Consider the following 62,837-nt stretch of genomic DNA (forward strand, 5'->3'; position numbering starts at 1 on the left):
TGTCTTCTGGCAAAGTCTAATCTGGCTTTTCTATTCTTGAGGCTTATGAATGGTTTGCACCTTGTGGTGAACCCTCTGTATTTGCTCTCGTGAAGTCTTCTCTTTATGGTAGACTTGGATAATGATACGCCTACTTTCTGGAGAGTCTTCTTCACTTCACTAGATGCTGTGAACGGGTTCTTCTTTACCATGGAAAGGATCCTGCGATCATCAACCACTGTTGTCTTCCGTGGACGTCCGGGCCTTTTTGTAATGCTGAGCTCACCGGTGCATTCCTTTTTCCTCAGAATGTACCAAACTTTTGATTTGGCCTCTCCTAATGTTTCTGCTATCTCTTTGATGGATGAAACAGCTCTTGACTCATTTGTCCAATTACTTTAATTATCTTGAAATAAGGGGACTATGTATGAAAATGTTAGCAATTCCTAAACCCTTCCTTCCATGTAAATACCCTCAAATTAAAGCTGAAAGTCTGCACTAAAATTTAATCTCAATGTTTTCATGTCAAATGACACAATGAAAATTGTGTCACTGTATGATCTGCCCCTTCAATAAAGCTTGCTTTTGACTTTGAATACTGAAGAAGGGGCTACAAAATGATTTGCATTGAGTTAACGTATTTGCAAAACTAGATTTACATGTAAGTAAACTGAATATCTGGCTGTTCCATTTTCCTACTCCCTTTCTTCCTGATGGTCCTGTCACAACCGCAGCTGCACGCTAAATCATACCCATGTGACTGTAGGGGCCTCTCTCACAGTGTCAGCTGCTAAACCTGTAGTATTTATAGCTTGTGGTGAGCCATCAACACTTAACATCTTCCTCAAAATGTATTTTTCTTTTTCGTTAAGGAAGACACTGTTGGGGAGGCCTGGCCCTCCCCAACCTTAAAGTGTATAACAGAACCTTTCAGCTACAGGCCCTCAAAGTGTGGATGGACCCCTCATCTACAGTTCCATGGAGAGAAATAGACCAAAACTTCACTGGAACTCTAAGACTGCAAGACCTTGCCTTTACAGGTGTGTGTCCAAAATGTGTATGCTAGCCTATGGCCCTATTATCACCAACACATTGACCAACTTTAAACAGGTTGAGGAGCAACTACGCTACACCAATAAGTGGCATTTGAACAACCCAATTTGGCACAACATACATAATGTCTGGTAACAAACCCTTTGTTTGTAACCAGTGGAGTGACAGAGGTATTTATACTCTAGACCAGCTATTCAATGATGAAGGTATGTTAAGTTTTGAAGACCTGAGAGCTAGCTTTGAGGTCCCTAGTAGTGTCCGGATTGGGATGCACCCAATCATTAAATGGCTTGTTGATTCTCCTGTGAGAGGATTAGTGTCCAGGATTTATGCTAAACTGATGCAAGTATCTGTAGGAGAACTCCCAATAGTAAAGAAATGGGAGCGAGAGTTGAGCTTGGAGGGTAACGTAATTAATTTGGAGACAGTTTGGGACATTTCCCACTGTTCCAAGAACCCAAATCTCCAGCAAATCCATTTCAACATATGCCATAGGACATATTGGACTAGTAATTCCCGCTCCCTATTGCATGTTCTGTCAACCTGAACAAACTGGACATGGTCTGGGAGTGTGAACAGGTGCATGAGTTCTGGAATAAAACAACATCAATAATATCTGATGTGATAGGATGTAGAATTCCTACTGACCCGATTGTTTTATTACTTAATGATGACTCTAAATTACACCTACTTGGGAGACAGAAGAAAATTTGGCTAGCTGGATCAACCATTTGTTTTTCTTTCCTCGAGACCGCAGAGGGTGGGGGGTGGGAGAGGGTTGTTGTTCTTGTTCAATTGTGTTTGTTATGTATGTTTATAAATATAAAAACAATAAAAAAATGTATCTTAAAAAAAAAAAAGAACACGATGTGCAATTTACTGCTGCCAATGCAGTATTTCTGGTAGGGTTATAAAGGCCACCATTCATGTAAAAGCACCTGGCATTTGTTTATCCATTAATTCATCAATGCCCTCAGTTATTATTTTTGTTAAGCAGTATCTTAAGCAGTGGTTCCCCAAGGAAATAAATCTCCTGCTGTCCTTGATGCCTTTGTCGTACAAACCTAGAAGTGATTGATATTACTAGCTGGTTCAGGTTGTATCAAATGACAACAAGCTCAATGAAGTGAAAATTATTTAGGATTTTCAACACCTTCAAAGAATGTGGCTGTCTTTCTTTTCACCAATCGTTATCAGCTACACATTTAACTTGTGAACTGTATAAGAAAATGGTTACCTCTCAAAAATGTAAGTAATCTTTTTTGGGCTTCTTTCCATCGTTTCCTACCATACTTATAAATACCTCTGTGTTTCTAGGCTTGTTTATTGACCTACTTACATACTATCTGGTTAATCTTATCTTTAGAGTTAGTTTGCACAAGTCCTACCACAGTTTCTACTGTTGAAAAATATCCTGTATGTCCTGTTCTTCCGGTCAGCTACGGGAGGTATCAAGAGTATTTTATGATTATTTGGTTTAATTGGAATCAATAATTTAAGTGCTTTATTTATAAAAACCATTACATTAAGTTACTAAATCCATTCCCCAAAGGGGTGAAGTTATTGTGTTTGTAGGAACAGGAACATGTGTCTGGTTAAAGTGGCAATATGTAACTTTCAGTTTGTGTTGATTCTAGTGGCCGCTTTGGACAAAAGTGGTAGTGTTTTTGCCACTCTTGCTGTCGTGAAGGTTTTTTCTTTGCGGTGCTTTATTGCCCGCTGTAGATTACTGAGTTAGCGTTACGGGGGTGTCATATATAAATATTTTGATCAGACAGAAAATCATTCATTTACAATAAGAAAATACGTTACAGATGCATTGTTGCATTTCAAGTGTTCCATACAGTAACTTAGCCTACTTTGGATGTATCGTGAGCTAAACCGGGTATCACTGTCACTGTGTCACGAGCTAAAGCATTAACAGATTGTTGTAGCAACCAACATTGTAATAACTTATATAGCACATTTCCTGAAACCCAAGGACGCTCTACACAAGTACAGGGGGACAAGTGAAAAGAAAATAGTAGGCCAACACAAACACGGACTAAAAGGAATGAAAGGTCCACGCTAAAGGGAAGGGGGATGCAATTTAATGTAGGCTACTGATGCACAACCACATTGTGCATTGTAAAGTTATTTTATAAATGAAATAGGCATATTACTTACCTGAGGGCCAATTTGGGGCCGTTTTTGAATTATTTACAATCATGTAATTGCCTCCATCTGTTGAAAGCCCAACTGAGATTGACTCGGATTTCGCCCATTGTCTTTCACTTTCGCTTTTAGCTTTTAGTTGTTCTTTGTTTACTTTCCTTCTTTTCTGTGATGGCCCTGCCCCAGGATAAGACATAACTACAGCAGATAACTTCTAAAATAAAATAAAAATACAATAAGCCTGTATAAAGAAATCCTGCTACCTTTTACATGGCTGGATACTCACTAACGCAGGCTTTTCTGGTGTTCAGCCAAAATCTGTGACCCGTCAGAATGTGTTCTCTGTAGCATTGTCTACCTGCCGTAAATCATTTTGTGACTTTGCGGGAAGAGGCATTAATAAAAAGTATATGAAACTAGCATTCTTTTCACTGTTAGTCTCGTTTGCTGTTACAGGTCATTTATGATCATCATATGGAACATTACATAGTTTCAGAAACATGTAAAAGGGTTAGGCTTAGGGTTAGCGTTAGGAAGTAGCACCCAGCTAAACTTTTAGCGGCACGCTAGCAGCTGTAGTTAATTAAAATGATGGGTCCAAGTCTACCCATGTACCCCTCCCAGTTATTGAGTAATGTAAATCTTTAATTCTGTCAATTTTCCAAGATTAGGGTTTAAATGTTGTCTTTGTTTAACTGCATGTTTTTGTGTAGCTTCCCTATTTATTCTTGGCACTTGTATTTAAGTACTTTAAGTTTGTGGAAAATATGGACTAAATCCACTTGACCAAGCTAATTATATCTAAATTAAATTCAGTTTTAAAGCCTTTTTCTGAACTGTCAGGAATAATTGTGGTGGAAAAACTACGTCCTTTATATGACAGCAGTTTGATATATTTTCTTATTCTCAAAGTAAAGTGTTGTAAAGGCACGGATATTGTTACACAATCCTTGTCCTATGTCTATTTTTTTTATATTTAAAGGAACACGCCGACTTATTGGGACTTTAGCTTATTCACTGTAACCCCCAGAGTTAGACAAGTCCATACATACCCTTCTCATCTCCGTGCGTGCTGTAACGCTGTCTGACGGCTCCAGCATTAGCTTAGCCTAGCACAGATCCTGCAGGTGAATGGTTCCAGTAATCCTACAGCTGCAAATTGTGACAAAAGTGACAAAATAACACCAACATGTTCCTATTTACCTGTTGTGATTTGTAGAGTCACAGCGTGTACACAAAACAACGTAACATGAGACAGCCATCTTTTAACCGTAAACAAGCCGGGAACTATATTCTCAGACAGGCTTGCTGCGAGCATGTTGAACATGTTGGCGTTATTTCGTCACTTATTTGGAGCAGTAGGATTGCTGGAACCATTCACCTGCATGATCTGTGCTGGCCTGATGCCGCTGGAGCCGTCAGACAGCCTTACAGCACGCACGGAGATGAGAAGGGTATGTATCTAACTCTGGGGGTTACGATGAATAAGCTAAATTCCCAATAAGTCGGCGTGTTCCTTTAAAGATATTGAGTTTAAACATACTTGAATGAGCAAGTAAATCTCATCGGAGATCACGTGACCAGTAATCGCAATGGTCGCAGAGAGCTAGAGCTCCGTACCAACCTCCACATTTCATTGAAAAACCAGGTCTATTCCTTTTTCTTCGACGCCAAATCGTTTTATCTGTTGTCATAGTGACTCGGTGAAATGCCTGCAAGTGCGAGAAAACAGGTCTCGCAACTGATGCTAAGCATCAGGTCTTGGAAAGGCAACAAAGGCTACGTTCACACCGCAAGTCTTAATGCCTGATTCTGATTTTTTGCTCAGATCCAATTTTTTGTTTGGCTGTTCACATTACCTTTTAAAATGTGGCCTATATCAGATTCCAGTGTGAACTGTTTGCGGTTTTGAACTGACCCGCATGCGCAAAAGAACAATGACAATGACATCAGACACAGCACGCTGTTGCACTAAAGTTAGGGAAGTTATGGAGGAAGTCAGCATTTTTATTTATTATTCAGCTTTTATTTTTTTATTTTGTATTAAAATGTTTGTGTAATGGCAGCCATGCGCAGGTGGTGAGGAGGAGAAGACTGAAGAGAAAGAGAGACTAATTTGCGGGGTTATGGCTGCAACTTCACTAAAGAGGTCTGTCTGACCGTACGGCCAATTTGCACGTGAGGACCGCTACAGGCCTCCACCACTCTGACTTCGCCCTCGCACACGCTCCACCTCCCCGGCGGTGCGGCGAGTCGGGCCGGTGGTGCGCCCGACCCCGAGGGACCGGGATCCCAACTCAGCCGGCGCACGGCGGCTTTCACTTTCATTGCACCACGGGGCGACCCGACTTGCGAGCGCGTTAAACTCCTTGGTCCGTGTTTACAGGCGGGTCGGGGGTTGCAGACATCACCTTTTTACGTGAGCCAATCCCCGCCCTGGTGATGCGACGAGCGGTTGGGTAACAATGAAGACAGTACGCCCCGGTTAAAAGACGCACTGGAAGCAGGGGGCCCCGCCCCTCCCCGTGGGGAGAGTGGGCGCAGCGAGGGTTTTTGAGGTAAAAGTCATATCCAATCCGCCTTGGCTGTTCACACTGCGGTCGCATTGAAAAAAATCAGATCTGGGTCAGATTCAGGACCACATGTGGAAGTGGCCTGAATCTGATCTGAAAAAATCAGATCTGGGCTAGATTTGAGTGTTCACTCTACTTCTGAAGAAGCCTGACCTGCTATTCGGATTTGGGCCACTTTGGCCTACAGTCTGAACGTAGCTACTATCAACAGCATTCGCACAGACCGAGGTATCTCAACAAATCCAAGATATCAGCGCCACTTTTCAATCCTTCTATTCAAAATTGTATGAGTCCTCCTGCAACCCAGATCCGACACAGTGCCAGGAGTTCCTAAAAGAACTAAACCTGCCTCTTCTTCACCCAGAGGAGGAAGAAGAACTGGGTCAACCTATAACGTTAGAGGAACTTAAAGTGATGATTCGGAGTAATTTCACCCTAGGGTCCTTTGCACCATGACCTCGAGCCAAACACCCCCCGAGAAGCTTTTTTCACCTGGGTCTAACATTGGGAGAGTTAGCGTAGAGTAGCGTTATCAGCTGAATAGCTTATTAGCGCAGGGGCTAATGGACCCACGTTTGTATCTCGTATCCCACTAATAATGCCCGAAATGATACCAAACTTCTACACTAGTACATATAGGTTATGTACTCATAAAACGATGGATTGGAAAGTTTGTAAGTACACCAGAAGTTTATGAACACTTGCTTGTTGGCTTCTGCTCTTTGCTGTTGTTGCTGCTGCCGGCAGTAAGACGAGTGCTTAGGGCCGTCTACAAATTACAACACCGAAAAGAGATGCAACAAAAATATTTTTTAATTTAACTTTTTTTTTTAAAGTAAGTGCTGTAGTATAACTAGCAGGAGACAAGTAATAACTGAGATAAGTTTGGAGACATTACCTTATTTAATCATTAAATTAATAAATATTTTTGTTGTATCTCTTTTCGGTGTAGTAATTTGTAGACGGCCCTAAGCACTCGTCTAACTGCAGATAGCAGCAACAGCAGCAACAGAGAGCAGAAGAGAGCAGGCAAGTGTTCATAAACTTCTGGTGTACTTACAAACTTCCAGGCATGTGACATCAGTGTTACAATACCAATCCAAAGCAAAATTACATATTTGGGCATCATCATACACACATCGCTACAGCGAATTGTCTAGGACAACTATGAAACTATATTAAGTAATGTTCAAAGGGATCTGGCCAATTGGTCTGCACTGCCGGCATCACTACGGTCCAGGATTGCTGTTGTTAAAATGAACATAGTTCCCCATGTGAATTTCTTAAGTACAATGTTCCCCTTACCCCCACCAATACATTTCTGGAAGAAACTTGATACTTTAATTCAGCAGTATATTTGGAACAATAAACAACCTAGGTTAAAATACCCTGCAACATACCACAAACACGGGAGGCCTGGCCCTCCCCAACCTTAAATGTATCACAGAGCCTTTCAGCTACAGGCCCTCAAAGTATGGATGGACCCCTCATCTACAGTTCCATGGAGAGAAATAGAGCAAAACCTCACTGGAAGTCTAAAGACCTCAAGACTTTGCCTTTGCAGGTGTGTGTCCAAAAAAGTGTATGCTAACCTATGGCCCTATTATCAGCAACACATTGGCCAACTTTAAATAGTTGGAGGAGCAACTACACTACACCAATAATTGGCATTTGAATACCTCAATATACACACTTAATGTCTGGTAACAAACCCTTTGCTTGTAAGCAGTGGAGTGACAGAGGTATTTATACATTAGACCAGCTATTCAATGAGAAAGGTATGTTGTGTTTTGAAGACCTGAGAGCTAGTTGTGAGGTCCCCAGGACATCCTTCTACTTTTATCTTCGCTTAAGATCAGCCCTAAAATGTTATGGAGTGCCATGGGAAACAATCTTGAGGCGCATCCATCATTAAATGGTTTGTTGATCTTCCTGTGAGAGGATTAGTGTCCAAGATTTATGTTAAACTGATGCAAGTATCCATAGGAGAACTCCCAATAGTAAAGAAATGGGAGCGAGAGCTGAGCCCTGAAGGGAACACAATTAATTGGGAGACAGTTTGGGACAACATTTTCCACTGTTCCAAGAACCCAAATCCCCGGTATATCCACTTCAACATATGTTCAAGGACATATTGGACTCCTCAGAAGAGATCTCTAAAGTCATTCCCACTCCCTATTACTATTATATATTATTAGTACTTTCTGTCAACCTGTGAACAGGTGCATGAGTTCTGGAATAAAACAACATCAATAATATCTGATGTGATAGGATGTAGAATTCCTACTGACCCGATTGTTTTATTACTTAATGACGACTCTAAATTACACCTGCTTGGGAGACAGAGGAAAATTCGGCTAGCCGGCTCAACTGCAACCAAGAAAATGATAGCTCAACGCTGGCTCACTCGCTTTGTATAAAACAGTGGTTGGCGTATTTTCTAGACATAGTTATGCTTGAGCTCTCTACAGCAATGATTAACAAAGCCAAATCATCAGCTATCAGCTTATGGGAAAGCGCAGCAGCACAAATGTCAGACTTAATGACCTCAACCCCACAAGAATTAGAGGAGAGTTATTAGGCAAGGTGTGGTTTCTGTTTGTTTTGTTTTCCTTGAGACCACAGAGGGTGGGGGGTGGGAGAGGGTTTTTGTTCTTGTTCAATTTGTGTTTCTCTGTTCTGTGCACCATCTATTATTACCTGTCACACATTGTGGAATTTGTTTTGTATGTCTGAAGGTGCTAATAAAATACCATATATCTTTGAGATCGCATATTACTTGTTAAAACACTGTGATACCTGTCAGGCTCTGTAGCAGCTGTGCAAGTTCAGACATGTTTTTTTGTGCAAGTCAGACTGAACGAATGCAGTGATTATCTGTGTGTGGGTGCATCTCATTTTCATTTCAGGGTGTGGGAAATTTTGTGCAGACTGTTCTCATCTAATCTTCAGTAGGTTCCTCTTTAAGAGACTTACCTGTTATTTGCACTGGGTGTTGGTCTTGTGATTACCTTGACAAGGTCAATTCAATTCAAATTTATTTATAGTGTCAAATCAAAACAGAAGTTGTGGCCGGGTTGGCTCAGTGGGTAGAGCAGGTGCCCATATACTGAGAGGTTTATGCCTCGACGCAGAGGTCCAGGGTTCGAATCTGACTGGTGATTATATATTCCCCTTTCTCAACTAGCTGTCCTGTCAAATTAATGGTAAAAAATAATCTTAAAAAAAAATATATAAGTTATCTCAGGTCAACTTACAGATCGAGTAGGTCTAGATCACACTCTATAATTTACAGCCCCAACAATTCCCCCAAGAGCATGCATTTGGTGTGACAGTGGCTTTCTTTTTGTAAAGATAATTCTTTGAGAATGTTAGGCTCAGGACAGCTGAAGACAGGAAAGGGGGAGAGAGAGGTGGAATGACATGTAGCAAAGGGCCATAGGTTGGAATCTAACCCGCAATCGCTGCAACAAGGACTGAGCTTCTGTATATGGGGCCAGGTGAGCTACCCAGGCGTCCCCAGTGGCTTTCTTTTTACAGGCAAAAACCTCAAACAGAACCTGGCTCTAGATGGGTGGCTATCTGTCTTGATTACTGAGAGAGAGAGAGAGAGAGAGAGAGAGAGAGAGAGAGAGAGAGAGAGAGAGAGAGATTGGACATCAGCTCCACTGTCACACTGATTTACAAACCATCTAAAATGTATTTTGAGTGACTGATTACTTGCAATGTAACCTCACGTTTAAATTATTAATGTAATTGTCAAAATATTGCCCCTTTATTGAACAGAATTTCTCAGATCCATGTGTCCATCTGGTAGGTATCACATTTAAGTTCAAAAGCTCCCAAACGTCATATGATGTTTATCTTATCTATTTTATTTGCTTGACACAGTATAATAGGTGGTAGTCTTGCTTTTCCAGATATTCCTCCACCACGGCGTTGCGGAGGAGGGTCTGGCTAGTCTGCACAGCATTCTGGGATGGGAGAAAAACGTGCTCTGGTTTATTGGCATTTCTTTAAGTGGAATTTCCGTTGGCAACGGAGCAATCCCGGAAGTGGACCGTCAAGGATATAGACTAAATAGGTGGTAATGCATCTTTGGTTTTCATGCAAATTGGTCTGAAAAGTCTGGGCTGAGTCACCACATAATGTAGTTTTGACAAGCGCAGACCTTTTCAAGCAATATTTTCCTGAAAGTAACATTATTACAAATGAAATTAAAGCTGCAAGCAGCGTTGGACAGGCCCTCACACTTCTGTGCGCGTCGGGGTTACTGGCGGACGCCACTCCTTGCAACCGTGCATTTGCGCAGCACTCAGACACTGCAAATCATCACCAATGAAAAGGGAACTCCCTGCTGAGTTCAATGATACCTCACACAAGACTTTACGTCATACAGTTAATTAGCTGTGAAAGGGGGCGTAGCTAAAGCATAGGGGGCGGACAAAACCATGAGCAATGAAAACGGAACTCTCTGTTGAGTTCAATGATACCTCACACAATAGTGTACAAGAAACTGGTCATTAGTTATTAAAGGGGGGCGTGGCATAAGCATATGGGGCGTGGCAAATCGTCACTAATGAAAAGGGAACTCTATGCTGAGTTCAATGATACCTCACACAAGACTCTACACTAAATGGGTCATTAGTTATGAAAATGGGCGTGGCTAACACATAGGGGGCAGGTCAAACCATCACCAATCAAAAAGTTACTCTCTGCTGAGTTCAATGATACCTCACACAAGACTCTACCTTAAACGGTTCAAAAGCCATAAAAGGGGGCGTGGCCTGAGTACATGGGTGTGGTTAAAGTATAGGGACCACACATTCTAAGTTTCATGTAAATTTTGTCATATAAGGCTGATTTCCTGTTGCCAGCAAGGGGCACTATGACTTTGAGTAAATATCGGCCTTTAGATGTCGTCAGGGTTGGACTCTTATGAATCCTGAAAAGTTTCAAGCCAATGGGACAATGTACACTCAAGTTACACCCACTTCCTGTTTCAATGGCGAAATGCACAAAATGCCCTATGACGAAAAGTTTTTCTTTTATTAACTTTTCATCTTTAACATCTTAAGATGGCATAGACCAAATGTGAAGTTGATCGGATGAAATCTCTAGGAGGAGTTAGTTAAAGTACATGTGGAAAGGAATAATAATTCCTTCAGTTTCAATAGGGCCCTCGCCGCTCAGGCCCTAATAACCAATTTTGATGCTTGTAGTTCAGTTACAACAGAAGACAACACTGAAGAATTCTTTCAAAAATAGTACTTTATATCTATTTATTTACACAAATGTAATAGAGGTAGAACCATCTGCATTATTTACAAATTTACAATAAAAATAAATAATTACATACAAATACAGTGATATAATCCTAGTAATCAAACTACTTTCTCTGGGTTCAATTAAATATTACATGGGTTTGGCGGATTTTGCCTATGCTCAGGGTGAAGGTGGGATCATCAGACTCCATATGTAGTAATAAAAATGATAAAAATGTGTTGCTGTAACAAGTGCAAAGAGCTAACAGGAGAGTCTGTGTTGATGGACAGTCTGCTCACACCGTCCTGAGAGGAGATCTGATGAGGACACACTTACACACAAATGATACTAATTAAGGGTGTGCATAGAAGTCATTTATGGTTGAGTTTCATCCTTCTTAATCACTAGAGCAAGCCATTTTTCTTGCAAACAAATTATTTAAATACAAGTAAATCCTGGACTAAACATTAATTTGGTAGCCTTAAACATGGCTCTAGTGGGATGCTCCTGTTGTTCTTGTGTTTGCTGGATTTGTAAGCAGGTAGTTGTTTGCTGACAGAACATCTTGATAAACTGTCTAATTTGCTTGGGTAAACAGTCTGATTATTTAAGTTATGAAATCTCTCTGTACCCTACTAGTTTGGCAGTATCAAGACATGTCATCTGTGCTGCACTTCTGCAACTTTGAACAACCTGTACCTGTATGACTTTTCGGAGAGAGATCCATAGAGCCATCAGACATAACTGGTCTAGATTTAACTTTATAAGAGCTGCATCTTAAAACATACAATATGTAATTTTCTGCCGCTAAGGGTCTCTCAATCAAAACCATTGATGTAAACACAGCTTTTAATGACTTGGTGAAGTTGCGTGGGATCATGGGAGTTGTTGTCTTCATTGTTAACCACCATTGCCGATGAAATGTATCTGTTCATAGACGTTTTTAATCTATTGTTTTATTCACATTATGTTTATTCATGGCATAGCTGCAGTTTTTCCCACATAATTACTTAGATTCTATTTGTGGTGGTAGCTTACTGTCAGCAAGCAAGCGAACATTAGACAGCCGCTAAAATCACAATATCACAATATATAATGTTACGTGGCTACTTTATTCATGGATAAGCCTAGCACTGTTAACCACGGTAAAAACAATCATACTAAAAATAACTATATGAGCGAGTTCAATGTTGTTGTAACCTTATAACGTTAAGGTACGGTTTAGCCACCAAGCATTAGCAACTTGTTAAAGTAGCACACTGTAGTAAGCTGGATCGATATTGAAATATATTAATAAATTAGGTCTTTACTGTATTACTGTGTTGCAAAACGGCATGTAGTTAATATAAAAATGATGCTTTGTAGCAAAAAAATGCTGTATTACTGTTACTGAGTACAATCCTTTGACATTGTATGATATACAATTACTCTTGAACATATCATCTGGTGTTTCCCGTGTTTTGACAGAAGTTAGAGCAATTAGAGGGGTCAAAGGTTATTTAACACCATTGACAGGCGACCAAAAGACATGGTCAGTGTCATTGATTAAAATGAGATTCCTCTAGGTTTGAACATTGTTAGAAACATTTTGGATAATTTATGTAAGCAACTTAAAATATACATTTATAACAGTCATTTTTAGACATTTTAATGCAGAAATATTAGTATACTGTTAAGTTTCCCATTGGTGCTTAAATTTCGATAACTGGAGGTGGCATGTAAGAAAGAAAACTTATGATGCGATTGGGCAAGCCCAGTTTGAAAACAACTTCAGATGCTCTTGTGCCGAGCACCCCTCTCACAGCCACTCTGCTGATCTGCTGTAGACTGAGGGGGTTATCTACGAAAGAGAAAATAACAGAGATGACATTGTATCTACTCTTAGATTATTTATATACTGGCAGAGACAGGATGCACACTGTGAATAAACAAACTTACTCTCATAGAACTCAAGGCAGAGATAAGGGGGAGATCCTGGACTCGTGTAATGGATGGGTTTTTTGTTCAGGTTATCTCTGGCGTACACGTTCCCCCCAAACTCCACGAGTAGATCAATCAGGTCAATGCTCTTTGATTTGGCTGCATGATGAAGGGCCGTCTCATGTATCTTGGCAGCATTAACATTTGCCCCTTTGGGAAAGAAAGACATGTAATACTGTATGAGAGAGAGAAGTACTTCTCCTGTTTGTGCCATTTGGATTTATATACTCATTATAAATGCCATACTGTAATAATCACATTCTAAAGTAATATATTTAGCAGTTCGCTCTACACACACTATAGGCAACGCGCACAGTTACCCATCTACACATACAGTATAATACTTTAAAATAGATATAATTACCATTATTTAAATTATGTCAATCCCAATCGTTATTAAATAAGGGGATTTAAAAAATAAATCCTTACAAAAACAAACCTCTTCTTACAGTAATAACAATAATTTCACATGGTGAATAAAATTATATAAAATTATCTATAAAAGCACAGATAGTCACAACCAAAATATCACATTAAAATGGTGTATAATCTAAATCCAGGTTCTGACCCCAAAATATTGTGAAACTTAATTTTACCTAGCTCTGGTGTGCTCGGGACAAACTCACCTGCAATGAGGAGAACTTTTGCGCAGTCAAAATGTTGCTGTGCACAGGCTACGTGAAGCGGTGTCCCATAATGGCAGTCATGGGCCTCCATGAAAGCGCCTTGATTAATCATAAGCTGAACACAATCGGAATTCCCTATTGTGAGAGACAGAAAAAACGTATATCCGCTTAAAATCAAATGAAATGCTCCAGCATAGTGACTTTCCAAGCACGGCTGGGATAATGAATCCCAAGGAAGGCAGTCACATAAAAGTACATTTTAGACAATCATTTCGTGCAGGCTTCAAAAGGTTGCTGTAAATTGTATGTAGTTTCATCCTTTACACAGTGAGGAAGCGGTTGTTCAGCATGAATAGATTTTGGCTTGAGTTTCACTTAAAAGCTTTCTCCTTACTTGTCACTTTAGTTTTTAAATCAATAATGCCATCATCAGAGTGTGTTCCAGTGCCTTAGCATAGGCAGTACACTTTTGTCCCATAGTCTTACAGGTAATTCTGTGATTGGGTGTCTGTTTTATTGCTACATATTGAAAGGATTTTAATTAGAATCAAAAGTCCATAGGTCTGGTACTGCATTCTATTTCCCCTGTTCTGCTCTCCCTTTCCGGTCTCATCTTCCATGTCCATGCCTCTGGGAGAAATTTCCTAAGGAGACTTTTTCAAATGTTTTTCACTTGGTTACTACATACTGTAAATGAAACAAGCCATGAGCAAAATGTGCTCCCAGCATTATTTTGAAAGAACACTGAGAAACATAGTGTAGTTAAGGCCTGCCTAGATGATTCATTTTTACCAGAAAGATAATTAGTTCCCCCACTTTTGCATGCATTGACATGGTACCAACGTTCGTATTGGAATCAGGTCTGGCATTGCAAGACTGATGAAACAAAGACAAACCTAATGGACAGAGTCCTGACTCAACATACATACTGTACATTCTTGTGCGATGTAACAAGTGTATTAACAAGACACACCTCCCATGCAAGCCTCGTGAAGTGGGGAGAAGGTAAACAGCCGAGGATTAACTGTTGCTCCGTACTCCAGCAGCAGCTTGACACATTCAAGGCTACCAGCTGCACAGGCATCACACAGCGGAGTGCTGCCATCTATATTACGAGCATCAACCTGGAGGGGACGCAAACATAATAAAGTCAAAAACAAAGTCAATAATGCACTGATGAAAAAGCCATCAACATCACTAACACAATCTAACCTGTGCACCAGCGTCCAGCAGCAGTCTGACGCATTGGGTCTGTCCCTGTATACACGCCTCATGCAGGGGGGTTATGGAGTCGACTGCCACGATGTTAACTGCTGCACCTCCCTCAATCAGCTGCTGTAGCTGAAGGGCCCTGCCCTGTGCAGCGGCCTCATGCACTGCTGATCGGCCCGTCCAGAATCCAAGACCATGAGCTGCAAATAGAGAAGCCAAACAATACTGAACCTTTCTATTCATAAGGTTTACATTGTCTGGTTGTCTGAGTGACGTAGACTCATGATCAACAAAACTGAAGTTTAGTTTGTCATTCCAACCATTCAAAGGCAGCTTTTTTCATTTAGCCGCAAGCACAAAGTAGAGAAAAATATCCACAGTGAGTGAGCTTTCCTTACAGTTCCTAAAAACCAAAAATTATATATTTTGGTTTTCATCCTGTAATAAAAGTAATACACACTCAAGTTTGAAAGCTTTACCGGTTTATGATCATCTACATTAACTGGACAGAAAGGGGCACAAAATCATGTACACCATGATCTAAACCATCACAATAGCACTAGTGAATTGGATTGTATTACATGGGTGTGTGTTAGGACCATTAACCTACACATTCATACAGTCAATGTTGTATTAACGTTACAGTGCAGTATAGTAGTATAAGATAGTATAGTATCTTACTGTTGCTGTTAACCACATTAAAGTATGCTAGTTAACGTTGACCTAGCTAGCTATACGCCTGAAAGCTAGCCACAATGAAATTAAAGCTAATGAAAGCTAACGTTAGTCATTGCAGCTACTAGCTCCATTTCATTCGCTTAGCTAGCTAAACTTAGTTGTCTTGGGTTAGCTAGCTACTCCTGGTCACCAATTGTAAGCTACTTACCGATTTCTCCATACAAGGACGGCCTGTTTCGAGTGATCTCCATTTCACGTTACTGTTTTCTTCTCCGTAAACCACGTAGATTCAGCCAAACATGTAATTAATTTGAAGCAAAAGAATAACGACTGAAAGGGCTGCATTGTAAAACTCGCTGGGCAGTCCCGGTGCTGAAAGAGCGCAGCACAACAGGTTCAGTCCAAATAAACGGTTGCTCAGAATTCTGGGATATGTAGGCGACTGACCTTGATCGCGTTCCAGTTACAAGTTGGGTATAGGGGGACTCTAGAGGTCTTCAAGAGGGGGTCCTCAGAGTTACTGCAGGGGGCCACCAAATTATTGTTAATATTTTAAAAGTTTTTTCAAATAAGATAAGGAAGGGGTCCTTGGCTTAAAAATCGTTAAGACCCGTGCTCTATCCAGTAGCCATTGTTAGTTATCAGTTGATAACAATGCATTATGTGGTAGCCTATTTTGCACATGCAAACACCAGATCTCCACAGATAGAAGATGAACAGTGTACGACTTATTTAATGAGATCAGAAGTGTTACAAACAGTATTGTTGATGCTGGAGTATGGAGCAGCCATGTTGGATTGTGATGTCTGGGTCAGTGAGGAGAGAAAAACGATTTTGGGGGGTGTTCCCCCATGGGTGTATTGTATTTTGGGTGTTCTCATGGATGTGGATGTTCCAGTTGACATTTACTGGAAACTCAAAAATTCCAACTTCCGACATTCAAGTTAAACAATTGATTGAAAATAGACAATAATAAATACTAAAAACCAAATAATTTAGACATAGGCCTATGTATGTATTTATTTATTTAGCTACTTACCCATGCATTCAACGTGGGTTCCCAGTGCATGGACATACAAACAGTAGGCTAGCCTACTGTGCAAAAGTCTTAGGCAGGTCTGAAAAAATGCTGTGTTTATTTTTATCAATTTACAAAATGCAAAGTGAGTGAACAAAAGAAAAATCTAAAATCACATCAATATTTGGTGTTACTACCATTTGCCTTCAAACCAGCATCAATTCTTATAGGTATTATAGGTAATTCTTATAAACATTTCAAAGCAGACTGGTGTTTCAAGATGTGCTGTTCAAGCTCTTTTGAAAAAGCAAGAAACGGGCAACGTTGAGGATCGTAGACGGCGGTGGTCGGCCAAGGAAACTTAGTGCAGCAAATGAAAAACACATCAAGCTTATTTCCCTTCAAAACTGGAAGATGTCCAGCAGTGCCATCAGCTCAGAACTGGCAGAAACCAGTGGGACCCAGGTACACCCATCTACTGTCTGGAGAAGGCTGGCCAGAAGTGGTCTTCATGGAAGAGTCGCAGCCAAAAAGCCATACCTCCAACATTGAAACAAGGGCCAAGCAACTCAACTACGCACGAAAACATAGGAATTGGGGTGCAGAAAAATGGCAGCAGGTGCTCTGGACTGATGAGTCAAAATTTGAAATATTTGGCTGTAGCAGAAGGGCTGTAGAGCGGTACAATAATGAGTGTCTGCAGGCAACAGTGAAGCATGGTGGAGGTTCCTTGCAAGTTTTGGGTTGCATTTCTGCAAATTGAGTTGGAGATTTGGTCAGGATTAATGGTGTCCTCAATGCTGAGAAATACAGGCAGATACTTATCCATCAGGCAATACCATCAGCGAGGCGTATGATTGGCCCCAAATTTATTCTGCAGCAGGACAACGACCCCAAACATACAGCCAAGGTCATTAAGAACTATCTTCAGCGTAAAGAAGAACAAGAAGTCCTGGAAGTGATGGCATGGCCCCCACAGAGTCCTGATCTCAGCATCATCGAGTCTGTCTGGGATAACATGAAGAGACAGAAGGATTTGAGGAAGCCTACATCCACAGAAGATCTGTGGTTAGTTCTCCAAGATGTTTGGAACAACCTACCTGCCGAGTTCCTTCAAAAACTTTTTGCAAGTGTAAGAATTTATGCTGTCTTGAATGCAAAGGGTGGTCACACCAAATATTGATTTGATTTAGATTTCTCTTCTGTTCATTCACTTCATTTTGTTAATTGATGAAAATCAACTATTAACACTTTCATTTTTGAAAGCATTCTTAGTTTTAAGCATTTTTTCATACCTGCCTAAAACTTTTGCATAGTACTGTACATACATACATACATGAATACATACATACATACATACATACCAGTGTGCCAAAAAGTGATCATTTGCCAAAAATCATACGGTTGCACACGTTTTTCCCGCCGTTTAGCGTGCTGTAGTGGTTCCCCCAGTAGGCTGAGTTGGGCTCCCTGCTTCCCCCGCCTCGGACATATCACCTATCTGGACGTGTGACGGCTAGACAGAAAAAAAGAAGGCACGCCGAATCTCTAGATGAGCCGCAACCAAGCCACACCTGATTGAACCACGCTTATTGTTGCTGTGTGGCAGAAAATGTAGCCTATGTATTACTGTACTGATTACTGTACTGAGTATAATTCCGTGACGTATGATTTACACTCTCAAACGTGTCATCTGGTGTACAACATTTTGCATGTTTAGACAGAAGTTAGAGCAACTAGGGGTCAATATGACACCATTGACAGGCGACCAAAGGACACGGTCCGTGTCATTGACTAAAATTACAGAATTATTTGGGTTTGATCATTGTTAGAAACATTTGGGATAATGTAAGTACACAACTAAAACATAGGTAGTTGTTTGTAGACATTTTAATGCAGAAATAGCCTACTTATATTATATCTTTAAGCCATTCAAATAAAGCTTTTAATTAAATCAATGTGAAACAAAACTGTATAGACAATGACAATTCCAAGTGCAAAAGAAATGTTTGTAACAGCTTAAATGGCTAACTTTAGCTGGCGTTCCATTTGCTAATCCATGATGTTCTTTCAAACGACTGACTCATGGATGACAAACACTGGCCAGCATGTGGAAGTTCCCCTGGTCCTTCCTTGATGTAGTGTCTATTGCAGGCATCAACTTTGTAGAGGCTGATATTGTGATTATAGTAGGCTATAGTCTTTCATTTATAATTTCCTGTTGTTGTACATCTTGTAATTCTAGCTGCCCAGCAACATGATAATGCTGCCAACTTTTGTTGTGTTACATATATGGCAACCAATAAAGAATAGATTTTAAAGGTTGAGTGCATTCCAGTCAGACATTGTTGAGTTGTATAGAGCAGTGGTTCTCTTTTTTCAATAATGTAGCCTCTTTGAAATATTTTTTTCATCATGTACCCCCTGACCAGCACAAAACATTTTTGCTAAAAAAAGGCTAGCTTTATGACGTCCTAAAGCTGGCCCCAATCAGTGCTGTGCCATCAGTTTCTGATTTACCTTAGAACAACATAGCCTATTGTAACTGAAAAAAAACTTAAATGCTACGTTGAAATGTTTACAATCACTAAATTTATTAATTATAATTATAAGTGAATAATTCTTTTAGGAATTATGCTTGACATTTTTAAAATATATATATATATATATAAACACATAGTCTACCCCCTGAAGTACACCAAAATACCCTTAAGGCTGTTTTATGCTTCTGCGTCGAATCGAGGGCGTACCCCCGCAGACCACTCGGCGTTGCCGCAAACCCCCCTCCGAGCCCTCCGCCGTGCACCCCCAAAAATGTGTAACTTTGCGTCGAGGCAATGCAGACCACAAGGACTGTGATTGGTCAACTCGTCCTGTGTGTTGATAGTCGGTGTTTCAAGCAGCCTACTGTGGGGAGTACTAACATGCTAGTTCACTGACATAAGCTTTGCAAATAAACTCAGACATATTTTGGTTACAATGACGGGTTACCCGTTTGTAAAGTGTCTATATGTCAGTAACGTTTTGAAATTAGCATTTTGCAGCAAGCAGTACTTTGTGGGCAGTTGTGCTAAAGTTTGCTTGCTAACATAACATAAACTGGCTGGCAGACACTTCGCAAATAACCTCAGACCCTAGCGTTATGGCGGTGAAATGCACTGCAATGCAAAGCAACCCCGACGCAGAACTCCGAAAGGGTCACGACACCGTAGGAGTAACGGCATAGCTACGGCGTGGAGTTGACGCAGAAGCATAAAACAGCCTTTAGGTGTATGCGTTCCCCCATTGGAGATACACTCGTCTAGAGTATGACCCTAGTGTAAGTAAATTTGGTCTGACAGCGGCATCAGTCTGGGTCAAAGATAATTTTTTTGTTTCAAACTGCCATTGGCACCTCCATGTAGTGTCTGAAACTATCGAAGCAGTGGCTGCTAGTGAGAACCTTTAGGTTTTATCAAGATATGAATACTGATATTAGAGTAGGCCTATGCAATTGTTTTTGTAACCCCTGAACATCAATTGTGAACATCAACAGTGACATTTTATGAATGTCAGAATTCAGCACATATTGTGCTATTGTGTAAATCAGAAATGGAAGAAAAAATAATTGTAGCCATCTATGGGCGGTGGCCGGGTTAGCTCAGTTGGTAGAGCAGGCACACATGTAGAGCTTTACTCCTCGGCCGCAGGTTCGATTCTGACCTGTGGCCCTTTGCTGCATGTCATTCCCACTCTCTCCCCTTTCATGTCTTTATCTGTCCTGTGAAAATAAAGGCCTAAAAATGCCCCCCTATGCCGTCTAATGGCCTTCTATGGGCGGTGAAATTCACCAAGCTTTGTGCACCTCCGTATGAACCCAGAAATGATGTCTTTCTGTTTTCAGACGTATCTGAAACTTCCACAACAGGTACAAAGCAGCAATACTGGTTATATTGGCCATGGTTGATTGTGGAAAGAAATGGCAGAACGGGATCTACATGGAGCCCCTCTTCCTCTCCGGTGCAAGTAAAGTGAATACAAATATTTAAAAAAGTATCCTCATGTAAGTCAAAAAAAATAAATTGCTTTGTTTTGGACAATGACGTATTAAAAGGTGCTGATTGCGAAGATCCAGGACTTAGCCAAAAAATGTGAACATCAACAACTTCTCAGTCTCTCCCTCCTTTTCGCTAACACCCAAAACGGTTTCAGAATAAGCCCCTCCCCCACAAGGGAGAATGAATGCATGTGCATGAGCAGTGATTGACACACAGTTAGACACCCCCCCTGCAAATCGCACTACAGGCTGTAGGTGGTATCAGAGGAGCCAGATTTTTATTTTTGTATTACCTGCTTCATGTAGTTCTACTTGAACATAGGGTCAGTTTCAGCAAATATGACAGAAAGTTAGTTTTATAAGTCTTACCTACTGCACCTTTAAGGGGAATGGCAAATTGGGAAAATATTGCAGGGAAATGCAAAAGTAGTTCTGAAAAAAAAATTACCCACCATGACCCTTGGGTGTTGAATACTTTCGGTGGTGAGAGCCACAAGACTCAACCATACACCACAGGGAATTACCCAGAACTAAAACCGAAGTAGAAGTGGTTAAAAGCTGCATAGATGGATTGGGGGCTATCTGATTCTCAGCTGGTTCCATTTCATTTTACACACTGATGGTGAACATCAAAAATATTAATGGATTTAATTTAATGGAGCTTTAAAGATCATTGACCTCATACCAGGTTGGGTAGCTGGTCCTCAATCCAAATTCTGTCAGAAGTACTGGTTTCTTCTTAACACAAACTCATACTTCAACTTAAATTACCAGCACAAATGAAACTTGGAGCTAAAGTTTGGTGCTGCCAATGTGGGTGATGGCAAAAATGTCTAAAAGTTAAGTAAACATATGACGGTGCCAAAAGTTAGGTTGCAACGACTGTTAATAGGGTTAGCACTGCTACCAACTTTCCCCACAATCTCTATTAAACTAAACTAAACACTAACGTTACATAAATAAGAATCCACATTATAACCTCAATCTGTAGCTGTATCACGTTAAGGGTATAAAAAGGGTTTTCAATGGCATTTCGTTAACAGTTAATGTTAGCAATCATTATTTTTTATGGGTAAAGGAAAACACACAGGAAAAGTGAATCGCTGGCGCAGTCAGACTAGCTTCAACGTTCTGCCTCACCCTCACCACCACCACAGTTTGGTGTAGACTTTCAAGATGGATGCTTTCAACTCGATAGGTTTCTCTTTCTTTTTCGAAACGGACTACATGTGTAGACCAGCCCGGCATGAATACTAAGGAGCTTTAATTGTAAAATGGATTGAATACCCGTAAAACGATAAAAGTGGATTTTTTTGTTTCTACGTGTTCGGACGGCCGTTAATTTTGCAACTTCCTGGTTGTCGCATTATTAATGTCGCTGTTGAAACTGCGGCGAAAGCTTAAGTTAACGCCACTGTTGAATGTTTGCTGGATACAGATTACATAGGACTATCGTTATGCAATTCTGCTGTAATGTTTAAAACCAGAGACAACAGTTTTCAACGAAGGGCAAAGGGAAAACGACATATTTCATAGTGTTCAGCAATGGAAAGTGGAAATGGTGGTGCCTCGAGGAAAGGTGGTGAGCTTTTTTCTACTCGTGTAACTTTCACTTTAGGATTGATAAGAAACGAGGATCGGATATTTATTCCCTCCTAACTATATTTGAGATTTAACGTTAACGTTAGAGGTACTGCTGTTGTATGATTATACGAAAAAAGGACGCGTAGATAAGGTGCCATGTCTCACATTACAAGAAGTCCTAGGCTTTTGAAATATCCGGAAACTTTTTTTCTTGTAGAAAAGCGAAAACGTTTGCTGTAATTTCGCAGTATCGCTTTTATATGATTCTCATGTTTGTATTTTTGTCCACTTCCAGGTGTTTTAGTAGCTGTCTCAGAAAGTTCTGGCGTCTTTCAAAACAATATTTTGGCTCCACTTAAAAGTGCGTACTTGTATGAGGAGTCAAAGCAGTCTTTCAGGTATACATCCGCTGTCTTGGTAAAAAATCCAGCACTGGAAGAAAAGGTCAGTCCAAATTTTAAATCCGTTTATTTTTACATAGCTAGGTTTGGTTGTCATGAACATACTTTCTTCTTTTATATCAGTATTGTGCTTTCCGAGCAAAGAGAAAAGAAGAAGGATATTCAGAGGAGGATCTGGAAGAATCCTATGGGTTTTTGCTGTTTGATGATGTCAACAAGGTAAAACGCTTGAAACACCAGCACACCTGATGGAAAAAAAACAACCTGCTCCAACAAATCTTCCGATCTTATTGATATCGATATTTGTCTTTGTTTAAAGGCAAATGCACTTGGAGAAACTGGTGTGCTCACTGGAAACAGCACATGCACCACTCTTGGAGATCCCTCCAAAGGTAACTTGTGGTGATTTTATTTCCTCCTCTCATACTGCCATTATATCAACCAGTAATGAAATCACAGTGACACTCCGCAGCTCAGCCACGACCGAACAAGATGTCACATTATGCACTGAACTCCGAGTTCAGATTTGTATACAGCAATTTCTGTAACATAGATATACTTACTGGTTACTTGGTTAAAAAAATGTAAAGAATAACATTAATACTTTCTCATTCATTTTAAGTATTTTACCTCAAGTTATTACCTTGATGGCGATATCCAGAAGACTGTCTGTATGCATCTGGCTTGTTTAAAGTATCTGTAGTGTGCAGGAGATCAAGCTAAGGAGTTGTCCATGTTCAGTTTTTGCTCCCCTACTTTTGAAAGTGAAAGCAAGTTGAATAGCTGTATAAATGTATACAAGTGAAAGTGGAAGCTTTTCTGTTCTGAAACAGAAACTATAAGTTGGTGCACAGCAGTTCAGGATATGAATTGTGTCAAAAGCAGAAATACAATGAATTTAGCATGTAATTCAATTTAAGTTTATTTATAGTGTTAAATCATAACCGAAGTTTACAGATAGAATAGGTATAGACCACACTATAATTTACAGAGACTCAACAATTCCACCCCCAAGAGCAAGCGTTTGGTGCGACAGAGTTGAGAAAAAAAAGCTTTGTTTAATCAGGAAGAAACCTCGGACAGAACCGGACTCTTGGTGGGTGGCCATCAGACACTGCCATTTATTGTCTTGTTTCACTGTTCATTTAAACATGGATCTCATTTAACTTTAACATGTATTCCTGTAATGTGTTTTTCTATATTACTTCACATTTGAAATGTTTCCTCTAAAATATTTTGTCTGTTGTCCCTCCACCCACAAGGCTTTGATAAGTGAGGAAGTTATCAGGTATAAACATTGGTCAAAGTCCTTGTTTTTCTGTAGACAGTGGTATGAAACCACACCGGAGTGGTATTGCAACAGATTTCTTCAAATACACATTTATTCTTAATATTATGACTTGCTTTTTTGATGGCTAAAAGAGATATTTGGAAAGGTTATACAGTTACTCTTCACTTTGTCTGCACGTTGCTACAGGGGGAGTGTAAAAGACACACCAAACCGACCAAACAGGTTATTTGCTCTTTGTTTAGCCTCCTACATTCAGATAGAGACCTGAGAGAATTTACCTGAATGTCGCTCTTTGTCAAGTGTCTTATCTATCCCCATTCATATTTCAATGCATTGTAATTATTTAATTATACTTTTTATATTGTAATAACATGAGTCTAATACCCTATTGATAATAAACTGGCTCTTACCCCACTTAAGAACATACACTATGTATTTGTAAGACATGAATAGGCCTGTACATGTGACCTTTAGTGATGAAGCGGAAACATCCACACCTTATTTTTCGTCTGCTGATGTCATTCTCCTGTCAGTTCATTTTTAAAATTCTCACCGAGATACATTAGAAGTAGTGAAGATAACTATTAAAATCCTAGTATCTGGTGGCCATTAAGGCCCTGATGTACTGGCCGTCGGTCCAAGTTAGGCCAACAGCTGGTGTGTGTGTGCGTCCGTCGCTCTAGTTTTTTGCAGTGTGTCACACACCATCGCCACACTTCGGCCTTCGTCTGCCTTTTTTTTGTTGGACATGTTGAATCAGTGTCCGTGTCGGCGCAAGGATTCCATCTGATTGGCTATTTACGTAGCTTAAATTAATTAGTAAACAAGAACAAAAAAACGGTGAAGAAAGCAAGCAAACAAACGACTGTGAAAGCGCACAGAAGGCTCTTATCATTTTTTTCATCTTCCATCTCATCTGATCAATCCAATACACAGAGCTGTCAAAACTGACAAAAAATGTCTTCCGGCGGGGAGTGAAGCAGAGGGACTGTAGGCTCTGTTCTGCCGCTGCTGATTCGGGCAAACACTTCTTAGTTGTAGGTATCATAGCAACGTTTTTATCCGCTTTCCCTTTTTGAATGACTAATAGATTACCGCCACCTGCTGTTAGGGAGAGTTATTTCCTCTCACGCAGGCACAGAACAAACATGGTAGTTGGGTGTCATCTGTAATCTTTGCGTTGTGTTCATGTGCAATTTTTTGGCCAAGACAAAGGCGAGGCACGCCTCAGTCAGACTATTTCTTGGTTGTCTGCTTGGTGTGTCAGGGCTTTTAGGCGTTCTTTCTGCTGCCGGGAGACTACACGTTCTCCTTGTGGAATGATTAAAGTTTGTTGATTTGCCCTGTGGAAACTAAGAATTAAGTGCTTCATTTACGAGTGAAAGCCCAGATCTAGGTAAAAGAAATCGCCTAAAGTATCTTTAGTGTTATTAAAAACTGGATAGAGAACATAATGTAACATGTAGAGTTCATGTTCAGCTGCAGTGGGTGTGGTGAGGTTAAACCTGTGATGTGTCCTTGACAGCTGTTACACATTCATCTTTCAAGGTGCAGCCTCGCTGCTGTAGAAGTGCCAGGTGTTGTGAAAGACACTTTAAAGTTATAAGTTAATTATTGTATTGGTTTATTATGTCCTTAAATCTTGATAAGTGACCCTCCCTGTATTTATTTTTAACTAGACCCATTAAGTGAAAGTTTTCTTTGTTTAGGTGTTTATGTATCAATGTACTCTGACTGTTTGGATCTCAATCGCTGGTATCATGGGAAATCTGGATACGTTGCCATCATCAGGCTGACAAAGGTATTGAAAGAAAGAAATTGTGAAATATTTGTTAGGTATGTGGTCATTGTGTTTTTGTTCCTAGAAAATATTTTATGAACAACATCTTTGTCCTTTCTTGTTACCAACAGGGTAGAGTTAAAAAGGTTTTAGAGAGCTACACCCAGAACTTCACTGCGCCCACTGTGGGGTTTGACTGTCATGTGTCAGAACAGTTGCCTTCAGTATCTGCCAAAACCAGCTCCTTTCTTGCCTTCGAGAGAACCCAGGTAAGAAGAGGCATGTGACTGGTGATGAAAATCATACAGCACAGCATTTCCCATTCTCCGTCCTATATAGAAGTGGTTCTCAAATATTTAACAATAATGTACCTCCTTTGAATTTTCTTTTCATTCAAGTACCCCCTGACCAGCACAAAACATTTTCGGTAGAAAAAATAACCTTGCTATATAAAGAGGCACAATACAGCGCTAGCTGTCAGTGTTTAAACAACAATATTGTAACTGAAAACACTTAAATGCTACATTTCCAATGTTAAGAATCACTAAATCTATTCACAAATTTTGTTGTATCATTATTTTAGGAATTATGCACAACTGATATATATATATTTTTTTATATATCTTACGTACCCCCTGCAGTACTCCAAAGTACCCCTAGGGGTATGCGTACCCCCATTTGAGAAACGCTGCTATATATTGCTAGCCTGGGTAAACCCTGACGAAGTTCCGGCAAATTTGAGATTTGCTCCGCAAGTCAGTCTGGCGAAGAGCCCATTCAAACCCATTTCCAATGTCCTCAAAATTGAGGCACCAATCACAACCGCTGAGGCGGGCTTTACACCAATCACAACTGTTGAGGCGGGCTTTATGCGACGAGGATAGCGCAGCGACGGTGAGCAGCTTTTTGTTTACATTCAACATGACGGCTACCGAAGCCATGCTTCGCGTGCTCGGCCATGACTGGCGACCGGCAGGTCAGTCTGACATATGCCGATTTCATGCCGGTCAATGCTACAATTAACTCACAACATAAGTTATACGAGTTACAGTTCTCAAGGACGCACGCACGCACACACGGACAGAGACACAATCCTTTCTCTCAACTTCTCCGCCGTGTGTGGCGCGTACCCGCCAGATTTTGTGGTGGTAGTGCACTATATAGGCCATTTCCCCCAGCCTAAAAAAAATCCCAGTAACATCTGGCTTTTGTTTTTGGTGGGAAAGGTTACAATCAGCCTTTATTCCCAGGACAAATAACTCTGCAGTTGTCATAGGGCTCGATTGGTTCCAGCGCCGGTCGACAGTGATAGAAACATGATGCCCGGGTGGACACGCTAATTTTCTCCCTTTTTCCAGCACGATGCTACGATGCACGTTGCCTATGGTGGTAGATGATGTTCTGTCATCTTGGCCACAAATCCGTCTCCGCCTAGCAGCGCTTGGACATCACTTCATATTAGTCGGCACCGAGTTTGATAGAGAGACTGAATAAGTAACAGATAAAGAGAAGCAACCACCGTAACATCGTCACAAGCTTCCATTTTGCTTTCTACTGTTTACTAACCCTGTTTTCCAGCGTGTTCGTGATGTTGAATGTGACACACCAGGAAAAAAAAACAAAAGGCATACTCGCCTACTGGCAATAGAGAAGGACTCTATTGCCTATTTTTAACATATATTTACCCAAACTTAAAACCCTGCAAAAGCATGTTAATTTTAGTGGAACAGGGGTATATGTGTTTTTCTAATCTTTCTGTGTGTACTTCCTTATGAGCACAATATTGTTGAGTACTTTTAGGCAGCTCAAGTGCGTCTTGCTTTGTCCTTGCAGTATTACATGTATGAGCTGCTAGATGATGGAAGTAATGTGACGACTCAATCTCCCAGCGCTGCCTGTCCTTTTGCCATTGTATCATTTTCATACACGGATACCAAAGCAACGATTGTAGCATCACAGGAGAAAAGGTTCTGTATCACTACAGCAACACATGTACTTTACCAAATACTATTTTATACAAATTAATAATAGTAATGTCAAATTGATCATTGTTTTCATATTTCTTTCAGTGAGGTGAAAAATCTCGGTAAGTAAATATTGTTGTCTAAAAGATCCATTTACTGAAAATTGATTGTTATGAATTTCCTAATTTAATTCTCCACCACCACCAGTTTGTCATTACTTTCCTTGGAGGGGTCAGCTTCAAATAGGCACCCTGTTCTATGATGTTGGTCTGAGGTCTACAGTGGCCTTAATCCCTGCAGAACTGTAAGTTAAACTGTGAAAATAGAAAATACACACCTTTTTTAATTCTTAAATGTCTTTGATGATTTAAATTATAACCTATTTTCTGTACTTTGTCTTATTTTTCCATTGTAGACCACCAGTGGTGAAAATTGGCAGAGCCATTTCCATGTCAGATCTGAGAAAGCTATTGCCAAGGGCTGTCTTTGAAACCTGCTTCTCTGGTGAAGGTGTGTTTGAAATATTAGAAAAAACAGCCTTATTAACCAAGAGTTAGAAATGGTGTCTCAAGAAAATTCTTAGATTTTTTGAATATATCGTTGATGAATTTGGCTTTTTTATGTCTTTCAGTCTTTCTAGATGGCTTATACTTTAGTCTGTATGAGTTAGTTTCTTCTGAGGCAGTAGAAACCAACTCACTCCCTCTACTTCTGCGTGAGATCAAGGAGAAAGATCTTGTGAGTTTCTGTTTATTGTCAACTTTTCAGAGATTGTGAGGCTTAGGTTAGTCATTCCATAAAATGTCAAAAATAATCACAAATACCCTTCACGATTTATCAGAGCCCATAGTGGTGGTTTATTCAGTTTGGTCACAGTCAGAAACGTATAGTATTCTATTTTAACTGATATGAAATGCAGGAAACCAAGCAAACCCTTACATTTTTACAATTGTAACCAGCAAATTATTGGTATTTTTTAAATCAAAGAATGACAATTAATTATTAATAAACAAACAATTATTTATTGTTGGAATTATCAATCATTTTCTGTCAATTGACTAATCAATTGTTTCAACACTGGAAATTCCCAGTCAATCTAATCAGTTTCCATGATAATATTAGATTTTCCTTGCCGTCAACATCCAAAAACTGTATCTGACAAACTTGCTCATTTATGCACAGGCTCTCACTATTCAGCTGAATGATGGTGGTTTTCTTATCCTGTTGCACTCCTCACATTTCCTCACATATGATGGTAAGATATAAAAATGATGTTGTCGGTCTCACGACAAAACCTGCTGAATTCTATTTTTGTTTACAACCATGATATAACTTCATATCGGCCACATACAGTATCTTTTTGTTTTTCCAGATACTGGTTCCAGTGCAACTGATGTCCTGCAAGGCATGTTTGTGTTTCCAGTCTCGCAGGTTATACAGACAGGTGATTACAGCATGTGTTTAACAGTGGATATTTTCATTTAAAGGTCCCATGACATGGTGCTCTTTGGATGCTTTTATATAGACCTCAGTGGTCCCCTAAAACTGTATCTGAAGTCTCTTTCCCAAAATTCAGACTTGGTGCATAATTACAGCCACTAGAGCCAGTCCTACAATGAGCTTTCCTTAGTATGTGCCATTTCTGTGTCTGTAGCTATTGAGGAGGAGAAAGGGGGAGTGGGGGGGAAAGGTGGAGGGTGGGGTGTGGCCTTGACCAACTGCCACTTTGCTCGTTTGAAAGCCATGATGTCTCTCTCTCACGGGTGGGCCAAATTCTCTGGGCGGGCAAAGCAGAGAAAGGGGAGGTAACCTTGCTCCTTATGACCTCATAAGGAGAAGATTCCTGATCGGCCCATCTGAGCTTTTATTTTCTCAAAGGCAGAGCAGGATACCCAGGGCTCGGTTCACACCTATCACCATTTCTAGCCACTGGGGGACCATAGGCAGGCTGCGGGAACGCATATTAATGTTAAAAAACCTCATAAAGTGAAATTTTCATGCCATGGGACCTTTTTTAATATGTTGATATATTTATAAATAGAAAAGCAGAGATTAAACAAGTGCTTTTTCTTGATTTTTCACAGACACCAAATCTGGAGGGAAAAAGCCTGCCATTTCATCTGAAATACTGCAGGTTCTACAGGTGCTTAATTATGCAGAAGGCGAAGTTGAGAAAACATCCATTGACCCAGGTGAAGAACTGTGTGAAGTCTTGGCACAGCATATGCAGCGTTACGCAGCCCTGATAAATCCTGGGTTGGCGTTAAGTCCTGCAAGGGAACTCAGCATCTTTCCAGATCAGTATGATGTGCTGGATGCCCACAAGCACCTCTACTCATGCCCGGAGTTGACTAACAGGGCATGGCAGAGCTTCAGGTCATACTTGAGCAAACCAGTCTCTTTTCAACTGCCATTGTCCAAAGCTTCAGAAATCCTGGCACCTAGACAAGAGGAGCGAATAGAAGACCTTGATGATGATGTCTACATCTGTCTGTCATCTCCTGAGGAGGCACCAGCCAATCCTGTTAGCATGGAGTCAGAGGACCAGTTGACAGGCCAGAGATCTCCTGTAAACATTGAAACACCTGTTGACAGTTGTATAACAAGTGCTGCAGTACAAGTTGACGTAACAGCTGTGCCTCAGAATGTTGTACCAGATGATTTGCATGCTGGGGATGCTACTAAATACACTGGCAAATCTGATATGACTGTGCTGATCAAAACTGATGACATGGGGGCAAAAAATGTCTTGACTGCCTCTACATCACATGACCTTCCTGCAGAGCTGATTGTCAGCATCACATCGGCAGAGCGAACTGTCACTGATGAGAGTTTAGGTATGATCAGTACTGTGTCTGCAACAATGCATAATGACATTCAACTTTCTGGTTTTTCAACAGCCAAATTACAAATGACAGGAGTGAACTCTCTGAATGATAAGACTGTTACAACCAAAAAGGTTTTGGATTGCCCTGAGTTCACCAAACTCACGAAAACACAAAAGAGGAAACTACGTAGGGGACATTACAAAGGTCGGAAAGGGGTATCTAAAGTGTGCGTTGAGACTCGAAGTTTACAAATACCAGTGGAGGATGACAATTTGAAGAGTCAGAAGGAAGACCAGGCCAAGGAATCATCAGGCCACCCACAGTTGAGTAATCCTTCTTATATTGAGCGGAGGAAAGTACAGAGGCGACAGTGCAAATTTAGAAAACCATCATCTGTTCGTTTAGCGGTTGCAGAGGAGAAACAAGTAGACCCTGGACAGCAGAACTCTGAAAGCACATTTTTAATGGAACTTGAAACTTTTCCTCTGAGAAAGAAAACTGAGCGCTGGGACTTAAAGCCGGTCATCAGCGAATGTGGAAGAATCTTGGTGCCTCATGGCTCTCTAGATATTGCTGATCAGATTAAGTCTTTAAAGGATAAGATTACATCTACAAAAGATGAAAAAATGTTGGTTGATGCCTCTGTTAATGACACAGTCGAAATGGAGCAGGAGTCTAGCACTGCTCCAAAGACAGCAGTGGATGAAACAGAGGCTACAACATCCAAGGATGGAGGAAACCATTTTCAAATTGTTGTTAATGATGTTAATCCTGAACACAATATTTTGAGACCTTCAGATGATGGCAATGGTTTATTGACTTTGAATCAAGAGAGTACTGAACATTCTTCAAAGACTGATTCCACAGCAACTTCTCCCTCAGAAGCAGTTAAAGAAAAGCATACTAATACTCTCTCCCCAGAAAAGATTGCCACAAAAGGTGAATTATTGTTGAGTAAATTGAAATCAGTTCTTCTAAGAGGAAAGAGAAAAATGGATTTACTTGTGTCAAAGGAGATGACTGCAGATACTGCCCAAGACACTGAGCCCCATCTCAAGAAGGGCAAAGTTGATTCAGACACTGGGATGCTGAAGAGTAATTATACAATTACAAGTGTCCAGGACACCAATGCGCATGTCAAGGAAGTTTCAAAGATGCTGTCAGTTGACCCTCTTTTTGCATATGCCCTAGGCCTGACCCCTAAAGAGACACCAGATAAGATAAAGAAAACTGAGGGTCAGGATACTCAACAAAGGCAAGACTCATCAGAGACCCAAGAACAAACCATTTTAGACAAACAACCTCAAATCATACACAGGCCTCCATCAATCTTTCCAAGAAGGGGAAGGATTAAAATGCTCAAAAAGCATCAAGGCATCTCTGCAGATAATGTGAAAAAGAAATGTGAGTTCTATTTCAAAATTCTGAAATATGGAAATGGTATTTTGTGCATGATAATTAACACATCTTCAGTATTGTGCATGATATTGAAACTGACTGACCATTTTCTTGGATCTGTCACCTTTGCAACTGTCCTCAGCTTGCTATCACTGCGCTTGGCTAAGTCTTGGCTAGTTCTTAGTTTGCTTTTGCTCTTCTCTTGCCTGTGCTGCATTTTTGCCTGTCCTATGCATCTGCACCCAAACATGTTGTCATTGGCTTAATAAACCAATCCCTTTGTTTGAAACAGTGGCATATTTTACAAGTTGGTGACAGGTCCCTAATAGTAAAACAGGTATATTTCAAATGCTTTCAATGTGCTACTTTTTATTTTCATGCTGTTTCTCTTTTTCTCCTCTGTTTTGTCTTCACAGGGTGGTTGCATTTTCAAACCCCAGCTTGTTATGCCAGTGAAAAACTCAATTACAAAGAGTGTACTAGGGATAATTCTGTCACCAAGACTGTTAAGGAAAAAATGAACAGTGCTTGCTCATCTACAGATGCTTTGAACTTACTTGCTGACTTGGCACTCAGTGCCAGTAATGACCAGGTTCCACCACAACCAGACCCAGCACTTGAGAGAGAACCTGAGACAAGTTTGAAGAAGTGTGACCTTACAAAAGATGTTACCACTGCTGAACAAGAGTCAGTTCTTCATGCTCTGCTTAGACAGCCTGCTGCTAGATCCATGCGGCCTCTTGAGTCTCCTTCACCAAGCCATCTTATGGGAGGTAGTGAATTGGTTGGTTTGGTATCTAAAGAACATGCTTACTCATTGCCCCCATCTTCCTCTCTACTGTTGGGTTTGCCAGGTACACCCTTCCAGGTATCTCCTTTAAGTGGTTCTACCAGACTGCTGCACCATCACCAGACAATGTATGGCGATGGAATTAAAACACTACACCCATCTGTCAGCCAGACAGACAGAAGTGAAAACTACCACAGGACTCCAGAATACTTGGAAAAACACATGGTGTGCAGAAGAAAGTTCAGACACTCCCGTACCTTTGTTGACAAGGATGGATCTATCCAAGTCACAAAGGAATGGAAAGAAAACTATGACTTTAATCTAGACAGCAAGTTCACAAATGACTCAAAGGATAGAACTATCGTCCGAGCCTTGCATGGGTATGTACATATGTGTTACTTTTTTATACAAAGAATCTTAACATAAAAGTAAAAAAAAGTATCTTTTAACATAATTTCAGTGCTATACTTGTTTGTATCTAGTTGAGAAATGTGGGCAATATGTGGTAACATTGACTTTTAGGTCAGATGACATAATAACCAATTATTCAATTGAAAGAGCTAATTTTTTGTACATTTCACATATTTGACAGCCCGTGGGATTTCTCCATGCAAGACACCAATGAAGAAGTGCGGCTCATCGTCCACATGTGGATTGGTCTGTTCTACAGCCGGTCCACAGCCAGGTTCTTTCATGTTGACTCATACCCATGTTCAGAAGAGAGTGATTCTTTGGAAATGCCTAGTGGAATGGTATCAACACTGGCTCAATCTGAGCTCAAGGCTAATTCATTTGCTCCTTTCCCGAGTGTAACAGACGCTTCAGACCATTCGATTTCAAAAGCTTTGGACCTCAGCAAAAAACAGGATTCTGTGTTGGACCAAGGATCTGTGGTTTTGGACTTGTCACTGAGAAACTCAAATGCAGAGATTGTCACTTCAGATCCACAAGTCAACAGAAAAGAAACTTCTGTGTCTGGTGATCTGAAAGAAGCTATTGAAACATTGAAGACACTCAAGTCATCCATGGGGTTACAGGTGGCAAGCACAATTCAGGTTTGGTTCTAAGATTACCGTTACATTGAATACATGCATTTAATGTATTTGTAATGATTTCCAGATGGTCTTTAGAATATAGAACAATTAAAGGATCAGATTTGTGCGCTTGTTAAGTAGTAATAGACATATTTTCATCTGCATAATTAAGGGACTATCAATAAAGACTTATTATAAGAGGGTGAGTTGAAAGGGACAATAGTTTTCTGGCAGAGTGCTATGGCATCTTCATGGGATCACAAGAACTCTCTCTCAAAATCCCCTCAGATCTTTTATACATAGCTCCAAACAGTTGTCTCTGCATTCTGCAATGGAGACTTTGGACAGGGCTCTCTCATCTCCATCCTCCCCTGGGATGCTAAAAAATTGGAGGCTCTGATGGACATTTAGAGTTAAATTCACTACCCCGGTTTATTCTGTCAATCTACCAGGTTTTACCACCATCTGATATAAAGACTCTGAAATGCTATTTGGCACATATACCTGTTATTACACCTGGTATTAAAATCCGTCCTGAATAATCTGATCACAAGTGGACAGTTGTAAGTACATATGGGAATGCACCCACGACTCATTTCGGAGGTGGTCTGAACCACATACAGTATGACCACATTATTTTAGCAGTGTACAGAAATGTTTCCTGGGCCACATTAAGGACGGTGTACTCAACTATGAACAGTACTACCTACTCATTTTAAAGTATTTTAGAGTAAATTGTGCTTTTTGGATGTTATTGTCATATTGTCTGTGATGTGTCGGTGTTTTTATTCCGGTGCTGCCTGCTCTTAAATATCCCTGAATTTCTGGAGCTCTGTGCCCTGCGGTTGCCTGCCTAGCCTAAAACAGGCAGCATCCTGGACAACTCCAGACAGGGAAAGTCCAGCTTCTATCCAGGAGCACAGAAATGAGGCCAACTACGTATAGTTGGTGCCATTCTGCCTCCTGTACAAGTCTCAACTCCTCCACCAAAGGTGACTATCCACCTACTGATTGGTAGTTTCAGTGGCTAGTGTTCAACTAGACAAGGGCTGCCCAACTAACCATGTACCAGGCCCATTATTTATTTTTCTTGAGGGTGGTGATCCCAGAACAGAAAAGGCCATGCCTCCTGTGTTTGAGCTCAGACTGGGAAAGCCGTATAGCTTATATGTGATCCTGTGTAGACTACCCTCCAAGTCTTGGCTTCAAGAGGGAGCCCCATATTCCAGATAAGTTGGCTAAGTCCTGTTATGGCCTTCTCATAAGGGTGTTCAAATCACTCCTTTTCTGACCATGGACCAATTTTCAATGGGAGACCCTACCAAGAACTATTGTCCCAGACAACCCAACTCCCATGCAGTCTGATGTAAGTACATCCCAGCTTCCTGACGATGCCTCCTATGCTCCTAATAGTTTGCACCACATATACCAGAAGAACTATTGATGTTTGTGCACTTATTTTCAAGAGCCCTGTGCAGTGTCAGTCATGTACATACTTGTGCTGCACTCTGGTAATGTGCACATTCCACAGATGGACTGCACATACCATGCTTCTGATGTACTGCATGATGGCTACAGAGATTTAATCAAATGAAAGGGAATGGAATCATACATCTTATTTATTGTATTAGGACTGATGGGAATAAAGTAGACAGAGAAGCAGCAAATGTAATGCCAAAATGGGTACTTTGTTTATGACTGATGCACCTGTTAATGACAACTAGCTTTGTTATTGTGATTTACAGTATTCATTGTTTGAATTGCTGGTGCATTAATAGCATAGTGACCTCGAAAAGTCATGGCAAAACAGTAGTCACGGTTTTCACACAAAATATATGTAATTATTCTTATTCTGTTTTCTTTTTCTTATTTCAGTGTAACAAAAAACAAGTACACTACACAGAGATCATCAATGAGATAAATGATGCCGGAAGCACCTATGAAAGTAAGAGGAAAATAGCTGGGAGCCTGGAGAACACCGGACTATCTTGTAAAGATGACCGAACATTCATTCTTGTTCAAGACGAGATGAAAAGTGTATCTATTCAGCCAGAAAATAATCCAACTGCTTCAGGAATTGGCAATGTGTTACATGGATGCAACAATGAGGAGACAAATGTGAAACATAGCATTGAAAATAAGAGGAAAAAAGCTTGGAGTCTGGAGCACACTGATGTACCATTTTGTAAAGGTGATGAAACATTCATTGTTGTACAAAAAGAGATGGAAAGTGTATCCGTTCGACCAGAAAACCCAACTGCATCAGGAATTGGCCATGTGTTACATGGATTCAACAATGAGAAGACCGATATGAAAGATGGCCTTGAAAATAAGATGAAAAAAGCTGGGAGCCTGGAGCACACTGATGTACCATCTTGTAAAGGTGATGAAACATTCATTGTTGTACAAAAAGAGATGGAAAGCACATCTGTTCAGCCTGAAAATAATCCGACTGCTTCAGGAATTGGCCATGTGTTACATGGATGCAACAATGAGAAGACGGATATGAAAGATGGCATTGAAAATAAGAGGAAAAAAGCTGGGAGCCTGGAGCACACTGATGTACCATTTTGTAAAGGTGATGAAACATTCATTGTTGTACAAAAAGAGATGGAAAGTGTATCTGTTCGACCAGAAAATCCAACTGCATCAGGAATTGGCCATGTGTTACATGGATGCAACAATGAGAAGACAGATCTGAAAGATGGCCTTGAAAATAAGATGAAAAAAGCTGGGAGGCTGGAGCACACTGATGTACCATCTTGTAAAGGTGATGAAACATTCATTGTTGTACAAAAAGAGATGGAAAGCGCATCTGTTCAGCCTGAAAATAATCTGACTGCTTCAGGAATTGGCCATGTGTTACATGGATGCAACAATGAGAAGACTGATACGAAAGATGGCATTGGAAACAAGAGAAAAAAAGCTGGGAGCCTGGAGCACACTGATGTACCATCCTGTAAAGGTGATGGAACATTCATTGTACAAAAAGAGATTGAAAGTGTATCTGTTCGACCAGAAAATCAGATTGCTTCAGGCCATGTGTTACATGGATGCAACAATGAGAAGACAGATATGAAAGATGGCATTAAAAATTCAGAAGCTACAGCAATGAGTTTAGTTCAAAAACATGGAAAGGATTCATCAAAATCTGTGACAGTTGTAGAGGTAGACTCCAACAAAGAAGCAGGCAATGTGGTTCTTACAGTTAAGCATGATGCAATTGAATCCAAAGATGGGGAAAACTTGGAAGTGAAAGAAAATCCATACCAACAAGGAAATGTAGAACCTTCTCCAAAAGTGATTCTTACAGATGATGATTCAACAAACAAAGAGTCAGGTATAGTCTGCAATGGATATATTTTGGAAAATGAGAAGCAGTTATCTGGAGAGGAACCTATATCAGTCTCACCAGGCAAGGCTGAAAATGTTAAAGATGTGGATTGTTGTACAGTCTATAAAGGTAAAGTGATCGAAGATGAAGATCCCTTTGGAAAAGAAAATGGATTTGATGAGAAAGACAGTTGTGTTTCACCTGTGGAAGCTAATAGTGAATTGAGTGATCAACCACTACCTATGAATTGTGATGGCCCAGATTCAGTAAAGAAAGATTGCATTACAGAGTGTAATCAGAAACCGCCATTTGATGAGCAACCACCTAAACGCAACAAAGAAGATGCCTGCCATGATTTGCACTTGAGAATGCTGTGGGCAAATGGCAGTGTGTTGACAGATGAAAATGCCATTTCAGAAAAATCTCCTCACACTTCATCAGAAATGGAGCCTATTTCTAATGAACCAGCAGTTGAGGAAAATTCAAAAAAATATATTTGTTTGGCAGATAAGGCACATTATCAGAAGGCAGCATTACCCATGTCTGATGAGAACAACTGTTCGTTAGAGGTTTCTAACGCAAATGGGTCAATTCCCCAGACAAATGAGAGTGTTGAAACAGAATGCCAAAACAAAGTAATGGCAAACTTCAATCTAATCGGTGTTGATCATGAAGATGGGGATACCCAATCAATTGAGGGAGATCAAAAAGTTGTAAACCCAATTGAAAAAGAACAATTTTATCATCAGGCTCATTCCCCTCAGTGTGAAGCTGAAGCTGCATTGACTAAAGAAACAGACCTCAAACAGATCGAAAAAACAAATGTGGGATTGGAAAAGATCAATATTGTGAGTTTAATTCCATTTATTGGAATAGACTCCTCCAGAGAGGATACAGTACAACAACACGACACACACTCACAAGGCAAGGTTGAAGAAGTTGACCAGGAAGAAATACCATTTATCAGTAAAACTACCTACCCTGAAACTGTCCAACCCACAGGGTTAGGCGGTACATCTGAAATGTACAGTAAAAAGCCAGAACGGTCTGCTGTCAAAATATCACTTTCACTTCTTGATGTAAGGGAAACCAACCAGCCAGTGGTCTCGGGAAGTGAGTCTGACGACCGGTGCCCTACCCCAACGATGGACGAGAAACCATTTCAGTACTTAACTTGCTCTGGACCTAGTAATACTAGTGCTTCTGCTTTTAGTGGTAGTGAAACCTCCAAAAACATGACTCAGAAATGTCTTAATACAGGCTCAACATCCAGAAAGGATGAGGTGCCTCACAAGTCTACATTTAACAGTGATGCCACCCCTCATCATGATCTTGAACTAAGAACTCATAGAGTTCTTCAAAGTATAGACAAGTTCCGCCACCAAACAAGCCACACTAAAACATCCAGCCAGATTGAAGCTGAGAAACACTCTCTTGATCAAACTCCTAACCCCAAAAACAAGTACATCCCCACTTGCTTCACCACAAGCCACATTGCATCTGACTTTAAGGACAAGAAAATGCAATGCAATACAACACCAGCAGTGGTGTCAGCCTCTACCTCACCAGAACTGCACACAGAATCAACAAGTAACTTTCTCATATCACCTTTCAAAAGTAAATTAGAGGAAGTACTCGGTGTAAAGTTGCAGCTAAAGAAAACTAACTCCCCAGTTCAACAACACCATTTTGAAAGAATAGATAAATTACAGGAAAACTCCGTAGGGCAAGATTGTCATCCCTACAGATCTATTCCCTGTACTGAGAGTTTGCAAGCCATTAAACCAAATATTGACCAAGGTAGACATAAAACAACCTCACAGAGCAATTTAAGTCATGAATTGCGTTCATACAGTCAGCGTCCTGTCATGGCAGTGAAACCATCCAAGACTGATGAATGTCAAGCAGGTTGCATCTCTAAAGACAAACAAATTGAAAATGCTGTAATGTCCCATTTTTCTGTCAATAAACCGACAGAAACCCCCGTAGTCACATACACCATACCTAATACCATGTTCTTGGAGAAAAAGACAGAAAGTCTCAAGGAAAACTTTGAGGGACTAAATGATGATAAGCAAGATGCCAGTGAGCTTTCTTCAAAGAGCAGTTGGTTATCCAATGTAAGTGAATCTAACTCCGATACAGCTAAATTTGTGCTTCAAGATCCTTTAAAGCAGTACCAAGGAAGGGACATTTCAAAATTAAACTATATTCCTTTATCTTCTTTCCCCGCACAGTCTTTTGAATCTGCAAAAAAATTCTCTAAACTTGTTGATGGAAACCAAGGTTTCATTACATATAGTTCAGTTGAGAAAGTTGGGCAAACAACTAAAGAGAGTATTGAGATTGATCAAAAAGACTGCTCAGATGCATCAACTTCACATGCGGTTTACAAAGATGGTGGCATAATAGATGACCGTCTCTTCCTGGGACCTCAAAGCTCACTCATGTGTACGGTCTATAACACCAGCAGGAAGACATCCTATTCTTTTCTGGAGCAGGTTTCTCAGAGGTGCCTACAAGACGACCCCACTGAGGCGTCAATGGAGCAGGAGTGCCTTATCTTCTCAGAACAAATGAAACAGCTTTTGAAAAGGAGTAAGAGGGTACCCGTCCGCCAACAGGGCACACATGACGAAGTGAATTTGTCTTGCGCCAGTCCTGTGACTGTGCACTTTTGCAGTCTAGAAGAGCAGGAGGATTCAGTGGATCACTTGACTGCACATTTAGATGTACCGTCACTTCTTGGACAAAAAATTAAGGTAAACATGTCTGACAGGAAAAAGACTACAGAGGAAGACCAGACTCATTCTCCAAATGTGTCTCGGGGAACAGGGAACCCCATGGAACATGCTGGAGTTTCTGCTGTGACTTCAGAGTGTGTCAGGCTGTATGAGGAAATGATGAATGATGTTTGTGCTGTCAAAAAGATCCCATCTAGACCACACAAACACTTCAGAATTCATAGAAGTTACTCAAAGGCTGAACCAAGTAACCATTTTGACTTTTGTGATCAAATGAAGAGAGAGATGGATGAGAGTTTCCGCAGTAATCTGAATTCAGTTGTGAAGAAATCCTGTAAAACAAAGTACAGATTCTACGTACTATTGACGTCTGATGATGCCTTCTTTGAGGAAACCAAGGTAAGACAAGTTTTCAACATCTAATGCAGTATTTAAATATATACTATTTATAGCTTGCATTCCTGAACTAACTAAAGTGATAAGCCACCCAAAATGAATTGTATGACAATGTCACACTCATCCCCTGTACAGAAGACGCCGGTACAAATTAGTTGTCTCCTCAATCAACATGGCATCATGACTTTGCGTAAACATACACGCCATTTTCCTAAAGCTAAATGGTGTGTTATCTGTACGCATTTTGAGCTTTCCACTTGTATGTCTATGCTGTATACAGTGGATGTAAACATACACACTACGTGGGGTCGCCACGTGGCATCTTATCGCGAGAACGTGCCGTACTATCGCGAGAACAACGTCACACGCGTGTTAAAAAGAAAAGGTTGGGTTTAGGAAAAGAACATTGGGAAAGGCTTTAGTAACAAAAAAAAAATGACAACAACACGACTGTGACTAACGTCACACGCTTAGGAAAACAAACGGTTGGGTTTAGGAAAGAAACATTGGGGAAGGCTAAAAAAAAAAAATAACGCTTTACAAACGCCACACGCGATCCCGGCTCTACTGGGTAAAAGTCCTGTGTTTTACCAGTATGCCACCCCAACCAACCTCCCTCCGCGGACTTATGTCCTTTCATACTACTCGCTACAGTGAAAATTCACACGTAATGTAGGTCAATGGCAGCCAAACAGCGTTAATAAACGCGCCAAAAAGCGATTATGCGTCTTGATAATGCGCAAAAACAGCATACGAATTGGCGTGTCATACACCACTTTGAGATCAGTCTGCCTCAATCGAGATCAGAGGTTGTCGTCAGCTTGTATTTTAAGTTAGTGTCACAGCATAACCATGACCCTGGGAAAACTTGATACTAGCGTTATGTCTAGGGGCTTCCAGGGTTTTGGCAGCCCGTGCATATGAAACTACAGAGCTAAACACTTGGTTTGCCGGGCCACAGGTAAAATGGATGGGCCTACCTGTCGTCCTTGGCTCCGCTCCATCAGCTGACCAGCTCTCCCAGTGGTCCAACGTTGATCAGCCTCAGTGCTCCGTTGACAGTGCATTTGTAGACATTTAAGAAGCGGACAATAACCTTAACACACTTGATGGGGGAGGATTCTTTTGTCACGACCTTCAGAAACGCGTCTTTTATCCTCCGACTGTCCCTCTCTTATCTTTTTCTTATTCATGCAAACTTCTAAGTCTACTTCTGCAGAATAATTCTCTGCTGTCCATCTGTATGATCAGTATGTCCCCACAGTCAAAATATAGCTAATTAAAGCTGCGAGCAGCGATGGATGGGCCCTCGCGCCTCTGCGCGCGTCGGGGTTGCCGGCGGACGCCGCTCCTTGCGACCGTGCATTCGCGCGGCACTCACACGCGGCAAATCGTCAACAATGAAAAGGGAACTCCCCGCCAAGTTCAACTATACCTCACACAAGAATCAAGATTCATTAGCTGTGAAAATGGGCGTGGCTTAAGCATAGGGGGCGGCCCAAACCATGACCAATGAATAAGGAAGTCTCTGCTGAGTTCAATGATATCTCACATAAGACTCTACCTTAAACGGTTCAAATGTTATGAAAGGGGGCGTGGCCTGAGTACGTGGGCGTGGTCAAAGTATAGCGGCCGGCTCAGTATCACACCTAGACCACACATTCTAAGTTTCATGTAAATCGGATGATGTTTGTCATATAAGGCAGATTTCCAGGTGCCAGCGGGGGAGCGCTATGACCAAAAGTCAATTTTGGCCTGTAGGTGTCCTCAGGCCTGGACCCTTGTCAATCGTGAGAAATTTCGGGCAGATACGACAACGTACACTCAAGTTACAACAACTTCTTTGTTCATCGCTAAACACTCAAAATGGCCGCCACGCCCACAGCGTCTGACGAAAAGTTTTCCTTTTTAATAACTTTTCAACTTTAAGATGTTGGGATGGTACAGACCAAGTTTGAAGTCCATCGGATGAAATCTCTAGGAGTAGTTCGTTAAAGTATAGCACCTTGACTTTTAGGCCTACTTCCTGTTGCCACTAGGGGGCGCTATGACTTTAAGTAAATATCGGCCTTTAATTGTCCTCACGGTTGAAGTCTTATGAATCCTGAAAAGTTTTGAGCCAGTTGGACAACGTACTCTCAAGATACACCCACTTTCTGTTTTGGCGGCGAAACGCCGCCCCGCCACGGCCACACCCTATGACGAAAAGTTTTTCTTTTAACAACTTTTCATCTTTAACTTGTTAAAGACCAAATTTGAAGTTGATTGGATGAAATCTCTAGGAGGAGTTCGTTTAAAGTAAAAAATCGCACTAATTTTGAACTTTGAAATCAAAATGGCAGACTTCCTGTTGGGTTCAGGGTATGGCTCTAATGAAGTTTTTTGTACATCTTGACATGTTACATACGTGTACCAAGTTTTGTGAGTCTACGTTAAACGCAATGCAGCGGCTCAATTTTTTTAACTTTCTAGGGGGCGCTGGCGAGCCATTTTTGTGCGCCTATTCCCAAAACCCTTAAAATACGTACATTTTCACCAGACTTGATGCGTCCGCCAAATTTGGTGAGTTTTTGAATATGTTAAGGCCCTCAAAAAGGCAATTAATTTGACGTAATAATACTTCCTTCAGTTTCAATAGGTCCTTCGGCGCTCGGGCCCTAAATACACTGCTTCTTACTCAGTCCTCAAACACTATCTCATAACTACTGTATACTGCACTACACTTACAAATTTACTGTCACATATTTAGTAAAGATAAAGACAAATGAACAAACATTAGATAAGGTGGTAATTTCAGCTTGAGTGATTAGTCAGACCAGCCAGGAAACATGTGGTGTCTCAGCCACATTCTTTCACTGTGGCCTGCCACGCCTGATCTTTCAGCGTCCTTTCCTTTATTCCTGGGAAGGGCAGCATGACCTCTGATCACAGCTAGGACTGGGCAATATGGCCAAAGTCTTCTAACTCGCTATAGGTCATTTCATATCTCGATAACATTATTTATCACAATATAGCATGTTTTCCGGTAATTCAATAAATATATAGTCTATATGAAATAACCCCATTTTGTATACTTGTGTAGGGCTGACAATCCGCTCATGAGACAAAATATGACTGGAAATATTCAATCAAAAGTCACAAAATGAAAAATTAAAGCTGCGAGCAGCGATGGACGGGCCCTCGCGCGTCGGGGTTACCGGCGGACTCCGCTCCTTGCGACCGTGCATTTACGCGGCACTCAGACGCCGCAAATTGTCACCAATGAAAAGGGAACTCCCCGCCGAGTTCAACGATACCTCACACATGACTCTACGTCATACGGTTCATTAGCTGTGAAAAGGGGCGTGGCTAAAGCATAGGGGGCGGGTCAAACCATCACCAATGAAGAAGGAAGTCTCTGCTGAGTTCATTGATACCTCACACAAGGGTGTACCTTAAAAAGTTCAAATTTTATGAAAGGGGGCGGGGCTTAAGCATAGGGGCCGGGTCAAACCATCACCAATGAAGAAGGAAGTCTCTGCTGAGTTCAATGACACCTCACACAAGACTCTGCCTTAAACGGTTCAAATGTTATGAAAGGGGGCATGGCCTGAGTAAGTGGGCGTGGCCATATTATAGGGGGCGGCTCAGTATCACACGTAGACCACACATTCTGAGTTTCATGCAAATCGGATGATGTTTGTCATATAAGGCAGATTTCCTGTTGCCAGCGGGGGGCGCTATGACCCAAAGTCAATTTTGGCCTGTAGGTGTCCTCAGGCCTGGACCCTTGTCAATCGTGAGAAATTTCGGGCAGATATGACAACGTACACTAAAGTTACAACAACTTCTTTGTTCATCGCTAAACACTCACTCAAAATGGCCGCCACGCCCACACCGTCTGATGAAAAGTTTTTCTTTTAATCACTTTTCATCGTTAAGGTGTTGGGATGTTACAGACCAAGTTTGAAGTCCATTGGATGAAATCTCTAGGAGGAGTTCGTTAAAGTATAGCACCTTGACTTTTAGGCCTACTTCCTGTTGCCACTAGGGGGCGCTATGACTTTAAGTAAATATCGGCCTTTATTTGTCCTCAGGGTTGGACTCTTATGAATCCTGAAAAGTTTCGAGGTAATCGGACAACGTACACTCGAGTTACACCCACTTCCTGTTTCGGCGGCGAAATGCACAAAATGGCCGCCCCGCCACGGCCTATGACGAAAAGTTTTTCTTTTAACAACTTTTTATCTTTAACTTCTTAAGATGGTACAGACCGAGTTTGAAGTTGATCAGATGAAATCTCTAGGAGGAGTTCGTTAAAGTACGACATGTGGAAATGGCCAAAATCGCACTAATAATTCCTTCAGTTTCAATAGGGCCTTCGCCGCTGTCGGCGCTCGGGCCCTAACGAGCACTATGAAAGGTTTTGCCACAAACTCAAATGACTGATTTCTCTCCTGTATAACTAACCTCCTAAGACCCAATAACTGCGATGTGAGCTTCTAACTCTAATTGAAGCTTTGTGTGACCTTGTAACTGAATTACTGTAGTTTCCTCAATAAAAATAAAAAATGAATGGCTAAGGTTTTTTAGTCTTGACATTGCTCAGCCTAAGACATGGTCAGTTTTATTTTCAGGAATATGAGCATGTCTACGTTTTCTGGCAGTAGTTGAGACCTTTGGCTACTAACTATGTCTCCTGCAGTTAAAAAAACAGTTGAATAACCATCAAACTTTGTGGAGACAGATGCTCTTTTCTTCTCCTCTGCATTTCATTCATTGTTCTGATCATTCTGATATTGATTTATGACCATTTTAAGATGAGCGGAGAACATTTCTCTTTGTTTAATATCATTAAAAGTAGAGTCTGGCGAACATACAAGTGGTCTTAAACGCTTGGCTACTCTGATACCTATAGGTGCAACCTCAAACGGTCCGTGTGGAAACCCGTATATCACGAACAATTCCTATTGTTACTTGACTAATTAAACCGCGCTTATAGTTAAAGTTGTGGAAAATAAATACTCTGAACCATCAATCAGCCGTTTCTGAACAGGCACGCGCTCCAAAACGGCCACTGCACTAGTATCAAAGAAATGCTGAATTCAAGGATGTCATACAACCCTTTAATAACCTTTGTACATATTTGCAGTCACAAAATATATGAAAGCAAGTCAAGACAGGTGATTCATTTGAAGTCTAAAGCAGTGTAAGACTGAAAAAAATTGCTTTATAAATGTGGGTAATTTCTCTGTGATTTTCAAAAGGCACAGTTAGAGGCAGAAGGCCACACTGCTGTACAGCCATCTGAGTTCTTCCTTGGTGAGGATAGTTCTTCATCTCTACTCATCATCCTCAGGAATGAAGACATTGCAGAGCACATTTGTGAGGTAATTGATCAGCTGATAAAAAAGATCCTGAGAGGACTTTTGCAATAGGTAATCATTAATTAATTACTGTTTTCTGCTATCTAAGGTCCCACATTTGCTCGAGCTGAAGAAGTCCCCAGGTGCGCAGTTTGCTGGAATTGACGAACCAGATGATGTCGTGAATCTCACCCATCAGGAGCTCTTCACGAGGGGTGGCTTTGTAATGTTCGACAGAGCTGCACTGGAGTCCCTCAGTTTTTGTATGTGCACTTTTAACTAAATATTAGCTTTTTGTTGTTTTGAGATCTTGTCCTGTGAGCAGCCAGTTTAACTTATGATATCAACTTGTATGAATTTTAAGGCGAAATGAAAAAAATGTCAGAAATCTTGCAAGAGCGAAGCAGAACGGGGAAGTGGAAATGGATGCTGCACTACAGAGATAGCCGTCGGCTGAAAGAAAATGCAAGGTAGGGGTCAACTTTGGAAAAAAAAACTTGTTTCTCACCTCGTTTAATTTTGCTAACTGACCTCCTGGAATTAACCACAATGTGTTTCCATATATCCTCTTTTATGTTTAAATTTAGATCTCTTTCACAGATTTTGAATTACCATAAAGAGTGTTTGCCATCATTTTATGCTAATTGTGCACTTATATGAAAGCCTTTCTGTTAAAGTGTTGCTTGTCTGAACACTATCTCCTCTCATATTCAGGTTGAGTGCAGAGGCAAAAGAGAAGACGCACTTCCTAAACTGGTGCCAAGAAGCTGGAATATTGGAGGTCTTGCCTTATCATGAGTGTGACCTCATGTCGAGAGAGCAGCCTGACTATCTCACGTGTTTGGTCCGTTTGCAGGTCCAGAATATATCAGCCCGTTACCCTGTTTTTATAACCGGTGAGACACTAATGAACAAATACATTAACTGTACCTTAACATTTAATGAGTCTCATGATATTGTGGTATTATTTTGAAGGTGTCGTTTGCAAGATTTTATAAACCTCTCTAATACATAATTAAAAGCAATTGCTCGCAGTGCTTTAGTGCCTCAAATCGACAATGTAAATTGGACATCAAAAAGAGCCCCAAAATTTACATAGTACTCGCTGAATTTCTGGGTTAGTCTCACCTTGCCAGACCTACCTCCACAGCGCTGCGAAGGAGGGTCTGGCTAGTCTACACAGCTTTCCCGGGATTGGCGAGAATCGTGTTCTGGTTTATCGGCATGTCTTTAAACCAGTAACAATCGTCATGGGTGGCACTAAGCGCCGCACAGAGCTCCGGTGCCGCTGCAAAATAGCTTCGGGAAAGAACTTGTTTTGGTAGAACGTGTACGTTTTAAAAGTTGTTTTAGTCGTGCAACAGAAAACTCATATTCGACAGATAGCTAGCTGTCTGGATTTACCCTGCAGGTATCTCAGGAACAGTTAACCATAGTTCTCATAAATCAACCAGAGTTTAAAATTCCAACACAAAGAAAGCGTTGGGTAACGGAAATCTGGCCAAAAAGGACATACGGCAGAACTTCCCGGCGGCAACGGGGCAATCCCGGAAGTGGAACGTTGTGGAAATAGAATACGTCTGGGTTCACCTATAAAGGTTTTATAAGCAGAAGAAGCTTAATTCCTCACATACAACCACACAGGACAATGTAGTAAAATCCAATCATTGCATTTAAAGATGCAGTAGGTAAGACTTACAAAACTAACTTTCTGTCATATTTGCTGAAACTGACCCTATGTTCCAGTAGAACTACATGAAGCAGGTAATTAAAAAAAAAAGAATCCGGCTCCTCTGGCACCACCTACAGCCTTGTGGGGGGAGGGGCTTAGGAGACCGTTTTGGGCTTTAGCAGAAAGGGGGGAGGGACTGAGAAGTTGTCGATGTTCACATTTTTTTGCTTAGTCCTGGATCTTCACAATCCTACCTACAGCACCTTTAACCCATCCTAAGCATTAGGACCAGTGGACAGCCACATAACTGGGGAGGAACTTGGGGTTCTTTGTCTAGTTATTGTACATTGCAAAAAGGAATGACATGTTTTTCTTCTGTATTCTAACAGATACAACAACAGACAGCGCATTTGGAAAGAATGGAATTTTAACAATGACTTTTGACTCTTTCCTGACGTATTCTCCAAGCAAACCAATTACAGCCTGACTTGGAAAATGTCAGATGGACAAACTTAAATTGTGCTAATTCAAGAACAAAACTCACTGGAGAACCCAGTAATTTACTATTTTATGGTGATTTAAAACGTACTACATTTAATATTTTTCTTGTGTTGTCAGTAAAGCTCTTTTGCATCAAGCAATAATTATTCATTTATTGTCATTTATGGGATTTTTTTTTTTTCATTTTTGTCAACTAAGTTATTAAGTTAATGGATAGAGTGACAGTGCCAATATACAGACTGTATATACTGCATTTTGTATTATATTTTTTATTGTAAATTGTTTTTACAGTGTATATTGTTTTATTTACAATCCTGAGTTTATACATTTGCAGCACAATCATTAGTGTTTGTTTTTAGATAAAAATCGAGAAAATTGCAACAAAATTTAATCAGGATGTTTTCTGTTTTATATATTAAAGTATACTACTGCACACTGTTATGGTTGCGTACAGTGATTCTTAAGTATTGGGTGTTAAATAGTTTTAACATAATTACTAAACACTTAATATTTCATGACATGTACAAAGCAATTTCACTAAGAATAAAGAGGTTTCATTAATTGTTTTGCCTTAAAAAGTCATTCATAGGGGCTGAAGAACCTACACTCGCAATACATTGTTGCCGGTTTTCCACTGTATGGTTTGGCTCGACTCGGCTCACTTTTTGGTACCCCTAATTGTAATAATAATAATTATTATTATTCTATTTATAAAGCTCTTTTAAAACAACACACCGTTACGAAGTGCTTCACATATATGATAAAAAATACACGTAAATACAATATAGCCTTCATACAGATGTACATACATAAACGTACATATGCTGTTTGGTACTATCCTCAACTTTTGCTCATGGAAAAGCAAAAAAGAGCGAGTTGAGTTGTGCCATGTGTTCCCACTCTGACCATCCTTACAGAAATAAGGCCCACAGCTGTTTACAAAGGAAGGATGAAATGGCCTCCATCTTGCTGTATACGGAATAAACATAAATGAGCAAATTAACTATTTAGTCTACTGTGGGGAAAAATGATTTGTTTGTAGGTAAAGTGACGCATAAAACATAAAATGGGAAATTATAACAACTTTTACCAGGAGAGGGCCTCACTGAGAATAAAATAAATCTCTTTGAGAGGAGTGTCCTGGACAGGACAGCAGCAGCACATTGTACAGAGGTTGCAAAACATTAGGTCAGACTTTATAGAATTACATAATTTGTAGATATGATCATAAGGATAATGTAAAACTGATAAAATAACTACACATACCATAACGGAATATAAAAGAATATGCATTGACTTCAAATAAATAAAATAAAAAACACTGATGATCATTATTTATCCTAAAACTGCAACCAAATAAAATTGTTTAAAAAGACTGACAGACAAAATAAAAATAATTATTATTATTTAAGATGTGATTCAAACCAATGAGAAAGAGTTCCTTTATTTGGTAATAAGTTTAGGTCATATTTCCCCTCTCCAATTAAAACTTCAGGTTGGGGAAGTGAATAGGAGCAGTTCTGCAAATTTGTTTGAAAAAGGGACATGATTTATCTTGTAAATAAAATGAAACAAAAACGAGCATGCTTGAAAACACTATAAGTTAGGACCTGGAATGAATGGAAATAAGGGAACAGATGAAGGATTGCAACCCCAACAAAACATTTCTGAGGAACGTTTTAGGCCTACAGAAAATATCAGATGAGTCAAAAGACTTTCAGAAATATTTTACATAGTTTACTTATTGAATTCCTACTTTTGTCCACCTCTACACAGCTTCTACAAGCAACCCTAGTTGAGACTTTTGAGATATTTAGTTTGTTGCAGTAGGATTTTGCCACTGTAGCTAAAATTGGCTGGATTTTAATCCAGATCAGACCGCCCACTGTAGGCAGGCTAACTATTAATCTAACAACAGTTAAATCAATCTGCGACGGCGACCATTAGACACTATAAATCAGATCAAATCAAATTTAAGTAGCCCAATAATTTACCAAATCCAAATCCCTGCCTGCTTTAGGCTACTGTATACTTGAAAACACAACAGGAAATTAAACGGGACCAGTGACGAACGGGACCCACTCTCTTGCCGATTTTAATCAAAGATTTAATTAAAAATATAGGTCGTAGGCCTACGTTAAAATTACAAAACATCCTTGAATAGCTAGAAGCTGAACTAAACTGTTGCCGTCGCATCAATTTTAGTCTACCTATGCATCAAAGTAAATCAATCTGAATCATAAATCGTTGAGTCTTTATCTCCAACTTCAGTGTGACACAGCGGATATGTGAAGCGAAAACCGAAACTAACTAATGGTCGGTGTGTTTTGTACGTTAACGTTCAGGGCCAGTCCTCTACAGCCATGACTACGGTGGACACTTTACCGGTCCAACAGATCAACTACCGCAGTTTGAATTAACGTTACTACTTGGTAGGGAGTGCCTGCGCATCTTCAGACGTTGACGAACCGCTCGAACACAGCAGAGCCGTGTAGGCTGACGCTGATTTGTGCGCATGAGCGACGAGGATGGGTCTATCGATGGAATCAAGATGGCGACTCTGGCGAAAGCGCCAATATATTTACTGAAGTAGATGTCCCAAATTAACCGCGGTAGCGGGTTTTCTCAAGCCCCTAAGGGGTTCCGTGAAACATGAAGACTGGGAGTATGTTTTGGAAGAGGAACTGACCGGGATTAATACCGTAACAAAGTCAGCGAGATGTGCGAGAGCTATGCCCGCTCGCTGCTGCGTGTTTCGGTGGCGCAGATCTGCCAGGCTCTGGGCTGGGATGCGGTTCAGCTCACTGCGTGCGATCAGCTGTCCGATGTGCTGCATCGATACATCCAGCAGTTGGCCAGGGTCTGCCATCGGTACTCTGAGCTCTGTAAGTGCTTCGTTTGTTACCCTGATTACTTTTTCAACCCATAAAGCTGAAGTAGTCGATCACGTTGTTGTTGACTAGATATGTAGCTGGCGCCCCCTAGCAAAGGTTGATGTGTCAAAAAGTATAGTAGCTACATAGCTAAGTAACGTTAGCTTCCATGTTTTTGTGGCTATGATCATGATGCCTTCCATCTGTGGTCGCCACATTATGTTAGTCGATGTCACGTTAGTTACCGAAGTAATCGTGTCTGTAAAAAAGAAAGATTTACTCTAGCAGCCTTGGACCTGTTGAGCATTACTTTTTGCTTCAGGTTGAATGTCAACATCAGTCAGGGCACCTCCTTGTATGTGCCTCACAATCTCTAGTATGTAGTCCAACTTCTGTCCCAGGCTATTATCAACCTTGACAGGGTAGTTTAGTGAACAAGAGACATGCAGAGGGTCAGCGCTGAGATTTAATGGCATGTTGTGATGCTGCATTTCAGATGGAAGAACAGATCCAGTCCTGGATGATGTCAGCCAGGCTTTCAGACTGCTGGGGGTGAGTCTGAGTGAACTGGAGGATTACGTCCACAACCTAGAGCCTGTGCCCTTCGCCCAACAAACGGCGCTCTTTCCTGTCAGCAAAAACAACGTCCTGCAGTTTCCCCAGCCTGGAGCCCGAGATGCAGAGGAAAGGAAGGATTACATTCCAGATCACATGCCACCCCTGGTCTCCTTACAAGAAGGTCAGTACATATAATGACTATATGCACATCTCAGAGTGTGCGTGGATTATTGTTTTCCACAGGTTGAGTTTAGGGCCTATTTTTTTGTAGACAACATGTCTTCAATTAATCCACAGTTAGATAATACATTATACTAATACACACTCATGTTCCAGTTTTGGGTACATATAGCTAAAACGGCAATTTATTCTATGTTCATTATGGTTGTAATGATCACTTTTTTTTTTTCCCAATATTTTATCCACTCCATTTCAAGTAATGAGGGGAGACTTCATACTAAAAACACCTCTCAGCATGACAATAAAATTCCGTAGCACCACAAACTACATCCTTTTTAAAATGATCATAAAGTTGAATTATCCCTCTATACAGTTTCAACAAAAGCTGAACATTATAATCTAACTAAAGGTAGAGTTATATTAGACTGCTGTTTAGCAAGGTTTACCTAATAAACTGCCAAATGAGTTTTTAAAACCATATATTTGGGTCAGGGCCAATCAGTTTGGATGGGCAACCATAATAACCTGTATGTGTTAAAACAGGTGTGGCTGTGAGAATCCTTGAAATCCTTGAAAACATTGCTCGACAATTTTTTCATTCATTCAATTGTTTTTTTTTGTCCCTTTCCTCTATAGAAGAGGAGGAGGAAGAAGTCCTTGCTGACATGGGCACCTCAGCCGAAGCTATGCAGGTGGCACTGGAAGAGGATGAGGAGGAAATGGACGTAGATGAGACGGTCAACGATGAGAACCACCCACTGAAGAGGCACCTGGACAGTCCTGATGCCGCTATGGGCATGATGCCTACCTCCAAGAGACCACGCATGTGCCCTGGCGTCAGTCCAGAATGGGGGGTTGAGCCCAGGGAGCCCCTTACCTCTCTCAACCCTCAACGTGTTCCTCCAGGTATGCTGCCCTCTCATGATAGCCTTGACCCCCTGTCACCTGAAACGCCTTCTGGAGCCCTGCCTTCCTTCAGACCTCAGCCGGTAGTACCAAAACACTCTGATCAAAAGGGCCTCACCACTCCAGGAAGAAAGCCTAAGGTCTCATCCCCTGGCAGACAACGGACTAAGTCCCCTAAAGGGGTTATTCCTGTTCCGGTGGGTGGTAGTCCCATCCATTCTCCAAAACCGTCTAAGGAAAAGAAGAAATCCCCAGGGAGGATGAAGAGTCCTAAAAGCCCCAAGAGCCCAAAGGTGGGTTCAGCCAAAGCATCCCAACCGCAGAGCAAGACAGATCTTGTGCATAAGCTACCGCTGTCTGCGCTGAGTGAGAGAATGGGCAAAGAGAACATCCATATGCGTCAAAATATAGAGGACCGGGAGTTAGCTGAGGGCCCTTTCAAGAAACTAGAGCCTGATAATGCAGCCATCGATGACTCCATTGATGCTGTGATTGCCAGAGCTTGTGCTGAGCGGGAGCCTGATCCTTTTGCTTTCTCTTCGGGTTCTGATTCAGATAGCAATGGATTCTCCAGCCCCAGGAGGCTGACCATAATGGAGCCGTCTACACCTAAACTCTTGATTGGGGGAAGCATCTCTGTAAAAGACACATCAACACCACTTCACCTACAGGCAAACGCAGGCCTAGGAAATTGGACTATGGATGATTCCATCAATGAGGTGATCCGAAAGGTCAACCAGGGAGGTCCGTCCGCTCCCCCACCGAACCAAGGAGACTGTGTCTCATCAGGATCGGCCTCCCCACCTACTCCTGAACCTTTACTCAAGGTGTTTGAGGAGAAGAACAAGATTGTGTCATCAGTAGATGTCAAGAAAAAGCTGAAGAAGGAGCTCAAAACTAAAATGAAGAAGAAGGAGAAAGACAAGCCGAAAGACAAAGACCGAGAAAAGGATAAGGGCAAGCTGAAAGAGAAGAACAAGGATAAGAACAGGGATAAAAACAAAGACTTTTCCAAGGATGGCAAGATGCCCTGGAAGGAGTTTGGAGTGAAGGATGATGAGCACTTCCTTCAGCGAGACTTTACTCTGCCTGAGGGCTCCATCAAGATAAAAACCAGAGATGGAGATGGACCTAAGAAGGAGAAGGAGAAACACAAAGACAAAAAGAAGGATAAAGAAAAAAGTAAAAAGGACAAAGATAAGAGGGACAAGGGTAAAGACAGGAGCAAGGACGACAGGCAGAAGCAATCTGCGTTAGCCCCCTTTGCTCTGGGTGAAATCCCACAACTGTTCAGCCCCTCTGCCTGCCTGCGCATCCCCTCCATGCTTCCTCCTTTGGCCCCGATCCTCCAGGATAAGGACATAAAGAGCAAGGAGAAGGACAAGAAGAAAGACAAGAAGGAGAAAAAGAAAAAGAAGGACAAGGAGAAGGATAAGGAGCGAGAGAAGGCCAAAGAAAAGGAGAGGGAGAAAGAAGAGAAGCGGAAAGAAAAGGAGAGGGAAAAGGAAAAACGAGAAAAGGAGAAAGAAAAAGAGAGAATTCGATTGGAGAAGGTAACTTTTTTTGTTTGGTATGTCATGATGTGTCTGTGTTACAGTGTCACTGATACTTACCCATCCTGTTTCCTCAGGTGAAAGTAGAAACTCCAGCAGCTCTACCATCTCCAGTCATCCCCAGACTGACGCTCAGGGTGGGGGCAGGCCAGGACAAAATGTAAGCACTGAGCCAATGTTTCTAGTGATATTTCTGGTCATATTTCTTTGATTGCCCCTTTTGCAGGTTTGCGCGAGCTTCTCTTATACTTGCTCTATTTAAATTTTTTGAAGATGTTTGTTTCTGCAGTGGTATTATCATGACACATATTACTAGGGCAGGGTATCAAACTTTTTTAGCATTATATATTGTTATCACTGTCATTATTATATCAGTATTGAAAACTGTAGCCTACATAAAGCTTCCATCAAATGCCTGTTCAGATCCAAAGTCTTATTTACTTTTTTGATAAAATAGTAAGGGGGGGGATCAATACAGCGTAGTATTGCAATATTTTCTGTGGCAATACTGTATCGATGCACAGACACCAAGTATCGATCTATTATCATGTATGTGTTGGTCAGTTTGTCTGCTTGACAATCCCGTTTTGCAGCAAATACAATTGAAGTGAGATGAACAAACAGAGAAAAGTATCTTTTTAGATAAAACAGATGTTGACAAAGTTTCCTTTTGGGGACATCATTTGATATGGTGTATCTGTATATGATATAATTTGAAGTTGGAAAAATGGTAATATATTGCAGAATATTGCAATATGTTTTAAAATCGCAACATTATTGTATTGTGACATAAATATCGTGATGATATTGTATTGTGAGGCCTCTGGTGATTCCCACCCCTATAAGATAGCTCTATATAAGATAGAGTTAGTTAAGCTCTTGTACTTACAATTTGAAAAAGGTTTGGCTTCTTTTGTTACATAAAAAAGGGGTTTTGTAGGAAAAGGCATGTTTATATTACACAGTATTTGAAAAAAGTAATGTTTTGGTTCATATATCAAAACTCAGGGATTTTATTGATATTATTATATTTAAAAAAATGTCCCGCTGAGATCCAGATCTTATTTTTAAGGTAGACCTGAGTGCATGTAAAAAAACAAAATAAACTCTATACCGAAGAAAAATAATATGCATTAAAATAGAAAAAAAGAGGTATACAAAGCAGAACTTGAAATCAATTAATAAATATTAAAAAATAAGTCAAATTAGACATCACCCAGTTAAAACAAATAGATATTAAAACACTAAGATTCAAAAGCATGTTCCAATGGTGTTATTACTACATATTTCATCCACTTAGTGTTTAAAATGATTCTGACATTTATATTTGTTGCATTATATAGCTTGCATAGAGATAGGAAAGCCTCCTATTTGTGTTAACTTGTATTTATCTCTGACTGTCACTAGTGTTATCAGCAAGGTGGTTCCAAATTCAGAGCCCAAGACGCCAGCACTCAAGACCCCCGCGGCCAAGTCTGGACCTGGGAATCGCCCTCGGACGCCCCCACCAACCCCAGTACTCTGCCCAGTCGTACCCACTCTGCCCCCAGCTCCCTCTCCACTTCCACCAGCGCCTGCCCCTTCGTCGTTGCTCTCCCCTGCCCCTATGCTCTCTCCCGCCGCATCCTTCAAAACACCGGTCCGCAGCGTAGTAACTGAGACTGTCAGTACCTATGTGGTGAGTGCTCCTACTTTTGTTTATTGATAATTGGTTCATATGATAACCGTATCTATAAAGTACATGCAGTGTGTTTCATCTTTAACAGGTTATCCTGAGTCAAGATGAACAGTAAATTAATTATACCTAAGATAAAGCAAACTATATGGTCATTCATGTTATCTTTTGCCACTTTTTTTCACTAATGTGCATTGTTTATGTAATAGCTATTTTGTTATTGAGCAATGTGTTGCTAATGCTTTCTGTTATATGTATTAGATCCGAGATGAATGGGGTAACCAGATCTGGATTTGTCCTGGATGCAACAAAGCTGATGATGGCAGTCCCATGATAGGATGTGATGACTGTGATGATTGGTATCATTGGTAAGAGACTTATTTCCTTACATTTTCCTTTTTATTACATTACATTTCCTAATTTTTCAAGATTCAAGAAGTTGTAAGATTATAGTTTTGCGTAGTTGACAGTTAGGTTTAAATTGTTACTATCAATTACAGCTTTAATTCGCTGGTCTGTTTTTGTGCCTGTTTGGGTTGTAATGGTATACAAAATTGATGGGTTGGTATGTGTTCAGTACATTCACTTTACCTAATGTAACTGTAATTCAGCTGGTCGCCACACAGCTTTTGCCCATTCCACCCTTTGTCCAGCGTCATTATATCTTACTGGGAAACTATAATGCTTCCAAATAAATAATTAATCTTCCAGTTCTGGTCTCTTATTTGTCATTTTTCATCAATTGTCCCACTTCCAAAGCTGTCCAGGTGGAACTCTAGAAATATTCCAGGCTTGTTAAATGTAATAAATACGGTCATAAAAAGCAAAACAAACAGATGCATACATAAAAAAAAATATACTTACTACTGTGATATAAAGGCTTAATTTTATTCTCAGAAAGTACAGAATTGGGCGCCTGGGTAGCTCACCTGCTAGAGCAGGGGCCCATGTATAGAGGTTTACCCCTCAACGCAGCTGCCACATTTTCGACTCCGCCCTGCGGCCCTTTGCTGCATGTCATTCCCCCTCTCTCTTCCCTTTCACGTCTTCAGCTGTCCTAAATAAATAAAGGCCTAAAAGGCCCAAAAAAGAATCTTAAAACAAATAAATAATAAAGTACAGAATTAGATAGTTTCCAAGTAATCCATGGAGCATCCCTATATTTTTTGGAATATCTGTAGTTGTAGTGTATGTCAGCTTTTCCGTGGCCGGGCTTCTTGACAGCCTCTTCAGACATTGATTAACAGTTGGTGCTTCAGTTTTCTTCCCCATTTTAAAGGAGCAGTCTGTAGGATTTAGTGGCATCTAGTGGTGAGGTTACAGATTGCAACCAACTGAATATCCCTTCCCTCACCTCTCCCTTTCCAAGCATGTAGTAGAGCCTACAGTGGCCTTCAGGTAGCGTAAAAAGGTGAAAGGCTCCCTCTCCCTATGTAGATATTAAGGGCTCATTCTAAGCTAACGAAAATACAATTCTTAGTTTCAGGTGATTACCCACTAATTTTTCCAATAGATCCTCCTTATTCTTTTTCACTAACCTGAACCCTCTTCTTCTCTTGTCTGCACAGGCCTTGTGTTGGGATCCTTACAGCCCCTCCTGAGGATCAGCAGTGGTTCTGTGTTAAATGTTCCAGCAAGAAGAAGGACAAAAAACACAAGAAAAGGAAACACAAACTGCATTGAGACTATGCAAAAAAGCACATATTTTGGACTTTTTTGGACTTGAAGCCATCACTGAACACTCGTGGCACTGCTGTAAAATAAAAAAAGAAAGTTTAAAATTGTGGCTGATACTAACATCTGATGATTTTTTTTAATGATGTCAGCCATCATGCATTGTGAGTTGGTAAGAAAAAAGGCTTAAACCAGCACATATCCAGCCTTAGTTCTCATGTGGTTTTCCCTTTTCACCTGTAAATTGTTTACTTGTTGATTTGGATGTCTGGTCTTTGGAGATCATGACAATTATGTTTGTATAAGGAGACCATGACAATTTGTCCAAGTTGAGAGCTCAACAAAGCAGAGAACCAGAGAACAACTAACATCCATTGTCTTTATTTCTGTTCTGTGGCCGTTTCTTTTGTGGCAACACAAAATGAATGACCGCCAAGTCAAACCTTAACCAGTTTTCTGCAGTATCATTGAAATGTCATGTATATAATGATGATGGCATCAGGTGTGTATAAATGTGTCAATACCAACTTCCAAGCCAAGTACATTTTGTTCTTAGGTATTCTGACTTGTTAAATCCATTTTCAGATATTTTAACTCAAATGATTTTCTGTAATTTCTGTACATTTTTTAAATTTAAAGTTTGTATTTTTATTTTTTCTTCATATGGATTTGTCCTGGAGTTAATACTGTAGCTGTGCTTGTTATGTAATTCATTTCGCTGATATTTCAATATTAAAGATGAACAGTCTGTGTACTCACAGACTTTAAGATGTAAATCTCATTACCATCAAAATTCTACCCGACATTTAACCACTTCTGTGCATCCTTATTTTGTTTTTAACCTGGACAGACATATCTACATTTTTTCCAGTAGCTGATTGGTTGTGTTTGCTTGAAAAAATAGAATAGATTGGAAATATTTTAACAAACCAATGTTGAATTTTGATCCTGCTAATTTCAGACAGTGTGCAGTTTGTTACAAATCAAATCCAAGATCCTCTCTTGCAGCAGTCTGTGCAATGCATTAGCCTAGATTTGGGACTATTCTGCTGAGTTGTCATCCTGCACTTCACCTACGTGAGATATGTGGTGGAGCGCTTGGCAGTCACTTTGCACAGGGTTGCGTTTCCAAAAGATCGATTGTGGATTGTGCGCTTTTCTCTTAGAAGTGTGTCTGACAATGTCTCCTGTGCCATTTGCAGCAGAGTTGTTTTTGCTTTTCCCCTCAATGACCACATGGTGTCATTCTTTATGCACAGACACTGTAGCATGCTGCTCATGACATGTACAGACACCACGGCATGCTTACAAAAAAACAGCTCACAAACCCCGTTATGAATGTAAGAAATGTGACAGGTAGCTTAATTGATGCATGTGGAATCCTTATCTTGCAAGTAAAACCAGCTCCAGAAGTGCCATCATTCATGGAAGGACCCGTAGACTGGAAATAGGATTTATACCCTTCCAGAAGACTTAGATTTCTATAGAAGAGAATGTGAGATTGTAAATTGTGTGTCCCCATTTATCAGTGGAATATAATTTTGTGTGGGGCAGGTTTTGCATGTTTGATCTAACCTTTTCTATTCTTTGAAGTCAAGCGCTGTTTTGCAACTGTTATATCTATAGCAGAAGGTTTTATTACCAGTCAAGTCTGACTTCACATTTTGAACTCTGAAAGGTCTAGATGTTTATCAGATTCAGTGCTTTTATTCATTTCTGGGAACAATCAGTGCTGGCTGGACCTCAGAAATCTACTATATTATAGCATATCAGAAGTGTATTTTGGTGCAAAACCATTCAATAATTTATAAGCCGTAGCAGTACTTTAAAATCAATTATTTGACAGAGTGCATTGTTCTGAATGAGCTGTCAGAGAGCTCATAGGAAAACCTGAGAAAAGCTCATTAAAGTGATTCAACCTTCTAAGGGTAAAAGCATTCTCTAACTCTGCTATATTTTTGGGGTGATAACAGGCTGATTTTTGTTTTGAATGCTGTCTGAATCATGACTACATGCCTTTCACTCTTTCTATTTTTTTATTATTTCAGTTGTATCCTCATTTAATTGAGGGGAATGCACATCCAATTACTGATTTATTTGGTGAGTGCACTCACAGACAACAGTCATAGTTTAGTAATAAATAGGATTGAACCTCAGGCCATCAGATACCTTGATTATATGTGGATGCTTCATATTATCTAGAGCCAGAAAGCACACCTGACTCATTGCCTTTTTAAACTTGTGAACTTATTCCTTTTACTTATTCACCTCTCCCTCTTTGAGTGTGTTGCTCCCCTAGATGGCCCAGATGAAAATTTACTAAGTGTCTTCCGATAATAACACTAAATCAAAGAGGAAGTGGAAAAAATGATGTGTGACTAAAGTAAAGGGGAAGTTACATGAATTATCCCCATGCAAAACAAGCTGACATTTCAATGTGGTGTTGCTTTTTATCATACGAGATGCATTCACTCCTGCAAGCCCACATGAACAGTCATTTAACACAGAGTTAGAGGGGGAAACACAGTATATTAATAAATACATGTCTACTAAAGCACTTCAGTGATGAATTATTTGCAAATAAGTCAAGTTGTAGATAGAAGGTCGTAGATAGTGGTATCCTCCTATACTAAAATGCTACCTCCACTCGTGGTAGCAGGCCTCTCTCGCTGTCTCTCTCCCTCTTCAATCACACATGCTGGTGTCAGGTCTCGTACAGTCGAGGCTTGCTGCTAGCATCTGTTGGATCTTAAATTTTACTGCCCAGTGCTGGTAAAGATAGAGCTCTGCCACAGCTGACATAAAAAGGATTAAGTCTTTATTTCTTATTAGGTCAAAATGTTTTCACCTTGTCTAGATGCATCTACAGTGCCTCATAAACAGGATATCATTTTGATGTAATACAAAATATGAATTTTAGTTCTTCCATGGTAAAACTCATGTGCAGTACTGTGCATTAGGACACGCTACAGAACACAATGTGCATCGAGCTGTAACAGTTTCAGTTTTAATCCACAAAAACACAGACGGTATTTGTTTGTGCAATCAGTCCCAAGAGAGCCCACAAGTGGTAAAAAGGGAAAGCTGATGGTTGCTTTCAATCATCACGAGGACACCTGCAGTGCAGTAAACATGTGCTACTATTTGACTTATGATAGGCATGAGTGCATATGTTTCATCAACTAAAAACCCTTTCTCTTCACTGTGGAAGTGAACAGGATGTGGTAGTTTTCTCAGAGCAATGCATGTTTGCTGCATGTATAGTTACAGCTCTGACAAGATACAAATGCATTTTAAACAGCATTCATGAGCCATTTTGTGTTGTATTATTTTACTTCTGCAACCTCTTTTGAATTAGGTTTCAACTGGAAAGCATCAATGCAAACGTTAATATAGTGAATGTGCTTTTGTGCTCTACATGTTGCAATATCAGAGCTTTCTGAGTGCAGGATGTGCTCTCTACATGGTGCCTGTGGCACTGACAGTCATACTAAGCAGCAACACATCATAAAGAGCGGGATTTCAACATCGGTGTTTAAAATATTCATGTCAGCAGAAAAGAGCGGGGCTGAAATGAAGAGGTTTTTTTTTTGCCATGATCAGAGGAAGTGGACCCCCATCATGATGGTCTTCTCAGCTATGATACAGGCACAAAATGACATGACCCTGTTTCAGATGACTTTCCTACTTAATGTCACGTTACTCTAACAGGACACAACACCTATGGGAGAATGAGACCTAGATTTGATTTCTCCTGGGTTTTGTGCAAAAGATATTGTGACAAATGGCTTTCAAATTTTTAATCAGATGGCATAGTGACAGCAAAACCTGCTTTAAGTGTGCTAGTTCTGAATATGTGTACTGCAATGTTCAGCAGCTTCAAAAACTGCTTTGCCTTCATCATATTACCAACTATAAGCTCAGAACATAGGCAAATGAGCTCTGTCAAATGCAAATTAACATGCAAGGAGTTTTCTGATAATGCTCTGTTGTTCTGCCTCTTCAATGTGCCATCAGTTAATGGTTAGGTTCTAGTAATTTAATTGTAATGTGAAGAACGCTTTCCTATCCTGGGTCATTTAGCAGAATTACATACAGGTACATGCCAATATGCTCTGGAACACTGTCACGCTCATAGGTGGGCCTGTAGCAGTCGCAGGCAGTATTTGCAGGTATTTCAGCATAGATTGCCTGCAGTCTGAAATGGTGAACAATTGGGTTCGTACTGTCTTTCCTTATTTATTTAACAAGTATTCATGCTGACTACAAAGTATGCTTATATTCTAGCAGGCTATCTTTATCCTTATCCACTCCACAATAATAATGACATGAGGATGTCAGCTCTCTACCTGTCACCCACTGGTTAATCATCAGCCAGCTCACAGAGGGACAGTGACAAGTAGATCCCCATAGGAGCTGAATAGAGAATGGTTATAATGTGTACCTGTATATACAGGTGCTCAGTGATGAGCAGAATGTTTAATATTAAAAAAACTTATAATGGGCACAGTTCTAGGGTACCAGGCTTAACAAACCCATTTCCAGTAGTATGTTTTGCGTTGGCCTTTATTTGGAGCAGTTCACTGATTCATACATGCCAACATGCACAGAAGCAGGCCACAAAACCATGAATTGTGGATAAGATCTTGTGGCAACTTTGTCAATGTTACCTCTAATTTTTCCCCATCTGACAGTGGGAATAAATCACCCATGTCCAATTTGCTGGAGTTCTCCTAATATGGGTGTCAATTAGTGCAAGAGTGCTACTGTGGCCACAGCTTTACAGCCTGCAAACTGGGCTGCCGCAGGCAGCACAATGCATTAGCGCACGATGAGCTGTCAGAGAGGATTATTTCAGCCACGCCAGTCAGCGAAGGGGGTGGGAGCCGCTCTGCTGCACTAAACCGAGGAGAAAGAGTGGGCGGGAGACAGAGAAAGGGAGAGAAATACATAGAGGAAAGAGGGAAAGAGAAGAAAGTGTCCATTACACCGGGTGGATTTTTCCAGAGCACCGATGTTGGAACACTCTTCTGAGCTGGCCCTGGTGCAGAGTTTGTATGCCAACAGCATGCGCTGTCCCCCCTCTGCGGCCGGGATCTCTGTCAGGAATGAGGACCTGCCTATGAGGTACGTTGGGGTTGGCCCCTCATTCAAATCTGGGCTAGCTTTTGTGGAGCACCCTGTATTTGGACTGCTTCTTTGTCTGGGCTGAATATTGTCACAAGATGTATTGTTTCCAGTTGAGGCGTTCTCCCATGCTGTGACTGTGGGCAGGGTCCCTCTGGTGTCACAATATGTTTGTTTTTTTGGATCCCAGAAACTATGTGTTTGAATCTAATGAATTTGTATATTCCTGTCAATTCCATCTTCCCTAGACAAAACTTATTTGATCAGAAGGTAGTAGATATTTTAAATTGTATCAGAATAGAAAAATCAATACCTTATAGCATTCTCATGTAATTTAATTACCATCCTCCCCTTTTCAAAGTTCCACTATAAATAACTATAAATAAATAAAGCGACATGAATGTGTCATCAAAGCAGGTGTTTGTCTCTTAAGTAAAAAGGACAAAAAAGCCAACCCATGCCTTACTGTACCCCCTCAGTAAAAAAGCAGCAAACTATATCAATTATCTTTAAAAGAACAAGAAGGAACAAGTACATCCATCTTGGAATTTGCATTAATTTAGAGGAACTAGACCCTGATGATAAGGCAACGTTATCATGCGTGCTTAGTACATCTTGACCCAGTACATTTCCTTGAGAAAGCATGATAAGATGA

The 62,837-nt window shown here is 40.6% G+C and overlaps 3 protein-coding genes across 7 annotated transcripts; 2 read left to right on the forward strand and 1 right to left on the reverse strand.

The window, feature by feature from the left end:
• Window positions 1-11,962: 11,962 nt before the first annotated feature.
• LOC114560005 (ankyrin repeat and SOCS box protein 13) lies at window positions 11,963-16,070 on the reverse strand. Its single transcript, XM_028585114.1, has 6 exons — window positions 15,729-16,070; window positions 14,843-15,042; window positions 14,604-14,754; window positions 13,631-13,765; window positions 12,963-13,154; window positions 11,963-12,864 (listed from the first exon to the last, which is right to left on the reverse strand). Exons 1-6 carry the CDS (start codon window positions 15,769-15,771, stop codon window positions 12,716-12,718), a joined length of 870 nt encoding a protein of 289 aa, XP_028440915.1. The 5' UTR covers window positions 15,772-16,070; the 3' UTR covers window positions 11,963-12,715.
• A 5,581-nt stretch (window positions 16,071-21,651) lies between these two features.
• On the forward strand, window positions 21,652-48,077 carry tasor2 (transcription activation suppressor family member 2). 5 transcript variants are annotated; one of them, XM_028584285.1, is made up of 22 exons: window positions 21,652-22,156; window positions 22,454-22,602; window positions 22,683-22,778; window positions 22,879-22,951; window positions 25,560-25,651; window positions 25,762-25,899; window positions 27,464-27,597; window positions 27,700-27,716; window positions 27,802-27,898; window positions 28,010-28,104; window positions 28,226-28,332; window positions 28,777-28,849; window positions 28,967-29,038; window positions 29,679-31,826; window positions 32,237-32,990; window positions 33,203-33,665; window positions 35,520-40,121; window positions 45,365-45,487; window positions 45,573-45,726; window positions 45,828-45,933; window positions 46,178-46,359; window positions 47,525-48,077. In XM_028584285.1, exons 1-22 carry the CDS (start codon window positions 22,120-22,122, stop codon window positions 47,620-47,622), a joined length of 9,810 nt encoding a protein of 3,269 aa, XP_028440086.1. In that variant the 5' UTR covers window positions 21,652-22,119; the 3' UTR covers window positions 47,623-48,077. The 5 variants fall into 5 exon arrangements, with proteins under 5 accessions (XP_028440086.1, XP_028440088.1, XP_028440087.1 ...); XM_028584287.1 differs by having other exon boundaries at window positions 32,675-32,990; XM_028584286.1 differs by having other exon boundaries at window positions 21,652-22,153.
• A 1,780-nt stretch (window positions 48,078-49,857) lies between these two features.
• taf3 (TAF3 RNA polymerase II, TATA box binding protein (TBP)-associated facto) lies at window positions 49,858-57,831 on the forward strand. Its single transcript, XM_028586367.1, has 7 exons — window positions 49,858-50,521; window positions 51,006-51,248; window positions 51,884-53,706; window positions 53,784-53,866; window positions 55,114-55,384; window positions 55,643-55,749; window positions 56,950-57,831. The coding sequence occupies exons 1-7, from the start codon at window positions 50,356-50,358 to the stop codon at window positions 57,062-57,064; spliced, it is 2,808 nt and encodes a 935-aa protein (XP_028442168.1). The 5' UTR covers window positions 49,858-50,355; the 3' UTR covers window positions 57,065-57,831.
• The last annotated feature ends 5,006 nt before the right edge of the window (window positions 57,832-62,837 follow it).

Source organism: Perca flavescens, chromosome 8, assembly GCF_004354835.1.
Source record: "Perca flavescens isolate YP-PL-M2 chromosome 8, PFLA_1.0, whole genome shotgun sequence".
Classification (NCBI taxonomy): Eukaryota; Metazoa; Chordata; class Actinopteri; order Perciformes; family Percidae; genus Perca; species Perca flavescens.

What these genes read in the sequence shown, in the direction of transcription:
- taf3 (XM_028586367.1), top strand. Translation starts at nt 50,356, where the DNA reads ATGTGCGAGAGCTATGCCCGCTCGCTGCTGCGTGTTTCGGTGGCGCAG. An exon ending in CCATCGGTACTCTGAGCTCT is followed by an intron (nt 50,522 to 51,005) that starts GTAAGTGCTTCG and finishes GCTGCATTTCAG; the next exon opens with ATGGAAGAACAGATCCAGTC. An exon ending in CCTGGTCTCCTTACAAGAAG is followed by an intron (nt 51,249 to 51,883) that starts GTCAGTACATAT and finishes TTTCCTCTATAG; the next exon opens with AAGAGGAGGAGGAAGAAGTC.
- tasor2 (XM_028584285.1), top strand. Translation starts at nt 22,120, where the DNA reads ATGGAAAGTGGAAATGGTGGTGCCTCGAGGAAAGGTG. An exon ending in AGATCAAGGAGAAAGATCTT is followed by an intron (nt 28,333 to 28,776) that starts GTGAGTTTCTGT and finishes ATTTATGCACAG; the next exon opens with GCTCTCACTATTCAGCTGAA. An exon ending in CGGCTGAAAGAAAATGCAAG is followed by an intron (nt 45,934 to 46,177) that starts GTAGGGGTCAAC and finishes TCTCATATTCAG; the next exon opens with GTTGAGTGCAGAGGCAAAAG.
- LOC114560005 (XM_028585114.1), bottom strand. Translation starts at nt 15,771, where the DNA reads ATGGAGATCACTCGAAACAGGCCGTCCTTGTATGGAGAAATCG. An exon ending in GTCCTTGTATGGAGAAATCG is followed by an intron (nt 15,043 to 15,728) that starts GTAAGTAGCTTA and finishes CTCTATTTGCAG; the next exon opens with CTCATGGTCTTGGATTCTGG. An exon ending in TGCTGGACGCTGGTGCACAG is followed by an intron (nt 14,755 to 14,842) that starts GTTAGATTGTGT and finishes CGTCCCCTCCAG; the next exon opens with GTTGATGCTCGTAATATAGA.